Below are 72,089 nucleotides of genomic sequence, written 5' to 3'. Positions count from 1 at the left end.
TAGCCTCTAGCTGTTCAAATACTGTGTCATTTTAGGTATTTAGCTCTTACCCTATCAAGGTAACTTTGCTGGTACAGGAAGTGACGTGATCTTTCAGTACTCTCTAACCACTACGCCACTGTTGTTCCTTTTTGCTCAGTTTTACCCTTTAGCAGTCCTGTTGCTCATGTGTCATGTGAACATTTTTGTTTCTTATTTCTGTAAAAATTGAGAGTCTACAGTTCATGAAAAGCAGCTTCTGTAGCTTTAAAAGAATACTTCACCTGCAGAATAACCACTTTATCAATGACTCACCGCATGTTACCTTGAATTTATGAAGAAAATGTTTTTCTTCTTTTCTTCTGTCTCCACGGTAAACAAAGACTTTTTAAAAAAAGGTGACCGTCATTGATGAATTGAAGTAAACAGGGACCATGTGTAACAACAACAGGACTATATCAGAACATCCATTTACAAACTCTTACACAATCCATGCAGTATAATTCATGTCTCACTTATGCAATTGTATGCTCAGTATTTTACAAGCACATGCAGTTTTGCTAAAGCATTATGATTTCAAACACGTCAGTATAAACAGTCGTGCACGGCTGAGTAGGGAGTTACTCATAGGGTTAAGTGTTTTAAATCATACAGCGAAACTGCATGTGTTTGGGAAGCACTGATCATACAACTGAATAAATGAGACTTGGAATATACTGTACGAGTTGTGTGAGAGTTTGTAAACAAATGTTTTGGTATAGTTTTACTGTTGTTGAAGGTAGCCCGTTTATTTCAATTGATGAAAAATGTTTTTTGGTTTCTCCTTTTGCTATGGAGGCATGGAGAAAAACAAACATTTCTCACTTATTCAAATCATCATGTGGTGAGTAATTGTTTTACAAATTATCATTTTGTGGGTGAAGTTTTCTTTTAAGAGCGAGGAGATGGAAAAGAGACCTTGCTGGTCAACAGATGACAAATGCATCTCTCTCCAGTGGCAGATTTTAGCTAGATGATGGTCAGCCATAGTAAGTAGCAGGGAAAATTGCGTTTTTTTTTCTCTGCTGAAAGGATGATTTAATGAAAGGTTCAGCCTGTAAATAGTCAGCCTCAGTTTTTTTTTTCACATTAATAAGATGAGCACACTTTCATTCACTGATTGAGACTTTGCAATCTAGCCTTTAGCTTTTTTGTTCTTATTAATTGTTGTGTTAAGAATGGATAGGACTGCAGATTTCTGAGAGTGGTCAGTGGAATAGAATAATTTGCAGCCTCACAGCATCAATTTAAGCTGTTGGCTTTCTAAGTTGCTGACAGTGTGACAATCATAAAATAGACTTGGACCTAAAATTAAATTAATGCATGAATCTTGCATTGACCTTTGCAGATTCTCCCTCTGCTGTCAGTCTGAGCTCTGAATAAAGAGAACCATGTTGTTTAAATGTCACATTTTAACATGACCTGTGTTAAAAAAAAAAACCCCACACAGACTGAACATGGTGTTTCTCTCTCGGGCTTGCAGCTAAAGAAGCGCACACTTCTTGGTGGAAATGTACATTTGGGATGGATTGACAGTTTGGATGAGTGTTAAGAACTTTTCTTCAGAACCTTCCTTCATACTTTGTTTTTTTGATTTTCTGCCCCTTAATATAAACGGTTGAAGTCAGAAGTCAAGTGCAGCATCTGAATCAGTTGAGGATAAGGAGTTGCTACTGTTTTGCCTGATTTCATTGTTAATCTTTAAGCGCAAAGTTTCTGAAAGGTGTCAGGATTGTCGTTGACCGTCTTGTGTATAAATGTTGATCATTTTAATTTATTTTTTTTTATACTTGGGTAAATATACTTCCTCACTCGACATTTTTTGAACAGAATAATTTTATATGTCAGGAATATGTGATTGCCGCACACCTCAGTGGGACATAGGCAGCCTATAATACAGTGAAAGAAGAAAGGTATTTTTTTATTTGGTTTTGTGTGTAAAGATTCAAACTAAAAACAGATCCACTATTGCTCCCTCCTGTCAGGCCATGAACAAGCCTGTTAGGAGGCTGAGTGTCAGCCATAATAAGCGTGAAAGTTATTGTTGATTTGTTCTTTCCTTATGGCTTTGTTGTTTCGTAAGATTTTTTTCTTGCTCTGTACATTTGACCAGTATCCTGTCTTTGGAGGAGTGGAGTTTTCTAACTGTACACTGTAGGTGAGGTTGTTAAAGTATTTAAATAAAGTTGATACGTGATCAACCAGTTAAAACTCTATTTTCCGTATTTTTATTGCTTGAGTTGATTCTTTTGACCAGTTTATATTTACAAAGCCATTTAAAAGCCAATCAAAAAGGATAGACATGGTCTCTCCTCTGGTGTCATCCTCAAACTAAACATCCCATTTTTCCCTAATTGCAGACAGAATTTAAGAAGTTGTTTCTATCTTTAATCTGTTTATCCATTCTCATCCATTTATTTACTGCCAGGTTGCGGGGGCAGCAGGCTTAGCAAGGTAGTCCAGATGCCCCTCCCCCCAGCAACATTTTCCAGTTCCTCCTGGGGGATCTAGAGCAGGGTTGCTGGTAAAATATGCAAGTGGCTGCTTGATTTGCTGTTCTCACCAGCCAAATAAAAAATAATAGTAATCTATTGAGTGGCTGGTAGATTTTGGAATCCATCAGCCACAGTGGCAGGTGGACAAAAAAAAGTTATTTCCAACCCTGATCCCAAGGCATTTCCAGGCCAGATGAGAAATATAATCCCTCCAGTGTGTTCTGGGTCTGCCCCGGGGCCTCTTACCAATTGGACGGGCCCGGAAAACCTCTAATGGGAGGCGCCCATAAAGCATCCAACTCAGATGCCCGAACCACCTCAACTGGCCCCTTTCGTTGCAAAGAAGCAACGACACTATTCCAACCTCCCTCTACATGTCTGAGCTCCTCACTCTATCTGTGAGCCATCATCTTCTAAAAGCAAAGATGCAACTCTGAGGTCCCCAAACTGGACCTTTTCCTCCCGCTGGCTGTACCTTGAGATCCTGTCCATGAATATCACAAACAGAATCTGTGACAAGGAGCCTTGGTGGAGGCCAGCACCCACTGAAAACGTGTTTGACTTTGTGCCGAGTATGTGGACACAGCTCTCACTTTTGTTAAACAAGCAAAGGATGGCTCGTAGCAACAACTCTGGTACCTTGTATTCCCTCAGTAACCCCCACAGCACTGTAGTAAGTAGTAAGCTTTCTCCAAGCCCACAAAGCACATGTAGACTGGACGGGGAAACTCCCACGATCCCTCCAGTAGCCCTGCAAGGGTGAAGAGCTGGTCCACTGTTCCAGAGCAAGGACAGAATCCACATTGTTCCTCCTGAATCAGAGGTTAAACAGTCTGTTAGAGCCTCCTTTCCAGCACCCTTGAGTAGTACATTTACATCTTTTATCCATAAAACAATTTTCTGTTCTGGTGTATAACAAGTGTTAACAGCCTCTTAATGGCTGTAGACTTATACGGTTTATATTTACACTCTTGACTGTAGAAGCAGTTAAAGATGTAAAAGCTGTTATGTCTGTCATCATAGCAAGCCATGTAAAAGCCCTTTTGTTTAATTTTGTTCCCCTGTCATCTTTCAATGGGATTGTGTAGCACTCATTTTCCTGTGTTTTCTGAATGCAACACTGCTTATTTTAAGCTACTTCAAGAACCAGACGGGTGGAGTTTAGTAAATCAGGACTTATTCAGGCAGGCTGACGCCATCGTCACTTAACTGACCTTTCTTTCCTGTGACTATTTAAATTTTCATTCTCTTGTTCTGTTGTTCTGTCATTTGTGTGGTTCTCCTGTCAAATCAGAATCCCAAATCTCTCCATTTTTCACAAGGAGGCATGTTGCTGTTTGCGGATATTGTTCCTTTTCTGTCGTCAGGCCTCCAGCAATTGACGACTCTTGGCTCAGCCTCCGTGGATCTGGATCGCCACCCCAGCAGCACTCGGCCTGTTTCCTGGTGAGCTACGATCCTTTTAGTGACTCACTTCCTGCTCCCATCCCATCCTGCATCACTGGCTCCAGGAAGACAAACTATTCATCCAGTACCTCAAAGGTTTCCTGTCACACACACAAACATGTTCACAGTTAGGCGGTGTAACAGACTCCGTAGCATCCTCATCCAGCAGTGAATCGTCGGTAGTTCTACTGGCTAGGTCACTGACACAGGAACCATCTTCAGACTAAGTTGGAATAGGCAGGTACTTTACAGGTATGATAAGATTCCTCTGAACTACTTTCTCCTGGCATGACGCACATCCCCTGATCTGGGAATATTTGTGTTATCCTGTGTTTCTACAATGGTGTCTACATTTACATGCACAAAAATATTCCGGGTTTTGCCCTTATTTAGAAAAGACACTACGTATGTTCCTTCTAAGCTGTTTACATTGCTAAAGAAAATGATTCTTTCACTCATATTCCCATTCATACACAGCCATGTATATTCTAATTAATGTGTCCTAACATGTCATTGGACTGACTAAAAGCAGATTGGGCTGGATGGGACTATATCATCTCAAGTTGCAACATTGAATTTTACTGCACCGCCACTACAACGCTGTTTAACGAAAACTCACCATCTTTACAATAAAGCAACATCAAGACCTTGAGGCTTTTTAAAACAAGTTTGAAGTGAATCTGGTCACCTTGCTAGGAGTACATTCAATTTAAAATGTGTCATGTCCTGTTGCCAGTAGGTGGCGCTATATGTAAAAATTGGCATGTAGACATTATCAGGCCGATAACCAAATAAAATTTGACCATGCACAGTCAAGTTGCAAAGCACTGTTTTGTAGCAAAACATGGAAATTTGATACCTTGCCATGGCCACACTGTTTGATGAAAACTCAAGCTTTTAACATTCTTTATCTTGGTGGTCTTTGAATGGCAAAGACCAAACTTAAGTTGATAAAGTTAAATCTCTAGGAGGAGTTTGTTGAAGTATCACCTATGAAAATGGGAAATAACACTTAAATCAAAATGGCTGACTTCCTGTTGAGTTTAGGGTATTGCTCTTTTTTTTTCTTAAGTGTTGGGATGTTAAATGTGACGCCCAATTTCCGTTCATAGGTGAAATGCACCGCTGGGGCTAATTTGTTGAAATTTTGTAGGAGGCGCTAATGAGTCATTTTGTCACACCCGAGCACGAAACCTTTAAAATATCACGTCTCTCACCAGTTCTGATGCTGTGCAAAGTTTCATGAGCTATCAAGCACCGTTAGCCCGTCAAAATGCAATTCATTTGCATGAATAGTGATAATTCCTTGCATTACAAAAGGCGCAAGGACCCTGAATGTTACTGCCCATATTTACTATTTTCTTACACTGTTTCCTTCCAGGTGTTTTCCCTAACTCCCTGAAACACAGATGAGCTGTGTGTTCACTGTATCATTTATCAGTAATCTGCTTAGCTCTCTGTTCAGGGAGGCTACCTGTGGTGAGTGTATATATAGAAGATCTGATCCTCTTACAGGATGACTTCAGCTGGGATTTGGAGATTGACGGCCTGTCAGCTGCAGTGCTCTTTCCGCGCTTGTGGGGGCGTCATGTGTGATTACCGACATTAACGGTTGGGCTGAACCATCCTTCAGTTTCCATTCAAAAGATGTGCTATGTCTCTCTCTGCTTGTTTGTGTCTGTCTGACTCATTATTCTGGGAGTCACTGCTTCATAAATGACATTAGGGTTAAGGAAATAATGGGTATTTATTCCACCCCGAGGACTGGCAATTACTATTAAAGACCTTTTTTGCTCACAAACAATTAAACATTTAACAACAGCTCAGTTAACGCCATCATCTGCGTCAAACAGAAAATAAAAGTTAAGTAGCCATTGTTTTACTGTGATGCCCACGGTGTGGTGCCCACGCTTTCCAATCTGGGAGTCTGTCTGTCTGTCACTGTGAGTTGCTTGTTGTAAGCTGCTCCAGATAACTGCGTCTGTTTAAAAGCCAAAAATGTACAAATATGAAATTCCTGCCTCTCATTCCCGCTCCGTCTTTGTTTCATCATGTTGGGAGACAGTTGAGCAAAAGATGTGACTTTCAAAATCCTGTGAAACTGAAGAATCCACTCATAGGTTGGCTAAAAATACATCTGATGTTGCTTTTATGCTGTACAATACCTACACAGTATTCAAGCCGTTTTATCATCCTGTTTACTGGACTAGTAGGAACTATGTGTGCTCGAGCTGACATCCCAGCAGATAAAACCCCATATACATCACTGTGTTGTGACTTGATAGTTGTTATATCAGGTGGACATGCATGTGGCTCGGGACAACATCAAATGTCAGCGGTTTGCTTCGTCAGCTAACCTGATTAGTAATTTGAGTGACTGATGAGATCTTTGTCATGAAGTCTGACAGACTTAAACTTAGAGTCATAATTGTTTAAAGGGACAATTTGCTGCTTTCAGGACGTATAAGTCATAAAAATATTAATAATAATATAATGCACAAACATCAGTTTGTTTTCATACCCTCTTGTCTGCAATAATCAAGTGTCAGTGTGATAGTAAGATGATGACCTCAGAACAGTCTGTCTGCACAAACACCTCAGAATCAACTGTTACTTAGTTATCTTTAGGGACAGATGATGTGTTAAAGAATTAGCAAATATTCTACTTGAGTGAAACACGAACAGCTCTTAGAGTTGCATTTGCTTACCATAGAGCACCAGATGGGTGGAGTTTACAGCATCAGAACAGTTCGGTTTATATCATATTGTCAATCACATTACAATACACTGACTGAAGAACTTTATTAACTAGGGAGCTTATCATAATTTCTGCAAACTCTTCTTTTGCTTCTTTTACTGACTTGGTGAAGTAAATAGAGGGATTTCACCTCACCAGTGTTAATGTACAAACTCCACCCATCTGGTACTTCAAACTACACTAAAAGGCCTTGTAAAAGCAGCTTTCCAGTCCTTTTTGGTTGCTTTCTTTTCTGCATTGGACATATCTAAACCACAATTATCATTTCACAACAAACACAATTTTAGACAACAAAGTGAAACAAATTAATGAACAAACAAAAGTAATGACCCCAATGGATGTGAACCAATGTCAGTATCTTGTATGCCCTCTGTTAGCATCCATTAGTGCATGCACTTTGATGGCAGTGTGGAAGTGAGAAGAATGTTGATTCTGCTTAGTGGAATTGCGTCCCACTTTTCCAGTAGTGCTGTAGGAAGTTCAGCAACTCTTGCCTAGGTCAGGGTCTGCCAGTGTTGGCACCATTCTGCCCAATGCATCTGCAGACATGAAATGGTGCATCTGTGAACACTAACATACCTTGCAACCCTGCCCCTTCCATCATTCCAGATCACAGCATGCTGATGACCTCTTCCCTCATGTTTTGTGCAGCCCAATCACCAGAAAAAATGTTGGCCTTTTATGTTTCTGTAAACCACAGATATGTTACATTTGCACATTATAATGTATGTTAAACCTTTACACTTCAACAATGCTGTGGTTAATGTGTGGTTACGTTTGGGTAAAAAACAGTTATAGTTAAGAAAAGATCATGTTTTGGCTTAAAATACCCAGTTTTGGGAGCACATACCCCACTGGCAAAGCAACATCTCAGTAAGAAATAACTTTTTTTGTGACAGTGTGCCTGCAAGAAAACAGCGACGGGTTGCTAATAAACACCCATTTTTGGAGGACAAAAAAGTCACTGGAAAAAGATGCCATGAGTCATGGAATCATACCCGTTTTTTTTTTTTAGGTCTCAAACAGTGGTCTGCAGTGGTCCTGATGACAAAGTCAACTCACTCATTTTCTTCTGGTTTCTGGGCTGTTTTTTATGCAAAGCATGAGATAGTGACTCATGGTGATCAGTGCCGCTCAAAAACTAGAAAAACTCAAATAAAGTTTGACAGGAGTGGCCAGTCACAGAACTCGTGGGTTAAATGTGATTGATGTTGTGTGTGACATGATTTTATTTACTGTACTGAAAATTTTTGTTCTATTTGGACAATATGTAAGGATGATTGTGAATAGATCATTGTAGATGTATAAAGTAGTCTGAATATGTTTTACATCACATTTCAGATTGTTGCGTTTTTACGTAGTTGCTATTGGTGTTAGTGCATCTTCACAGTACCTCCCATGTCATCAGAAGATCCAGAGAACAAATTATTGCTTGCTGCTTGAGACACAGAAATCTAAGTTTACTAACCACAAGAGACTCGGATAGAAAAAAAGACTCATCAGTGTTCAGTGTGGCCTTCAGCTGCAGAGGTTCTGATGAATAGATCAGCAATCCGAGGTTGAGATGAACAAACTGACATCACTGTGTTGGTATGTATCTGCTCAACATGTGACAGAGGCCTTTGTGGTAGCTGCATGCTTGTGGTGCCTCTGTCTTTCTGTGTGTGTGTGTATGCGTGCGTGTGTGTGTGTGTGTGTGTGTGTGTGTGTGTGTGTGTGTGTGTGTGTGTGTGTGTGTGTGTGTGTGTGTGTGTGTGTGTGTGTGCGTGTGTGTGCGTGTGTGTGTGCACACATGAATGTATGAGAGTGTTCCCATATGTCTGTGCTGCTGTGCTGAACCTCACACAATTCAGTATTTGTATCTGCCTGTGTGACTGCATGTGTGGGTGTCTGTGTCCTCATCTCATATACAGTGAATACACACACATCAGGATTTTCCAATCAAACCAACATTTACGTGTAATTTCACACCAAAAAAAAAAAAAAACGCATTTAAATGTAATTTGTTACAATCACAGAATTAAACCCATGACGTAACTCTGCACGAGTTCAGCTTTGGTAAACATGCAAAGTCGTGCCACTGATCAATAGTAGACTGTCTTAACAGTGAGTACCTCTGAGGGCATGGACACACTGTGAAGTCCAAAGTGGTGGAAGCTTTTGTTTAAGCTGATGATGTAATATAAAAGCTGTGTGATGTGGCTCCCTGCATTTTTAACGGTGTGCTTTGATTTTAAGTTGGATTCAAGTTCAGGTTTTTTTTATTGTCTCACTTATTGTGAAGCAGTCATTGGCAATGAAATTCTTAGTTATCTGGCCCCCTCCAACAGTGCTCATAAAAGTATAAAAAATAAGAATAAAATGTAACTAAAAAATCTTTCTTTAATCTCAGACATAAATAGTGCAGCAGGAGAACGGCTTGCAAATGGTATTAAAATATATATATATATATATATATATATACAGTAAACAGTATGTAGGTGAGGCGCAGCTGATATGTGTGGGTATAAACAGGTGGTAATAAATATAAATCCTGACATGTAAATAGGTTTAAAGCAGTAAGAAGTCAGATGGTGTATTTTTTATCAATTAAAATCAGTGCATGAAGATAACATTTAAAGTAGCTTTAATCAATAATTTTATAATAACACTGGATCGCATAGTGCCCCTGCCGCTTATCCACAGCTGACTGTACAAAAGAGTAGTGTGAAAGTAAAGAGCGATCACTCTGCAGCAAAATCTGGGGACCAAAACATCCCCAGAAGTACACTGGACAGCACACTGACCAGAGGAAAAAAACAAAGAAACTACTGATTATACTAAGTAAGATTTCTTTTTTCTTTAACCATTGAGTTTTTTAATAGAAACGGTTTGTGTTATTGTTAATTAGTGCACAGTAAATCTTTTGTTCTTTCTTGTGTTGTTATTATGATAACTGGCTAACTAGTGTCTTGAGTCTGTCCCATCAGTCTTCCAGTATCCTTTGTTATGACAAATACAGACCACAGCCCTCTGCTGTTATGGAGAGTTATTTCCTCTCATGCTGGAGTGTACATGCTAGTCAGGCATTGGCTGTATTGTGCTCAAGTGCTACTTTTTGGCGGAGACACAGGCGACATGAGGCGATGCAACAGTTGACTTCGTCAACACCAGTACTTTGTTGTTGGTTTGGTGTGTCTTGGCCTTAAGGTAGATGGAGCAACATCATCATTCATTAGGAGTCTTGGTGTCTACCTGATGAATGCCAGTCTAATATTCACTATCTTTTAGCTCTATTTTTGGTCTCCACCAGCTCCTGAGAGAAATACTTGTCTCTTTAGCTGGTAAATGCTCCACTGTGTTCACCAGCTAGTTGCAAACCTTGTCCATCTACTGTTTGCTACTGAGCAGGTCATGTACAGTGGGTTTCGGTGACTTTTTGGCTGAAGATGACCCTGATAAGAGTTTGGTGTTTTTTATGGAAAGCTTATTTTACGCCAGACCTCCACTAGATGATGGGATGGCCATGATGTATGTTCAAGATAAGTTTTTGGAATCTGTAGGGTTCTTATGGAGCCTCATCACCGCGCCGCTTTCAGAGGGTCAGTGAACCAAAAAAAACACCAGCGTCAAGTTGGACATTACAGCTTGGTCAGGTGAAATGTCCTGAGTGTGGACAAAACCTGGTTATCTGGATTAGTGTGGACACGAGCTGACAGACAAATGCTGAAGCACATGTGGTCAGTTATGTTCTTTTGTGTGTGTGTGTGTGTGTGTGTGTGTGTGTGTGTGTGTGTGTGTGTGTGTGAGATGTCTGGACAACAGTGTTTATCCCTCCACCGTGTCATGCTAAAAGTCTGGGATTGCCAAGTCTGCAGTTCCCATGTGGACTCGGCACACACACACCCTGCTTCCTGTCCCTGTTGAAAGAATTCCAGCCATCGCTGCTCTCATCCTGGGAAGACTCCTCCTTTCCTTTCCTTCCCTGTCCTTTTCCTCCTCCCTCCTTTACTTTATTTCTGTTTGGACTGAGGTTACTGTAGTTCAGGTCTGTGTGATGATACTCATGGCTTGGTGGTCACTGTCCTCGCTCTCATCAAAACAAATTCTTTCCATATCTTTTCCCTTGTTTTCCTCTTCATGCTCCATATTGGTCAGAGTGGGACGAGCCCATTTCTCCTCCATGATGGATCACTTCACTAACAAACTAAACAATGCTGTGTTTTCCTGTCAAAGGCAAAAGGAACATGATATTCTCAGTCAGGACACAGTCAGTCTGTCTGCTGTTCCTCTTACTTTTTCCTTTGTATAACGACAACTGACCATGAAGTGAAAGTTAGAATGCCCTCCCCCTTTCAAACTGGTGAAACCTGCTTAAAGTGTGTTGTTTATTTTCTGAAACATCTGCATGACACATTCTCTCCCTATTTCTACTGCTGCTGTTGCACAACTCAGTTTTGACGGATCAGATATAATAAATCTTGCATAACTTGTTTTTATTCTGATGTTCTTTGCTTTGATGAAGTCAGTTTATTAAACATCTGGTGAGTGTAATTTGAAAGTTTTTATTACATTGTGACGTGGGTGTTCATGCTGTTTTGTTAATGTTTATTTACACAGCAGCAGCCAATAGAGTGTGCTCAGTACAACGCTAACAACTTGAGAGTGATGGGAAGAATGTTTCTGAGCAATGAAACAACAATAAGTAAGGATAAAGCAGAAATACAGATGAGAATACGTAAACTCAAGAACATAATTCCCCCATTCTGAAACGAGCCATTCTGCATCTTGAGTATTTTTACTTTTAGTACTTTAGAGTATATTTTATTTTTTATATTATACTAATTCTATTGTACTTTTGCTTTTAAGGAGCAGTGTGTTGGATGTAGTGGCATCTAGCAGTGCAGATTGCAGAATGCAACCAGCTGAAACTTCTCTTATGTGCCAAGCGTGAACTCCCAGTTAGAATTCCTTTAGTGTACATTTTTCAGGAGGTTTTTACCAGGAAACAAAACACTGTGGTAGACACTTAAAGTAAAATTCTGAATGCAGGACTTTTACTTGAGTATTTTTACACTGTGGTATTAGTACTTATACTTACACATCTCAAACTGAAAATGATTTCATTCACTGGAGAACTCAGTTTAGTTAAACTCAGGGGAACAATTTCAAATGACGTCGATACACAACTTGTGGTGGTCAGTCTGTCTGTCCCCATCATCCTCTGTTCCCAGAGACTCTCAACATCAACATCTTAACTTCCTGTTGTGGAGTGGACTTAACCAATCCACAAATTTGGCATTTGTCCAAACACACACTCACTTAAACAGACACACACACACAAACTCTTCTGCACTGAAATGAACATTGGCACAGGATGTTGTAGTCACCTCTCGTGGGTGTTGTTTAAGAATGGAGATGCACACTCCTATTCTCAATGTCACACACGCACAAGAGCATGCAAGCACACACACACACACACACACACACACACACACACACACACAAACGCACTCATAAACACTGTCCACTCCTCAGTCCTTGTTTTATCGAGATAAACAATGGTGAGTTTTAAGCCTTCCATCTGCCAAGTTCCCATTGTTGCCTAAAAACTTTTTACTTTTGCAAATACTCACACACTCACACACACACACACACACACACACACACAAATACACCTTATCCCTATTGGATGCTTTCCAGCATTAACGAGGCATGAGTTGGATGTTTGTCTTGCAGTTTAGCCATTAAGGTTCCCAGGTTTACTCTATCTGTCAATCTCACACACATAAACATACAGTATGCTTGTACTGTAAACTGCAGCCCCTTCCCCCTAACATTAACATGAAGCTAACTGACCTGGAACCAAGTCTTCAAGGAAAAGTTTTTTTGGGAAATGCACCAGTGGTAGAAAGTAGCTAAGTTTAAAGGCATTTGTACTTTCCTCGAGTATTTTCAAAGAATGAGTTTATAACATTAACTTATGTATAACATTGTTACAGTAATTCCCAACTTAACCAGCTGTAAAATTAAAGTGATGAACAAATTAATGTATCAATATTTATAACCCAATTATATAATATAATTTATTCTAAAATGGCCACTCTGAATAATGAATACTTTACTTTTGGTGCCTTGTATATTTTGATCATGGATGTATCAAAGAATTGGATGTGGTAGCACCTCTCAGCCTTGCTTCCAATTTTTCACAGTGGGACTTGTATCTTTGTAGCAAAAAAAAAAATTCCCTGCAGCCCAAAAAGCATTTTCCCCCCAAGGCCACGATTATAAATGTGTGTGAAACTGCTGACAGGACACCTCATACTGCAAATAGCTCAATTATGACTCATTCTTTTATGAATTTTTGATCCATTTATATGTTCAATCTGTAAGACTTTCCTGGAGCTGAGACAAGTGATTCATAAATCTGTGACCTTATCACAATGTAAAGTCTCTGAGCAGAGCGGGAACTGACATGTGGAGCCAGCATGAAAAACACTACTGTACGTATTCAGTGGGCTGCGTACCATGGATGTAAACCTGGAAGCTAGGAAACTTGGACACTGTAACATATGACAGAAAATAAGGCAAAGCATTATGGGTCCCCTTTAAAGATTGTCATAGGTGGATTTTGCATCCTTTGGGCAGATCCAGGGCAGCTGTTTCCCCATTTTCATTCTATATGTTGAGCTAAATTAGCTGACAGCTGGTGGTAGTTTCATATACAGACATGAGACTGATAATAATCTTCTCAACTACATAACTCTCTGCTAGAAAGCAGATGTATATTTCCTAAAATGTTGTACCATTCCTGTAATCCTCAGACAGTCACCTGCAGACAAATGTTCTCATTCTCCAAAGCTCATTCTAAAGACTTAAAAACAGATATATATATTTATACACAGTGTCCCTGCTTGATTCAGACTCAGCGATAAGTAGAGAGGTGATCATCCGGCCACGTCCCTTCCTCTCTTTCTCTGCCTTTGTCTATTTCGGTGTGTTTGTTCCAGGCAGGCAGGGGCTCTGACCCTCCGGACGACCCCTGAGCCTTGATAGAGATGAGGAGGGGGGCGAGAGAGGGAGACATGTAGGGAGGCCAGAGGAGAGGAGGGGAGGATTGTGGGAACGGAAAGAGGCATGAGAGACGGGATCAGCCCTGGATGAGGAGGATGAGGAGGGAAGGAGAGGGAATGGGTTAAACATGTTTATAGTGTACATCTATGAGTGTGTATGTCTTAACGTTTGTGTAGGTGTTTAAACTTTTGTCTTTCTTCTCTGCAGCTGGAGAAGTGATACTGTGCTGTTTGTGCACATGTGTGTGTTTCTCTGTGTGTTAGTAGCTCTGTATTTTGAGGCTGGAATGACACATTTACGGTGTCCTGTGTTATTTTGCCCCTGGTCCTCTTACATCATTCATTGTTTTGCTTTCCACCACCCGCTCACTCCCCAGGAAAACACACAGCTACACTGCATTCACAGTCCCAGCCCAGTGGCATAAAAGCCTCTTTTACTTTTCCTCACGGGTCAGAACTGAAAGCTGTGAAAGCTGAGATGGTTGGCTAATCTTAAACATGTCAGGATAGTTAAAGAAAAAAGATTCTTTCATTGCAGGAAGGGGGCATAAATAGAATTTTTTTTTGAGGTGATAAAAATACTTCCACTGTATTTACAATCTTCAACAGTCTACAATCTTGTAATGACAATTTGCCTTAAGATCATTTCCAGAAAACAATTGGTTCATGTTGCTAACTTCTTACAGTTCTTTTCCCACAGCTGACTATAAATAACCTTGAAATATCTGTGATGACTTTTGCACCCTGAACTGCTCAAGGCTGTGCAGCAATTTTGGCAAAGTAACCAAAGTAGAAATTACAAGTCATTTGACACTGTTAAAAAAAACAGTATCACTTCGTGCCAAACACATCCACTAAAAAAGAAACAGCCCATTCACCATACGAAAATGTTGGTATTTCATATTTCTGCAAACCACAAAGACATTACTTTTGTACATTGTATACATATCATGTTATTGTTTCTAAAGTGATGTAGTATATGAGCTGACTTCGTCATCGGGAGGTGGAGTGAATGGTGTGACACCTGCCAAGCTGCAGACCACTGTTTGAGACCGGTTGTGATATAGCAAGTTTTTGCTGTTTTTTTAGCAATTTTTAGGCACCAAACATGGGTGTTTTATAGTGACCGTTGCTGTTTTCCAGTGGATTTTTATGTACAAAAAGCAGTTGTTTTTTTACTGAGACATGTTTGCTTTTCCTGCTGGGATTTTGCCTCCCAAACTGGGTATTTTAAGCCAAAACATGATGTTTTCCTAACTATAATTAACTGTTTTTTGTGCATACATCTAACCATGTGTTAACCACAGTGTTGAAAAATGAGCAGTAAAAGAGTGCAATTTGAAATGCAGTAGATCTTGACGTTATCACTTAATGTTACCTTGGAGATAAAACAAAAAGCTATTTGCTGAGTTGGCCAGAGATGGAGGTCAACCCAGAGAGCTCTGCTGCTGATACTTTGCAGTGTATGCAGTTTTAACTTTTAAGTTATCCTGCAAACATTGTACATTCTAACATATTTTATTCACAACAGTGACATGTACTTTTCTGTTGTTGTTATTTTCGTAGTTGTGTCATTTTGCTGTTGGTTATCTTAATGATTATTTTGTTCTCTTCAGAATTAATAAAATAGTATAACAGATATAATAGTATTTTTATTATCTATTTGACTGTCATCAGTCACTTGAATGCGTTGCCATCCATTATTGCTTCTTCTGATAGCGTTCAACTAGCTGTCAAGCTGTCATCTGTCTGTGGCTCTCTCAATGTGACATATCTTCCACTGTGCAGAGGATAGTGGGTCATAGCAGCCAGAAAAGCAAGCTGGCTTGCATACTGCAACTGGATGTAGTAGGAAATCCTGGTATTTTTGGCATACTGCATTTTACCTACTATGCACTGCGATATACTTAATCTTTTTCTGACACACTAAACAGTATAGCAGTATGGGAATTGGAATGCACAGACTGTGTTGCTCTAAAGCAGGAAAACAGCTGGAAACCACTTCCTCTCTGAGGTCATTTCTTTGATCAGTGGGCTTCTTTTCTTTATTTTCTCCTCTCCCTCTCTGTTTGTTGTTACGTGTGTATCTCTGTGCCCAAACAACAAGCTGTAAACAAGAGAAAAAAAAACAAATTTTTTCCTTCTTTTCCTGTTCTCCCCTCATCCCCCATTCTGCTTTTTCTTTTTCTCTTTTACTCTGTCTTCCCTCAGCGTATCACCCCTGAGGCTCTGCAGTTTGCTTCAATCACAGCAAACTAAATGGAAACATCTGAAGGCTCATTTACTCACAGATTCCCAGAATTCCAGGCTGTGAGGTCACTCAGTGTCTGAGTTGTGCGTCGCTCGTGACTTTCACTGCTCGTAAATGGAAATACAACCCCACTCTCCCCAGAAACCACAGTGGGCTTGATGTTAGGGTGATGTAGTTCAGTACTGTTGAAACCAAAGCATTTCTAAGGTGATTTTATAGCCAGATTTATTTCAATGATGTTAGGGTTTATCTCAAAGTACTTTAGGACACTAATCCAGATAAAGAAAGACATAATGACACACAGGATAACAAGACAACAGAAACAAATGAGGGGGTGGACAATCATCTTAAACTCTGAAGCACACAGTATGTCATCATTCTTTTAATCCCTTTATTGCACCCCAATATATATTAGGCTAGTAACTTTGTAAATTCTTGAGAACTGCTAAAAAAAAATTGAATCTCTTCAGTGGGTCCATCATTGCAACCATGTTTTGTCTGGACTAACATTGTTATAGTTCAAAGAACTTTATTTTGGTTTGTGGTCAAGATCCAGATGTTTTAATGCTACTTGAAATATGGGAAAATATATAAAATGCTGTACAAAACATCTGGACTGTTGTTATGTAAAACGTGACATCTTAAAGGGACAGTTAGGATCATTTGAAATAGGGTTGTATGACGTACTTATAAATAGTCAGGGTATTACCTACAGTTGATGTCAGTTCACACAGCCCCAGTTTGGAGAAGCAGGCTGGAGTCCAATAAGGATGTAAAGAGATGTACTGCTGTGGATGGAAAGCTGTTATAGTGCTCATTTCAAAACCAGACTCCATTGAGAAAAACAGTGATTTATCATCGCTGAACACAGGAGCTGCTGGTCTACCAATGCTTTGATCAGTTTGTTAGTTTGGTGTTTAGAAGTGTTATGCTGCATTCACATGGAATCAGGGAGATGGCAGACTGCAAACTGGATATAATGTTAGTGGATGAAAGCTGGACGGTAAAATTAGATGGGGCTGGCAGAGAATACCGGCAATGGTAACGTTAGATGGCATTGTCGTTCAGAGTTGAAATATTTGAACTTTCAGCCTTCCTTCATGATGGAATTTACAACTGAATGTAATTTAATTCCTTCACACAAGGAGAAAAAACAAAACTAAGAAATGCGAAATAATTTTAGTGAATGTGCTTTATTCCATTCTTTGTAAACAATATGGCATCACCATTGCAACATATGGGAAACTGAAGCTATCGACAGATTCTTATAATGGGCAGTCTAAAGGACAAGTAAAGTGGTAAAATTACTCTCAAAACTGATATAGATTTATTTAGGGTGGCTAAGATATGTTTTGTTGCTGATGCCTCCACAGCAGTACATTGCTTAGTTTCCATGTCAGCACTCCAGCCTGCTTCTCCAAACTTGAGGTATGCCAACAGACATCTACTCTGTGTAATACACTGACTATGGATAAATACCTCATACAACCCCACTTCAAAAAATCTTAACTATCCTTTGAAATTAGAGTGTTGGGAGAAGGATATACAGAATATACACACATGAGATGTTGTCATATGCTGTGAAACAGCGTCATACAATAAATAAACAAACAAGTTGTACAAGTTTTAAGCAGCAGCAGGTCAGTAAACTTTCTGGGAAGGAGATTGGAGGTGATTCAAGAGCGGGATTTTTTCTTAATCTTGACTCTTTCATTGTGAAATCTATGAGGCTACATGTCTCATGAGGGCGACTTAATTCCACCTGGCCGAGTGAGCCTGTTGCGTAATAACTTACAATGAGAGAGGACAGATTGGCTCTGGCTGTGGTCCTGCCTGCCAGGGTCGGTTTGCAGGACCAACATGGTGCAGTGTTACAAAGAGTGAACAATCTCTTTCCTTCTTCCTGTAATTCTGTTCCTTCGATAGACGAACTGAAAGAACTATCCTCCACCTTTCCTTTTATTCTTTTCTTTGTCCATATACAACTTACCCGAGGTTAAACTCTATCACAGAACCCTCAACCCCCCATGTTGTCTCTCAGAGCTGGACAAACGCCAACCTCTCAGGGGGTCCTAGCATGGGGAGACACCTTGGGGGGCTGGAGCCTTGCCGTGGGGCCTGGAAAGAGAGAGAGATCCTCATGTGGACCCACCCCATACTGCACTGATTACATCTTGATTTACTTAGGTGATGTCATATCTGTGTGTGCGTCAGGCTCTGCTGTGTGATATAACCACATCTATCAGAGACTCAGTAGAATTAGCTGCTTATCTGGTTTACACATTCCAGTTGGCTTCAAACACTCATAGAGTGAGAGTGTTACTGTGAGCAAGAGAGATAACAAGTCTGTGTTCTCTTTATATTTGTCTTGTTTTAAGAAAGTCTGCTGAAGAAACCAAAAACCCTTGAGAGGTCAAAACTCCAACAATACTTGTAGAAAGAACAACTTCATTATGAGACAAACATGCACATACAGCACAACTGAATTAAGTAAAGGAACTGAATACTGAAAAAATACTCCACTAATTCAAAACCTTACTTAAAGGACCAGTGTGTAGCATTTAAGGCGATATATTGTAAAAACTGGACCATATAATAATACATATGTTGAATTTAGTGTATAATCACCTGAAAATAATAATTGTTGTGTTTTCATTACCTTAGAATGAGCCATTTATACCTACACAGTTTTCGCGTTGGCCACCGTAGGTCGCAGCCCTGTAATGAGTTGAAGAGCATCAGAAAAACACTGCAGGTTTAAATCACATCTATTTGTTTTGGAGAGGAAGAGACCTTTGTGGATATTTTGGCTTTTTAACATCTGGATCTTAAGAAAAAAAGGTGAGCACACATTAGAGGGTAAGGGTAGGGTATGGTATAGTGCCCGTGTCCGATATGCCAAACAGTGTTGGAAAAACATTGATTTGTATAATGAAAGTGCTTTATTCTGTGATTTTACTGGTTCCAGTCACCTGGTCCATTTGTTTTGGAGAGGAAGAGACCTGTGCCAGTGATTCAGCTCCTGGTAAACGGAAGGAGGAACCTCCTGAACAATGAACATCGAAGGAGTTCTAACTGGGAGTTCACATTGTGCAGAAGTTTCAGCATGTTGCAATCTGCAATCCTCACCACCAGATGCCACTAAATTAGACTCACTGCTCATTTAAGTAAAAGTATTAATTGTGCAGTAAATAGTTCCCTGTCAGTGTTTTCCTACTCTATATGATGTTTTTGGATTAATATTACTGCTGCATTAATGTGTATGTTGCATTTTACTGCTGCAGATGTTTAACGTTGTGCTCATTTAACTCTTTTATACACTGTTTGGTAGTTAGATTTACAGCAATGCATCATATTCTGTAAGATCACTATATGTTTGTTACATGACTGTCCTGTGAGAACCACGTATCTCTAAAAAGTCAGCCCTTCATGGTGTCAGAAAACAGTCTTGTTTTCAGCTTTGTGACGATGGAGTTGAATGGAAATAATACTACGTAAGTACCTTATGAAGGCCACAATCCGAAACACGTTGGTCTGACAATAAACTTGTCATATTACAAATATTGCTGCAGTTTTACCCTTTTGGACTTTTTTCCTTCTCCATGCACTTTAGTGGTGGGTGAAGTGATGCCAGAAACCCCAACTCCAAAACCCCACACCCCAAAAGTAACATGTTGCAGTTTTATTGTGTGATGCTGCTTCAGCGGAAAAGACGCCCACCTTTCTTTGCAGACAAGCAAAAACACACACCAGTGGATGAGTGAAGAGGGAATGGGTTTAATTTGCCTTGCAGGCATCCCACAGGAGCTGTAAACAAGATGCGTCTGCAGTCTGACCTACCAACAGCAAACGTCTGCATTCTCCATTGGTTAAATCCTCATTACCTCGCTGTTATTGAGCTCACAGCCAACCCTTTTGGGGCCACCAGAATGAGTCTCCAAACTTAATGCACCAGCAGGTCTCCACTGAGCCAGCAGTTAAAATTTGAAGGCCCATTTAAATGTCTAATTATTCCCAACATTGCACAGACTTTATAACTCTGTGGAGAAAACAAGCTAAATGTTGTGTTTGGCTGATCCAGATACTGCTGCTGTGGAGGTTACAAGGTTCATTTATCTATTTGTCATTTTACAGTGTAGGGCTGCAAAATGAAATTAATTTGTAGTCCCTTCAACCGCACACAAATAGAACATGTTTACAAATATATAAAAGGACAGTTCGCCCCTGATTCGAAAATACTTTTCCCCCCCTTTCACCATTAGTGCTACTTATCAGTCTAGGTTTGATGTGAGTTGCTGAGTGCTGGAGATATTGGCCATAGAGATGTCTGCCTTCTCTCATATATAATGGAACAAAATAGCACTGGACTTGTGGTGCTCAAGGTGCCAAAAAATAAATTTCAAAAACTTCACAGCAATGTCTCTTTCATGACACAGTTACTCAAGGTAATCCACAGACCTTGTGAGCAGTTTCTGTTTTCTTTTTACCGAACTACATCCACCAACCATATCACCCCACAGAAGAAAGTGTGCAAAACTGACTTTTCTAAAGCAGCCTGACAATTAATCAACTAAATAAAAGTCAACCGAGTGCACAAGCCTGCTGCGAGACCTGTGACATCTCCTGTTTTTTTAAATCAGGTTTGTTTGGCTGTTGGACTGTGGTTTCTGCTCGCCCGCTGTTAATCAAATTAAAGAACAGCGTCTTCATCATCTCTACACCGTCTGTCACAGCGAGAGGTCAACAGTAAGACAGCTCTCTGATTGGCTGGATGACAGGTGGACAGGTGGTCAGAAAACCATGACTTATCAGTTTCACTTGCAGAGCAGTTAAGAAAAACAGGTCATACAGCAGCAGCAATGGGTGTAATGTGACTTCAACAATGACATTTTGAAAGTTAATCTGGCTGTCATAAATATAAACAGGTTAACTCTGTAGTGAATAAATCATAGGCTTTCCTAAAAGAGAGAACTTCATGAGACTCATTCCAGCAGCCCTTGCCTTGGCTTCATTCTGATTACTATTTCACCTTTGACCTTTCATGGCTTAACACACCTGTTGATCAAAGAGCTACTCCATCACCAGTCTGTCAGCAGTATGACGTTTTGATCAATAACATTGCCTCATCCCTCCTGGCTTTCTTTATCAGAGCAGTTCTGTTGGTGAATTAGCACAAATTGATTTTAAGAGTCCTTTAATGGGTTATTTGTCATCACCTCTACTGTGTGAAATCAGTGAGTGTCACCACAAGTCATACCGGAAGCTTTGGATTTCTTCCTTTCAAAATAAATCAACACACATCTTGTTCATATTTGGAAGTTCATACATGTGCTTTTTTTCAGTTAAGACAAAAGATGGCAGAAGTATTTAAATATTTTACTGAAGTAAATGTAGCAATAATACATTGTGAAACTACTTTGTTACAAGTAAGAGCCCTGCATTCAAAACATTACTTAGGAAAAATGCAAGTATTAGCATCAAAATATAGTACTAAAAGTACCCACTATACAGAATGACCCAATTTAATCGATCATATTATTGTATTATAATCATTAATGTATCCATACAGCAATAATACATTGTGAAACTACTTTGTTACAAGTAAGAGCCCTGCATTCAAAACATTACTTAGGAAAAATGCAAGTATTAGCATCAAAATATAGTATTAAAAGTACCCACTATACAGAATGACCCAATTTAATCGATCATATTATTGTATTATAATCATTAATGTATCCATGTGTTCATTGCCTTAAAGTTGCAGATGGTAAAGGTAGAACTTGATTTAATTACTTTTTACTGATGGGTAACTAATCTTTAAAAATATATCGTGATTAATTAGTTGATTATATTTTGTAAAAATAATCCAAATATACAAAGTAACTAAAGTTATTAAATAATGTAGTGGAGTAAAAAATAGCCGTTTACCTGCAAAATGCTGTGGAGTACAACGGACAGGGCCGCCCCTCCCTAAACGCAGAACACGCGCTGTGCGTAGGGCCTCATTTTCCATGGGGGGCCACATTTTGCGCGAGGGGACGCATTTGCGCATATGCGCAATGGATGCGCACATGCGCCACCGTGAGGTGCGCATAGAATCAGCTCGAGGAAGGAGAGAAGAGACCTGACCGCCCATGCGTCGCTGCAATGATTGACAGCACTCCACATCTGACATCTGAACACATACCCCCGAGCCTCGGGGGTATGTGCGGGGCCGGGAGGTCGGATGCTCCCAGAGAGGCGAGAGGGAGAAATATAGCTAAATAAGATGAAAATAGAAAAGAATGTCTCTGTATTTTATTTCTGTTTTCAGTGTTTAATTAAGGTGGGAGAGGCGGAGGGCTGAGGGAGATCGGTCGCCTCCAGAGAGGGGAGAGGGAGAAATATAACAAAATAAGATTAAACAGGAAAAACCTGTCTCCCTCTTTTATTTTATTTTCAGTGTTAAATCAAGGGTGGGGGGTTGAGGTGGTGGAAGTTACTTTCTTTTGATGAGTAATTGATGGCTATTTGTGACTCAGATTTGTTTATTTATTTATTTCAGTTTGAAGTTATTTTTATTTGATATTTATTTATTTATTTATTTATTTCAGGTTGATTTTTTTATTTTATTTGACTCATACAGCCAAACTACTGTATCTACAATACATTTGTTATTGCCAGTAAAGGTTGTCAAGTTAAATGGCAAGTTGTTGTACAGTCATTTTGTACCTATGATACATTTGGGATGGGGGCCTCCAAATAAAATTTCGCTTAGGGCCCCAATTTGGTCAGGGGCAGCCCTGACAACGGAGAAAGTAGAAAATGTAATTCTCGAGTAAAGAACAAGTATCTCAAAATGGTACTTATGTCTTGTATTTGTTCAGAGTTCTTTATTGTCAAATGAACAACATTCACACAAACAGTCACTGTCATTGAAAACTTGGGTCACAGGCTCCAGCCAACAATACAATTTAAGTAGGCTAAATTAAAAAAAAGATAATAATAATCATAATAATAATGATATAATCACACAAGTATAAACAAAAAGAGAATATTAATGTAAGGATATATAATAGTGCAACTTATAATAAAGGATAAAATATGATAAAATATTAAGTAAGTGATATAAATCAGTAAAAACAAGAATACAGAGAATGTAACAGTAAAGTGCTGTGGTAAAATGTGCTTAGCAAGACTGTACATTAATATGTATTTACAGAGGTGCATATAGTTTGGTTTAAAGAACCAAAAAGCTATCCCTTAGCCTGGTGGTGTGGATCGGATGCTGCGGTACCGTCTGCCAAACAGCAGCAGGCAGAACAGTATGTGACAAGGGTGATGTGAGTCTTTGATAATCCTTATGGCTTTCTTCCTACACTGCTGGGTGTAGAGGTCCTCTATGGACGGCAGTACTGTCCTGGTGATGTGCTGTGCAGTTTTCACCACCCTCTGTGATGCTTTACAGTTGAGGACAGTGTAACTGCCATACCAGGTGGTGATGCAGTGTAGGATTAAGTGACATCTAACAGTGAGGTTACAAACCTGAAACTTCTCCAGTGTGCAGAGTGTGTAGCTAGGGTGGCCGATGTGAAAACACATATATTTTTTTAGTTTCAGGTGATTATACACTAAAGAAAACATAGTTGGAAATATTATATGCTATTTCTGGCAAGAAGTGCACCTAAATCCTACAAACTGGACCTTTGATGTAATTATAAAAGGTGACCTAAAGGCTATAAGATACTCTCTTTGGTTTCTCATGATGTGGAAGATTCTCACGTTTACACTAAAGGTGATCACATAGACTTAGTCATAATATTTCAAGTATAACCCCCCCCCCCCCCCAAAAAAAAACAAAGCAGAGAGAAAAGCAGCGATTGTGAGGTTCTCAGACGAAAATCTTATTTTGAAATTCCTAACCGGATGTTGTTTGTGCTCACTCTAGCTGCTCTGACGTCGCGCCTTGTGTTGTGTGAGGAGCGGATCTTTACTTTCTCCGTCCAGAGTGCTCCAGAGACACTAATACCCCGCCAGTAAGAGGTTTACCTGCCCTGAAGCTGAGGTCTGTGTCGGAGGATTGTACGAATAAACTCCACTGATTTTATTTCCACACGAAAAACGGAGCGACATTTCATCCTGGAGGTAAATACCAGTTTATTTGGGGGATTTGTGTCACTTTTTTTCAGGGGTTTAACCGTGGTCAGAGGTCGGTCTATGGCCGCTGCCTTTACCTGTTGAATAGACCCACTGTTTTCTATTATGTGAATGACAAAAAGAGGAAAAACTGACCGGTGTAACATTTTATTTGTTAACATAATAGCCTCGGCTTCACCGCGCGTGACACTCCCTTTGGGTTCAATGTGCGCAGTTTCTCGTGGATTTATTATGGAGAAAACCTAAATATATCCTACACATTTATTTCACTTTACTCCACTTTGACATCCGTTGAAGCCTGACGTAACATGGACGTTTTTTAGTATGTTTTCTGCCGTTATATATTTGTCATACATCAGTAACAGTGTAGTTCAGTCTAACAATCCAGGTTATGATTATCTAATTTCTAAAAAGTAGGAGTTACAGAAGCAGGTAGAGCTGCTGTTCCCGTGGGAAATCAGTGATGAGGAGAAAATATTACACAATTTTAAAACGCACCCAGTGACTCAGCCTACCTGCAGTGCTCCAGGAATAAACTCCTCACTGTTGCCAAAGACAGGAGGTCACCGCAGTCGGCAGGCAGCCAAAGTCCCGCTGCTATCTGACACAATGTTAAGTGCTCTGCTGCACACTTGGACCTTTAGATTTGATTGTATTCAAGAACAGTTCCTAGTCAAGCAACGTGGTGAACATGTAGGGTGAAAGGAGGTTTTTGAGGGTCAATACAGAGCGTTTCATCCTCAGCATTCACTTATATTAGCCTGATTGGAAATAGCGGTGCTCTATCTGTGACTGGATTAGACTAGAATGAAACAGATTTGTTCCACTTGTACCAATCAGTCAGCCGGAGAGAGTCTTCAGGAGGACAGGGATGATCTCAGAGGCTGCAGTTACATAACGGGGGGGACGAGAGAGAGAGAGAGAGGGAGGGAGTTTACTGGAGTTTATCCTTTAACTATCATTTTACACGTTTTGTTTTGTTTTTGATTTGTGGTTGATTTACATTATAATGAAGAAAAGGGGAGAGATGTTTAAGTTTTTTCACCGCCCTTAGAGTGGTCAATCACAACTTCAGATGACTCAGTGAGTATATACTGCGTCACTGGGGTTTTACATGAGTATTAACTTAATCACAGTTTTACTGATAGTTAACAGTGTGATGTTCTATGGGACGGAAATTAGACCTTTTTTTTAAAAAAAAACCTCACAGGCATATGGTATAATACAGCGTTGATCAACTAGATGACAGACGAAATCAGCTTTACTTTTTATGGTAAAAACAAACGGATTAGCAGACAACCAAAAGGCCTTTTTTTGGTCAGCAATCGCCCGCTGTGCGCAATTACGCGTGACGCAGGAGACTGCGGAGGATAACAACAATGAAAGGAGCGGCGTGCTTCGTACGTGTGTGTTTGTCCTAGAAGATGACAGGGCTCACTAGTAGTCTAGTGGTTCACTGTTTGTCTGTCCTGCTGTAGGGGACACAGGCAGCAAATGGAGCCTGAGAGCAGAAACAGATGTCAGATCAGCCTCCTCTGTGGCTGATTGCATCATCAGCTGCGTCCCAGAAAAAAGGTGAAGCGTGGAGGAAAGAAACACCAACTAGCTTTCTGAACTAACTTCAAACAGTATTTAAGGAATGGTCACCTAAAGAAGAAATATGTTGGGTTTTATAGAAAGTGAGGGCATATTTTTTGGCTTCTCAATTCTTCAAAGGGCAGTTTGAGGGCTCAGACTTGGTTTTAGGGTCACTTAATTTAGGGTGGGGCTAAAGGGAATATAGTACAGATTACAGTACAAACGTGTGTGTGTGTGTGTGTGCAGGATTGACAGACAGATTAGACCTGCCTGGGAACCGTAATGGCTGAACTGTAGGACAAACAAACATTCCTCTCTGCACTGACGCTTGAAAGCTCAGAATGAGCCTATGTATGTACACATGGTTTGTGTGTGTAAGTATCTGATTGCATGTATTCAAAGGTCCAGTGTGTAGGATTTAGGGGGATCTATTTGCAGAAATGTAATATGATAAGTATGTTTTCTTTAGTGTATAATCACCTGAAAATAAGAATTGTGTTTTCGTTACCGTAGCAGTTGAGTTTATATCTACAGAGGGAGCGGGTCTATGTTTATGAAGATTGACATGTTGCACTGCCATGTTTCTATAGTGGCCCAGAATGGACAAACCAAACACTAGCTCTAGATAGGCCCATTTGCTTTTTCACATCTGCCACTGTAGTTAGCAGCCTCTCCGCAACAAGCTGAACTTTGTTGGGAAAACACTGTTTTGTATTGTGACACTGCTTTATTCAGCGTTTTTACCAGTCTGTTTTTGAGAGGAAGAGAACTTTGCAATTAATTCGGCTCCCAGTAAAAACCTGTACAATGAACACTGAAGGAATCCTAACCTGGATAATTTTCAGCTGGTTGCAATCTGCAATCCTCATCACTAGATGCCACTGTATACCCCCAAATCTTACACACTTCAGCTCTAGTTCTTACGGTACAGCAAAAGGGACTCCCTTTCCACTTCTCCCAAATCACACAGCTCATACAATTTGTTTTCGTTTTGAATATTTTCGAATCTGCCAACATCAGTGGCTGCAAGACAGACACCATTTCAACATGTTTGGCTTCTTGTTAAGTGAGATGTAACATATGATTCAGTGCCAGACTTTTTTGTGATACTGCATGTGGCTTAAGTAGTTTCATGATGACAGTATGCAGTTTCAACAGACAGATTTATGATGCAATTTTCCTTATTTGGATGAACTATTCCTTTAAATGAACAGCTGAAGGGCAGGTCACCCTCTGAGTCAAACAGAGTAATTCCCCTTGGGGAAATATCTTCAAAATACAACAGAAACAGTCTCTTCAACAGCTCAGAAGGACTTGCTCCACTCCTTTGAACCAGTTCTGACTGGTTTAGTTCTTCACTGGTATTATTTTTATGTGTATTTGCACTGTTGTGGTTTTGTCGTCTGGTTGTTTTTGAGGCCTTTAATGGAGCTCACAGTGCATGTCCTCCCGCTGACAAGTTAATGCTTAAATTAGACTAAACTGTTTAAGATCTCATCTCTAATATATCTGTGGCAATAAAAGCATTAGAGTGAGAACTAATCTGCCCTCAGCACAGTTTTTAATTGACTATCTGTGATGTTCTGTGAGACGTAACTCAGATTGGATTCCTTTAACCCCTGTATGTGTGTGTGTGTGTGTGTGTTTAATGGATCCCACCAGAAACAAAGAAGGAAGTCACACCCTCCTTCTTGCCTTCAGCTTTTCCACATTGATCCCATAATTAAACCCAACCATCTATAGTCTTCATCAAACAGCTTTTTACCTAAACTTGACCATGTAAAGTTTCCCTAACCCAAACATTCACATTTAAATACTGTGTCTTGTGGGAAAAACATTAGTACTGTATTATTCAGAAAACACTGTATTTTTTACTTCACTACATTTATCTGATGGTAATAGTTACTGGTTATTTTGCACATTAAGATTTCACAACTTAAACATGATTAGTTATATAATATGCTGCATTGTTTCAGATTACCCACTCATCACAAAAAAAACAGGTTATGTGAAGGTCATCTTTGTTTTTCCACTTTCCTCTATGAGTAAGATGAATATGAAGACTGCAACATAGACTGTATAAAATAATGGATGTACGTAGCTATTGTCACATCACCCACTGGTTTGTGGTCTACCTTTCTGAAGGCTTGAGTTTGGCATTTGGGCTGTCACCATCTTGGTCTTTGGAACCAGAAGTGACCATATTTGGATGAAAGGGTGGAGCTGTGGAAGAGCGAGGCGTGCATCTGATTGAGAACCCAAGTACACTATGCACTTTTCTGACTTGTCGATCACAAGGTTGCTGTGTCCTAAGGCATACCCTGCTTTATCATCTATTTTAATCTAAATGGGAACATAATTTACAAAGAGAGTGTCATGTTGTATTGAAGAAGACTTCAAAGTAGCGATTGAGACCATAAACTCATTAGGAAAATGATTACTGAGGTAATAAGTGACGTGAGAAGTAGGGTCATTTTCTCATTGGTTTCTGTACAATCATTACGTTCTCACACAATGGTTTTTATGATAACCTGCAAATTAGCACCCCACAAATGGCTTTATGTAGGCCTACTTAATTCAAAGTTATGTACCTAATGTAAAGTTATGAATGTTAGGTTTAGGTAAGTTAAGTTACTGTTTTTAGGTTTACATACCTCAAAATGACTCAAAGTTCACATGGTTCTGAACACTGTCCTGAGTTATGTGACCCATCAATCACTGCGACCTGTCTCCTAATGAGACTGCTTCCCGTTTTATTCTTTACTCTTGTTAGCACATTGATCACGTGATCACAACCTTCACAAATACAGGAGTTATACACAAATTACAGGTTCATGATTACATAGGATCTCACCCGATGTCAGCTGGGATAGGCTCCAGCCCCCCCGCGACCCTCAAGAGGATGAAGCGGTTAGAAGATGAATGAATGAATGAATGATTACATAGGATATAGGATTATTTTGGTACATTACTTTTCATAGGAAAATGTACAAACAGCATATGGGAACAACATAATACAATCAGACTTCTTTTTGCAACCAGTTTAGTCGGCTCCTGCTGGCCATTAGAAAGAACTCAGGTTTAAGGCACTTTGGCATCGGCTCCACTTTTTTTTAGAACTGGAGATAACTCCTCCTTGGTCTACAGCCATGCAGATGGTGCACTGAGCAAGATGCTAACATCTGCATGCTGACAGTGACAATGCTAACATGCTGATGTTAGAGTTATAATGTTGACCAATATGTAAGCTTGTTAGCGTGCTTACATTTACAAAACTTACTAAACACAAAGTACAGTTGAGGCTGACAGGAATATTACTAATTCTACAGGTATTTGGTCAGAAACCACATATTGAATGAATTGAAATACTGACCAGCTGGTTGCACTTGAGGAAATAGTGGGGACACCACACGGAATAGGAAACACCCTCTGCGATCACAAATTTTTGCACTAAATTTTATGACAGTCTATCGAGTAGTTGTTGAGACGTACTAGCTGATCTGACGCCTCACTCCCTCCTCTGGAGCCACTCCTGTGGGGACGGTTATTCAGAACTTTGAGTCTCTGTCATTTACAATCATTTGGTTACAGTTAACAGTTTTTCCATAATATTTAAATGAATAGATCTCAAGTAAGCAGATTCTAAACAAATGTTGAGATATAGGAATTAAAATACTGCTGAAACAGTTTTATGTAACCTAGACATCTAAGAAACTTTGACTTTTCAACCAGATTTAGCTCAGTTCCTAACTAGAAGTGCATAAATGTCTTTTTAAGCAGTAATGTTGTTAATCTAGTATTTATTTTAAACATTTGTGTCCACAATGAAGCCAGTTTGGTTAAAAACATCAAAAGTATCTGAAGTGTAAATGTTAACATCATAGTAATCACTTCTGTATTAGTCATTCGTTTTCACTCAGTCTTTGGTGAATATAAACCTTATCGTCTGTTATAAACACTACACTTAACTATAAAGTAATTAAAGTCAACTTTTGGATAATATGAAGATCTAGTTTCATGCAATCATTGCTTCCATGACAATCAGGATTATTCCAGTCATGAGCTTTCTGCTCTTTTTATGTAACGGTACTGCTTTTGTCTGTGTAAATTAGACTAATACTCAATTAGTCCCACTTCCACTGAAAGCTTTGCAACATGAACAACTGGACTGAAGTGATTTCAGCATGTGTCCTGAAATCAGTTTTGAGCAACATTTAAAGAAAGCCTGATAGCTAGTTTTGGGAGCATGTCCTCGCGGGGCAGCTAACGTCATTCAGGGGCTACACATGAAATTCTGTTGAGCTCTACATATTGTAAAAGGAAAAGACTCCACCAAAAATGACGTATTGCTTTGGGTCGCTGACAGTTTGTGTTGTGTTTGGTTTCCAGAGAGCTCCCTGTGAAGGAGCTGCAAAAAAACGGTGTTATCAACTGCAGCTGATGAGAGTTTGTCCCAGAACACAACCATAGGAAGATATAGGATTTTCAGATGAGCTGGAAATAATCAAAGCTGGGATCAAATTCATGTTCATTCAGTTCAAAATAACAACTACTGATTATGATTCAATCTTATTAATCCCAGACTCTATTTTAATTTTTAACTAACCTTCCTGTACTTTAACAAAATATTCCTGCACTGTGGTATTACTACTTTTACTCTGGATACTTCTTCCACCACTGTACTTTACAACACATGTTTATCTGTGTGAAGTTCGTAGTAACCTAAATGTGGACCCTGTGTGAACATTCACGGCACCATTTCAGTTGCCTCTGTGATGATGATGCGATAAAGACAAAAATAGTTTGTTGCCGTCATTTGAAAACTCAATTTTCATTGATTTTTATTAAGAAATTGTTTGAATAGTAAGTAAAAAACTGAGCCTTGAAGATCTTTCACAACCTGAAACTGAGCCGAAAAAACCCACATTGCTGTGATTTTTTTAAGATAAAACAGACGTCCAGAGACAAATAGGACAAATACTGTATGTGTCATACTTTTATGGTTTAAGGATCCAAGTAGCAGTCCACACATACCTCACTGCATCTCCAGAGTAAACATTAAGTGGGCCTGTGAGCCTAAAGTCAGGCTGTCACATCATTACACACTGTTTTTTTTTTTTTTTAAAGCTCTGTCCTCTTATTCTTCCATTCATTTTATTGAAGAAGATTGCACAAACATATGTGTGTGTGAATTTGCTTGTCCCGTAGTCAGTTCTATGGTGTAATATAAAGCCTACGGTTACTGATAATATAAATAGATATATTTCCTTGGCTTACTTCATATAAGAGAACAAAAATCACATAAATATTTGGGAGCCATAGACATAGACAAAGCTATTGTGCTTAGAGTGCCCAAATGGCCAGAGGTGGCCCTGGAAGGCCGACATTACATTTTTCAAATTTTATGACAAAACCTCTGAACATAAAACAGAGCCCTTCTTTAAAGAGTTAAATACCAAAGGAATATTTCAGATGGTGATGGGCTCACAAGATCACAGAGCCCCTCTGGCAAGACCTGATCGTCATCCCATAATTCACAGTGTTTGTCTCAGGAAAAGAGATGATGTTTCACTGACAACAGGCGGGTTGTTGCAGAGGCCAAAAGCTTTTTAAAACCAACAATTTCCATGCTGTAATTTGTGTTTCCACTAACTAAGCTGAGGGGTCCTTTGGGAATGCGTGACCAATTTTCTGCACTGATTCATGGACTGACTCACTGTTAGAGCAGCCTCAAGACCTCAAGTCACACATTTTCACACAATTATGGGGCAGGCGGACCCCTCTTTGCAAACATTCGGGATTCTCGGAGTGTTTTCCATCATATGTCCTCACTGAAAAGGAGATTATAAATCTCCTCCCGCTTTTATTCCTCTCTCCCCCAGCTCCTACCTCCTCCCTTCGCCCCATCTATCTCCCCTTCGTCTTTCCTCCCTCTGTCTTCATGTCTTTCTGACGCTCTTTTCTGTCTTGTTTCTCCTCACAGATCTCCAGTGTTTTGATGTCACATTCCTGAAGTTTTTTGAAGAACCCAGAAAGCTGACCTGACGGCAGACAACAAGGCTTGCCGGAGATCATAAACTTCATCCCTTCATGCCTTCTGTCTGAGGAGGGATAAAGAGTGTATGTGTTTTGAAGAGGATCTGGTGTTTGCTTGGATATGGCTTTTCTGTGTATGAGAGAAAGACACAGAGAACTGATCTGAGGTCAAGGCCTTCCTCCTCCTCTCCCCCGGAGTCACATGACAGCGTGAGGCACAATCCCCGGGGTTGCTATCGCTACACTGACCGACCTAAATACTTGTATACTCAGTCAGAGAAGCAACACAGACTGGATCTCTCAGTTGGGAGCAGAGGGAGCTAGAAGAGCTTCTTGCTTTACGAGCTGTTCGTTTACATTCAGCTTCATTTCTCCTGCTGGTGTTAATCACCCTGAGAAACTGACTGCAACGCAGTGAGTGTACCCAAGGACACTTCTCCTCTCACATAAAGAATTTTCTCTGAATCATCTCACGTCAACCTGCCAGAAGCAAAATGCCGGCAAAGACACCAATGTACTTAAAAACTACAACTCCAAAGAAGGGAAAGAGGCTGAGGCTTCGTGACGTCCTTTCAGGTGATATGATCAGCCCCCCTCTGGGCGACGTACGTCACAGCGCCCACGTGGGGCCCGAGGGGGAGGGTGACATGTTTGGAGACGTTGGTTTCCTGCAGGGTAAGATGGACATGTTGCCGAGTCTGAGTCGGATGCAGGACGGGCGGTCTCACAGCGTGGAGAGACGGCTGGGCGACAGCTTTGCTGCAAGACAGGACTCACACAACTATGCCTTCAATGGTTACCACTATCAGCACACCGCTGATGGCCTGCTGAAGACCACCATCTCCATGCCTGTGTTCATCGCCCACGAACAGGCTCCACCCAAACCCCCACGCCTCCACCTGGACGACCCCTCCCCATCTTCTTTGCCTTCCCAGCAAAACCACTTCCACCTCCATCGGCAGCCCACGGACACAAGCCACAAACAGGCCAATGGTCACACAGACAGCCACAGCCAGCTCTTTGAGAATGGTGTAGTGGGCCGTTTGGCATCAGAGCCCTGCCGTGACATCTCCCTCTCCCCCGCCATCCGCAGGCTCGTCCCCTCCTCTGGCTCCTTCTCAGAGGTCTCCTCTGAGGACTCCATGTCAGAAACCTGTGGGCCCCTGGACGTTCGCCGGGGCCTCAGCTTGGACTCTGATGCTGGCCTAAGCAACGAGGATCTGAGGAGTGAACGCAGTGATTCGCCTTGCACTGCCTTCCACCCAGCCAGTCTCACAGTCTCATCTGGGGTGTCGCGATCAGACTCTATGGCAGGGTTAGACCTAGATCTGGGCCCATCTATCATGGAGGACGTCCTGAGTATCATGGACCGCTACAAGAGTGAGGACAACCGTTGTGAGCTATGAAGAAAGATAGTTGCGATGTACCAATATTGTTTTTTATACATTGTTTAATAAATCCTTAAAGACTTTGTAAATATTTGAAAGGAGCACAAAGGATGGAGGAGTGGAGGACGAAGACTCGACAGCTGAGTTCAAAATTCACTGAAAGATTTAAAAAAGCTGAGAAGCAGTTGGACAATGGGATGCTGCTCCCTGACATGACAACAGCCAAGGCAACAGGCTGGTCCTGAGGAGCCTTTATCTAAGCTGAACCTCATTAACACATCACCGTGTTATCACAAACACATTCCCCTTTTCGTTGGACAAAATAACAGCTACAACCCACATTGTATTGTCTCTTAATCTGACTTATGAGGAGAATTTCACTGCTTGTCAGTGGTTAAGAATTGCCAGCTGAGTCAGACATAAATGTGTCAAGATGGACTCTGGAAGAAATCAGCAGCTGTGAACAAAATTCAGGAGCAGCAGGACACACTTATCCACTGTGGAAACCACAGCTGCATGATAAATAATGTCTTACAACTTCAGAGGTTCAAATTACACATGCTCGGTCAGGCTGAACTGAACTGCAAAAACACGTAGTTTTATCCTGAAGGGCATATTCTTTCCTAATTCATCTTGGCTGCCAGAACATTTTCAGAAGACTCAATATTAATATATTCACCAGTTTACTGTATTGATTCAATGCCAGATGAAATGTGAATAATTCTGATTTTACTGTACTTCTGTAAAAGATGAAGATTTAAGTTAAAGGTCCAGTGTGTAGGATTTAAGGGGAAATGGAATAATATAATAAGTATGGTTTCTTTAGAGTATAATCACCTGGTAATAAGAATAGTTGTGTTTAATTTTTTTGGGATGAGCCATTTATATCTACATCTCTGCGAATAATTTGACTCCTGATAAAAACCTCCTGAAGAGGGAACACTGACGGAATCCAGCTGGGAGTCCTCGATTGGCACATGGAAAGTTGCAGCTGGTTGCAATTCACAATCCTCACTATTAGATGCCACCAAATCCTACACACTGCTCCTTTAAAATGGTCTCTAGACATTTCAGTGTCTTTCTTTTGATCAGAGGGAAACTGAAGAAGCTAATTCTGTAGGTAATACAAAGCTGTAAGTGTAAGAGATGTGCTGCTTGCTAGATCATTTTTCAAATATTGGTCTTTTCAAAAACACTCTTCTTCCATTTTGTGGCTTACTGTTGGCCTCTTGAACATTCACTGTCTGCATTATCATGGTAGCCTATTATTCAAATGTCATTTATGCTGTATATATATATCATTGTAAATGCAAGAATAAAAGGTTTCTATAAAGAAAATTGAGGATTCATGGAATTTTTTTCACACATAAACATAATCACTGACATAATTGTGCCTGATAGTAATTGATAATCATATAAAATAAAAACAACTTTATTTGTTAAGAGAAGTGGTGGAGTGTAACTAATTACATTTACACATAACTAAAACTTTGAGGTACCTGCAGGGGCGAAGCCAGACCTAGGGGAGTCCAAATAGTGTGCTTCCTTTGGGAGATTTTCCCCCCCCATTTTCAGCAGCACTATGCTCTATTTTCAAGCCATTTGAGATAACAGAATGACTAAAAATCTGTACATCATTTGGGAAGAACATGATAGTTACCATGGACAAAATCATCTTGAAGAACCTACATCTAATTTTTCTTCACCTGTCTTTATCATTGTGAAACCATAACACAACAAATGTTAAGGATGACTAATTTTCACTCCTGCCACTTATTTATATCTGATTCAAATATTTTTGTCCACCTTGTTCAGCTTTGCTGTTCTTGTTATTAGCTGTATGTCTTTGTGTGTGTACAATTACATCAAGAAACAAAAAACAATAAACAAGGTCAAATTCCTTGTATGTTAACACATTGCCTACTTGGCCATTGAAGCTGATCTGAAAAAACAACAACAAAAGAGTAAAAGAAAAAATATACAACACATTTTCACTAGATACATTAAATACATGTGTGAGTAGTAGTGAAAATGAAATGCGATTAAGTCCATGGTGTGACTGCAGCTCTGTCCTCCCCTATTATAACTGATACTGGTTATAGTATAATACTGGAGCCCCACAGGGGAGTGTAATCTCACCAGTATTATTTACCCTCTACACAAACGAGGGCAAAAGAAACACACCTGAGCATGTCACAATCAAATTTGCTGATGATACAGCAATAGCGGGGTTAATACTGGATAATGACGAGAACCACTATAGGGCCTGGGTAGACCAGTTTGCAGACTGGTGTAGGTCCAGCTGTCTTCTTTTAAACACAAAGAAAACAAAGGAAATAATAATTGACTTTAGAACTGAGAGCTACACCCACCAGCATATGGTTATTAATGGAGAAAGTATTGAGGTTGTGGCTGATCTATCTATCTATCTATCTATCTATCTTGGTCATCTTCTCCGAGCATAGATAGATAGATAGATAGATAGATAGATAGATAGATAGATAGACAGACAGATAGACAGACAGATAGATAGATTGATTGAACCCATGCCCACGAGAATGTTCAAACTGCCAGAACTCATAGAAAAAGAGGAAACAGCAGCAGCAGCAGAAGAAGAGGGCAATTAGTTTGCAGATGAACTTGCAACTCCATTAAACAAAAGTGATAATGATATTTTATAAATTTGTTTTTGGGAGGACAGAAACAAAATCAGTTATTAATCACTGAATTATGACATCTTGGCAGGAAATTTTGAATAATGACAATTATATGACAATTAATCTGCTGACCTGGGATTAGCATGTTTGCCTCCAGTACAGTAGGTAGCGATATGCACCTTTAACTTGGGTTTGTAGCCCGTCGGCAAAACTAACGAAGAAGAAGCAGCAGCAGTAGAAGAAGAAGAAGAAGAAGAGTCCGCTTCGTCACAGTGTGTTTAGTGTTTTTACAGACACTAAAGTTATAAATGACAACCACAAAATAGCAACAGTAACTGACAGAGACGAGGAGAGGCTGCCACACGTCTACCAAAAATGAAGTGAGTGTTTCTTCAAAGACAGAAAAAGAAATACGATCCTTGCAAATAATGCTAGCTCCATTGTATCAAGTTTAAGAAACGTTAGCTAACGTTAGCTAAGTTAACTGATATAATTTAGCTAAGGTAACATTAAACATGATACTGACAGCTGCAGTTTACTCAGGTTATCCTCTGAAAGTCAGTCTTTGTATTCGTGTAATTAACTGTGAGATATAGAGCCAGCGTACGCATTAGTTTAGCTTCATTCACTTTTGCTTAGCTTGATTCACATGTCTCGTAAGTTAACTCTGTAGCTGCCAGTACGGTTGTAGTGGGTTTACACAGAATCTGCAGCATGTAAGGAGCCAGTTACTGTTGTTTTATTCTAGGCTCAACATCGAGGGTCTGTTGGTGTATTTTCCATATGACTACATATATCCTGAGCAGTACTCCTACATGCTGGAGCTGAAGAGGACTCTGGATGCCAAGGTTGGTGATGTTTATTCATTTCACTGGATGCAATAAATTTAGTCGGATTAAAAACAATGTGGTATCTGGACAGGCGAGAGCATTATAAACATAGAACAAAACACAATAACAAATGGTCAGACTTAGGAATGATAGCAAGTGTTTATCTTTACACAGAAATTCGCTTATGTAGCGGTGGAGGACGTAACTTACTCAGATATTGTGCTTGAGTAAAAAAAAAAACATTGTAGAAATACTCTATTGCAAGTAAAACTACACACGTATCACCAAATTTGGCGATTTTGATGTTGTATGTGTGTGGTTAGAAAATTTCCCTACTTCTTAAGCCAAATAAACTGTTTAAAAAACACCTTGGATCAGCTGGAAAATGTATCATTATAAAGCTGGGCTGTTTTTCTGACAACATACAAAGTTGACTCTTTGAAGCTACATGGTTCTCACAGGACAGTCTGGCTACAAACATACAGTGACCTTATAGAATATGATGCATTGCTGTAGATGAAATTACAAAAAACTATATAAAGGAGTTAACATGAGCACAGCCTTAAACATCTGCAGTAGTTAAACGCAACATACACATTAATGCAGCAGTAATATTATTAAAAAACGTCACATATATATATATATATATATATATAATAGTATAACACTGGCAGGGAACATCTTACTGCACAATGAGTGCTTATACTTTAAGTACTTTAACTACATTTTGCTGATAATACTGATACACTCTTACTTAAGTAAGTTTTGAATGCAGGACTTTTACTGGTAATGGAGTATTTTTTCACAGTGTGGTGAAAATAAGTAAGGATCTGAATACCACATATCACTGTTTTGTTTTACCACTGTTGTGTTACTGCTCCGGGTAAACAAAGAGAGGCTATTTTGTCCTGAAAAGATTGGGACATAGTTTACACAGTTTGGCTCTTAATGACTGAATAAACACCAGTCATGGGTGAAGTTTAAACTATCATCAGTTTTTCTTTTCCACTGCATCAATGGGAGGACAGCTAGACAGTGTTAACTTTGTGTGTGTTTTTACTTGTCATCTCATGCTGTTTATGTTCAGGGTCATGGAGTCCTGGAGATGCCGTCAGGAACAGGGAAGACCATCTCTCTGCTGTCTCTCATTGTTGCCTACCAAAAGGTGAACTTTGTGTGTGTGTGTGTGTGTGTGTGTGTGTGTTTGTTCATGTGACTTGTGCACCAGGAGTTGTGCTCCACTGTAGCTTCCCACCAGCCAATGCCACATGAGCACCTTAAAATGTTCTGCTCTCTCTGTCTCTCTCAGGCCTTTCCTTTGGAAGTGACCAAGCTAATATACTGCTCCAGAACAGTTCCAGAGATCGAGAAGGTGAGTCAGTGTCAAATAAAATCACATTCAGCAGAAAGTGGAAAGAGTAAATCATGAGACATATAGGTTTAAGCCCAGCATCCCTACTCCTCAGAAGTGTTAAAAGGTAAGATAGCACAGTAAACATAAAAAAACCAAATGAAACAGTATTAAGAAGATGCTTTAACTTGTGTGTTATATTTGATCTGCTGTCTGATCAGGTCGTGGAGGAGCTGAGGAAGTTGATGGAGTTTTATTCCAAGGAAACTGGAGAGAGCAACAATTTCCTGGCTCTGGCCCTTTCCTCCAGAAAAAACCTCTGCATCCACCCTGAGGTACGATCAGCTGTTGCACAGGACAGATCAGGACCTCAAACAACATGAGCAAAGCATGAACACACTAACATGCACATTTAAAGCTGAATGATAATTTCTTTTAGATACTGATCAGAGCTTTCTGTTCTTCTTTGTTTCTGCTATATGTCTAAATGAATAAAGGGATGTTGATATAGGAAATTGTCAGCCCGTTTGTATCATAACAGTTACGGTAGTATGTGTAAATGAACTATAGTAAATCTCCCTTCATTTTACCAGGGCACAGATGTTCCTGCTCATCTCAGCGCAAATCCGCTGGCTCTAGAGCTGTTGCTTGAACTACAGATTGTACTTGCACATTTTCATATGCCTGCCAGCACGGACACAAGGTGTATGGCAGCAGATTGAGAGAGAGAGACATGCCCCTATCTCTCTTTCTCTCAAATTCAGATTTAATGGTAAACTGGCATTAAACAAATATAAATCAAGATTCTGTAACTGTATTACCTATTTTTTTCGCCTAAATGTCTTCAGAAACATATTTTAGTACAGTGTTTGACTGTAATAGGAGAATTTGTGAACGAGAAGCAGGCACCTTACTGTTTCCTGTATTGCAAAAACAGAGTGAAAATACTGAGATCAAACAATAAAACTAAGCAGTGCTAATCAAATATGAACCAGGATTCTGTTACTGCATTGCCTTTGTCACACTTACATTTTTTCCAGAACCATATTTTAGCTTACAGTTTAACTGTAATTCAAGATTGTTTGTTATCAGTTGGCTGCGACATTGTTTCCTGTGTCAAAATGGCCAAGCTCACATTATGTTAACCACCAGCGGGAGTGCTTATTGGTCTAGTTCAGCTTTCGAGTAGCTGTAGGTTTTATCACCTCTTGAGCAAAAGCAAATGCCACAGCCCTGTACCTTTTGTTTCTTCTGTCATGTAGCACCAGTAAATGCCTTGTCTGCTTCTATCCAGGTGAGTGCTCTGCGCTTTGGTAAGGAGGTTGATGGGAAGTGCCACAGTCTGACAGCATCGTACATTCGCGCACAACGCCACAGTGACCCCAGCGTGCCTGCATGTCGCTTCTATGAGGTAAGAAGTCACCTGAATTTATCCAGTTCTGACCAGCTGGTATTTTTCAACTGAAGTGGAAGTAGACAATTTGTATTAAAAAAATCATTAATGATAATATCTCCTCACAAAATAACATCACTCAGACGATACTTAATGTAAATAAGTGTCTGAAGAGTGTTACTATTTGTGAACTTTTACTTTCATGTTTACAGAAATACAGAATACAGAATTTTCGACCTATAGTCCCTTTAATAAATGTGATTTATTTGCTTTGTAGTCAGTTTTAGAGAATGTGCATGAATCTGTCTCTTGTTTCCTTAAACGCCCCCATTGTTCTGCTTTTTATCTGTAGGAGTTTGATTCAGTTGGCAGACAGGTGCCTCTTCCTGCTGGCATCTACAACCTTGACGACCTGAAGGACTATGGCAGGAGAAAAGGCTGGTGTCCCTACTATCTGGCGCGCTACTCAGTATGTTGCTCTACAGACTTTTGCACACATGAAATGTGTAGCCTGGTGTGAAATGTTAAAAAAAAACAAAAGTTTCTTATCAAGAGGAACATTTGGTGGCATACAAATATGAAGATAATCTGAAACAGTTACTCCTTACTGAAATAATGTCATAATATTTGACGCTGTTCCACAGAGGTTGGTGTCGTGTCTCTTAGTTTGTCACGTTTACTGTCTGCTGTCTTTATCTCCTCTCAGATCCTGCATGCTAACATTGTGGTGTACAGTTACCACTACCTGCTGGATCCTAAGATAGCTGACTTGGTGTCCAAAGAGCTGGCCAAGAAGTCTGTAGTGGTATTTGACGAAGCTCATAATATAGGTGAGGACATAAACTCAGTTTCATATTAAGATTTAGGGCCGTCACACAGTCTAACAATCACAAAAATGTGACATTATTTTTGTAGTTCTGCTAATTTTACCATAATCTTAAGATCGGCTAATGTGGGGATGACTCAGTGGCGAGTTTCACCACAATGCTGCATGCCGTGCAAAACTTTTGACCTTTGCTTTCATGCAGAATATCAGGGAATTGCCTTGCACAGTCTTTAGCACTAACTTTTGTTGGTAAATTTGGGACATTTGTGTCACACGTGTCTCCATATACACAACCAGAAACAAAGAGGTGAGTTTGGTGACGTTATATGGGGGACTGCTGTGATTGGTGAAACTCATGGCAGACTACGATGATTCAGTCAAATGACTCAAAAGCTGCAGTGATTGGACAAAATTACAGCATTGTGCAGAATTCACAGAGATAGGCTGTAATGTCCAGGAGGGGCTGCTTAATGTTAAATTTTAATTCGTCCCATCTTTTCTTCCCACACCTCTTTGCCACCTCTTTGTGTCTTTCCCTTTCCCTCAGACAATGTGTGCATTGACTCCATGAGCGTGAACATCACCAGACGAACACTTGACCGCTGCCAGACCAATGTGGACACTCTTCAGAACACCATACACAAGTAAGAGGCTGCCTGCAGAAAGTGTCCTGAAACATTCAACTCATTAAGTGCATCTCAGTTCTTTTACTTGTATTGTTTCCTCATGTCTTAGTCCCCTCGTCCCCTAAGGAAACAACATTTGAAGAGAAGAGAGACGTTTTTTTCTTTAACATTTCTGTAGTGTTTGGTGGCTTTTACTTGCTCACATATAATCTAAAAAAAATATAAGAGGCACAGTGAATTCAGCCAGTGGCTCGTAACATGACACAACACAATGTTAAATTGGTTTACATTACTCATTCCTCTGAAAATGGACAGTTTTGTCCCGACTCCTGCATTTAAATTCTGTGCTGTACCTAACTTTTTTCATAGGTAAGTCCCACCACAGTTTGTACTGGGCATGTGACCATACCAGAAATTTAAAGTCAATACCAAAATTCCATGATTGTCAGGGGGTCATGAAAAGAAAAGAAAGTCATTCTGATAAGTGAACTAATTTTGTTTCCTTTGTTAGTAAGATCTACAGATAACACAACTCACAAATCCTTTTTTTTTTTCCCGGAACTGTATCCTTGATCAGGAAAGAATGATCACATGATGAAATTGTCATGTATCCGTCATTGCTTCTTGTAGTGCACCAACTTCCTGTCTCTGTCCTGCTTCCCCTGCTGTCTGATAGGATAAAGGAGACAGATGCTGCCAAACTGAAGCAGGAGTACAGGCGACTGGTGGAGGGGCTGAAGGAAGCCAATGTTGCCAGGGAAACAGACGTCTACCTCGCAAATCCTGTGTTACCAGATGAAATTCTTCAAGGTACAGCTGTTGGCAGCATTGCACATCAAAACTTAAATTTAACACAAATGTCCACTTAGCCCCTTTTATACATGCACTAAACTATATGTGAGAAATGAAAATGTCTGAATCATTTGGATCAGACCTCAAACAGACTTTACCTTTCCAGCTCCCTAGTACAAAGTCTGTGTAATGTCCTACTGAGCCCATGTGGGAGGAAGCAGGTAATTGTGCTGAGAATTCATAGCTAGTTTCTATCTTGAGGCTTGGACGAAACTGGAAGAAAACAAAAATCCATACGTGAAATAGAAGGGTAATTTACAGAAAGACGGCAATGAAAATGTCTAACTGGAGAGATGACGTTCCGGGCAGAAGCAGATATTGTCAGACAAATTCAAGGAACTGCAAGAGACTCTGTTGTTTATGACCACATCATGAAATAGCTATTTGACCGCAGTGTAATCGGCATCATCTCCTGCACGCTCTGCTGAGGTGCTATCTCTTGCATAAACCCAACAGAGTTTTTCTAGTAGGTGAGAACGCTTCTAATTCGGACTATCTCCTGTTTTGTGCTACATGTGTGAAAAAGAAACGATTGGACCTGATTTTTCTGGACATTGCTGGCAGTTCATATAAGAAAACAGTGATAAATTGATCAGAATTTGGTGGTTAAAAGTCAAGGTCACTGTGACCCTTTCTGCATCATACTTGTGAACGTAATATCTCAAGAACATCTTGAGGTAATTTCCACAAATTTGACACAAACATCCACTTCAACTCCATGTCTTTGAACTGATTAGATGTTGATGGTCACAGGTCACTGTGACCTCACAAAACAGGTTTTTGGTAACAACTAAGGAATTCATATGCTAATTATGACAAAATTGAATAAAACGATGAAGTGATGACATTTTATATCCAGAAGGTCAAAGGTCAAATTTATTGTGACATCATAATGTTTTGCAAAACACTTTTCTGGCTGTTATTCAACACCATAACTCAGGAACAGAAGGGGAGACATTTGTTCAGACACTGAATTGGTTATTATAATCTCCATGTTGAAAGTGTGCTGATTGTATAGGTCTTTGGTGCTGCCGGGTTGAAGATGTGTGCGATGTATCCATGTTTGAGAATATGTAGCTTCTTTACAGCAACATCCATATTTGAAGCATTGTCTGCTGTCATGGTTACTGGGATTCTGGACAGATATGGGTGTAAACTGTAACTTGACTGGTTGGTGGAGGCATGTAAACCCAAGGGAGTAATTTTAGTTGGTTGCATCCTTCCTCCTTTTATTGCAGTGAGTTTAGAGTGATGGTATAGACAAAAACACAAAACCGCGTCTCCAAAAAAAATTGACATTGCTGTTTTCTGCTCCTTCCCTCTCTCTCAGAGGCAGTCCCTGGTACTATTCGCACAGCAGAGCACTTTGTTGGTTTCTTGAAACGTTTCCTGGAGTATCTGAAGTCCCGTCTGAGGGTCCAACATGTCGTACAGGAGAGTGCCCCGCAGTTCCTCAAAGACATCTTCGACAAAGTCTGCATCGACCGCAAACCTCTCAGGTCAGTGCTGGCTTCAGCAACTCATTAAAACTGAAATCATTTAAGTCTTTACTCTTTTGGTAAACTAATTTCTGTTCTCTTCAGTAGAAAAATTTGAAAAAGAAAAAGTTGTTGGCAATCAAAATCTGAGATCTCAGGCTCCTTCTAAAAAATGCTCTTAAAGTATGAGTATATATAGTGTAAAAGACGGAATAGGGCAGAAGTTAAAGTATACAGAAAACAATTTAAAATACTATTTATTTATAGTAGACATTTTCTTGTTTACTTACTTAACATCCTTATAATTAATTTTCTTCAAACCCTCATTTGGACACATTTTCTCCTAATCTGTTACCCATCCCTCTGCGTCTCTTCAGGTTTTGTGCAGAGCGGTTACAGTCGTTGCTACGAACTCTGGAGATTGCCGACATTGCTGACTTCTCAGCTGTTACTCTTATCTCTAACTTTGCTACCCTGGTCAGCACCTACAGCCAAGGTACTAAACACTTCTGTACATCTTTAAGTACTTTAACCAGACACTGTCATGAAAAATACTGCTGTAGTTGCAGTAAGATGTGTGGTAGAAGTCAGATTTAGTTTGTGATATCTCCCAAATATTTGTTTGGTTATGTTGCTGTTTACTCCAATCACTGTTTTTTTATTTTTTAGCATGTTTTCTTTTTCTGTTTGAAGGTTTCACTATAATCATTGAGCCCTTTGAAGACAGAACACCAACCATCGCCAACCCTGTGCTGCACTTCAGGTGGTATAGAAAAGAATCATAACAGATTAATGTCTACTTTGGTGTTTGTCTTTGTGGTCAGCACAGGCAAATCCACCGGTAATTGTGAAAATTGGTACAGATATTTGTAGATTTTGCCTAACATTTGAGGAGGACTCTGCAAAGCTCTATGGTTGACCGTTAAATCGCATCATGTACAACAATTTATCTAGTGACTTATATGTCTGACAGTTACAGTTATATGTATTTACCTTTTTCACAATAATAGCGGGTTTCAGTTGTGCAGAAGACGTGGCAAGGTGAGGAGGCAGACATTTTGGGATAAAAGTTGTTTCTGCCATTTACCTACTAAAACATTTTTTCTTGCTCATTTTCACCTGCTCACTGTGCTGTTAGCAGCCAGCGAGTCTCATTCCAAAGAACAAAAATCCCCCATTCTTACTACACTATTATACAATTCTGTTATTATTTTGTATTTACTCATTTTTTCTTATTGTCTTTCCATCCTGGAGGAGGGTTCCCTCCCTCAGGTGCTCTTCCTGAGGTTTCTTCCATTTCTTATTCATTAAAAGTTTCGTTGGAGAGTTTTTTGAATCCAATTTAAGGGTCCTAGGACAGAAGGTGTCTTGACTATGACGTTTCTGCTGAATCTAACCCCTTATTAAGTATTTGCAGGTTATAGTAGGTCAAACATGTGACATGATGTAGGGCTAAGTCTGTGTGCTGTGAATAGTGAAACATTAGGTTGACTTTGACTGTTATCTGTCTCTCTCTCAGCTGTATGGACCCTTCAATTGCCATCAAACCTGTTTTTCAAAGATTTCAGTCAGTCGTCATCACCTCAGGGGTAAGTTAGTTACCACTCTGTCTCTTTCTTCTCTGCTCAGTTTACAATCATCTGAGTCCTGTAATTTACCAAATGTTTGCATTATGACTGGGAAAAAAAAGGAACGTTTGTCTGTCTGAATTCCTGTGAGATAGGCTGTGTGTTTTTTGTCTGTTTTAATATTCTTGAAATACCTTCTCCATTTCTTCTCCCTTCATTCTTTATTGGATGAAAAGCCCATTCTGTTCACCTCTTAAAGGACACTTTCCATATCATGTTGCTTCTTAAAAGATAATCCTGCAGTTTATTTAATGTAATGCTTTACTGAATTTCCCTGTTGCCTTTTTGTTAAAGTGGAAATCGTTTTTACAATACAAGCTTGCTAATACAAGTTTTTCCTGAAACTCATCATTGTCAAGTGAATGTTGATTGCAATCTGTAACTTGGTTCATTCTGGAAAGTTGTTTGATTTTCTGTTCTGCGTGCAGTCATGACGTTTGTAGATGTGTACTGACAAAAAAAATTCCAGGTCTTATTTTAACTCTCCTCTCCTTCTGTTCGATCTCTTCAGACTCTCTCTCCACTAGACATCTATCCCCGAATCCTCGACTTCCGCCCAGTTACCATGGCATCCTTCACCATGACCCTGGCACGGACCTGCCTCTGTCCGCTGGTGTGTAACTGCACTTGGGGACACACACATTCAAAATCACACTCACTGTGGCAGCTCTGGTGTATTGGTGAACAACTGACGTGGACAGATTGTGTCATAAAACCACTAGATTCTTGACCATGTTCAAACATTTAATCACATTTCAACAAGGAAAATTGTGTGACTGAACTGTCTTTCTTTTTCTTCCTTTGTTTTCTCTTATAGATTGTTGGCAGGGGAAATGATCAGGTGGCCCTGAGCTCAAAGTTTGAGACCAGAGAAGATTTTGGTTAGTAGAAATGTCTCTAAGCATCATGTTCTAAAGAGAGATTGACATACAGTAATGATATCACCTTAACAATAAAATATCTATTTGATGAAAATTGCAGCTATGACATAAATACGTACACATTTTTCTTTCTTTTTCAGAACATAATATCTTGAACTGTTCTAAACACAAAACAAATCATTCTTTGTTCAAATAAAATTGCTTTTCTTTTTTTATTTTGTTTCCAGCTGTGATTCGTAATTATGGCAACCTACTTCTAGAGATGTCTGCAATCGTTCCAGATGGCATCGTGGCATTTTTCACCAGCTACGTGTACATGGAGAATATAGTGGCGTCTTGGTATGAACAGGTCAGTGTGTGGAGAGAGACAGCACACACACCTGAGAGACTGTGCTGGTTTTTGTTAATATGGATCCTGATTTATCCTCTTCCTTAAAACAGTAGTATTACTACTACTACTACTACTAATACTACTGCTATTAATAATATTTAAAACATTTGCATCATTGAAACAGAGGAGTTAGCGTGTCAGTAATGCTTAAAGCTGGGGTAGACAGGAACCTAGATAAGGAGGGGAAAAAAAGGCAGAATTTGAGAATACTCCATTCTCCTGCAGCTCCCCCCTCTCTGTTCTAAGCCTATTCCATCTGACGACCACGGGCATATGCACACGCTCCTTACAGTAACCCAGTGTTTCTCATACGTTGATTTATTTTGTTGTAGAGTTGCACACAGCACAGTCAACCTTTCAGCCCCTTTTGCCCTGCTCCCTCTCTGTTTATCAGACCACAAATGAGACAAGAATTAACAAGCTAGTGTTAGCCACCCCACCATCCCTCCGCCTTGCTCTCCACAACTCTGTGGGGTGCTTCCCTGGAGAAGAGTAGGCAGCAGCTCACAACAGACCTTTGGTCGGTAGCTGTAGCGGCTCTTATTTGGCCAGCACAAACCCCTCAGCATCAGGTGTTACAGGAGGCTGGTGGCCAGCGGCAGCACTATGTCTTGTTTTTTAGCTTGGGCAAGTCAGGGCTGGAGCTGGGGTTTGCACTGGTTGTATTCATGTTGTTGCAGCCGCTGATTGGAGGTCTGCCTTTGGAGCTGCTGCCAGCTCTCCTCCTGGTGTGGTGGTCTGTAGCTGCAGGTAGTGAGGCAGAGAGGACGCTGTGATTTCGAGTTCTGTAGGCAATATCAGCTACATAATTGTGAACTTGAAGCTGCAGCCGTGAGCCTTTGTCTCTAGTTAGCTATTAGCTAAGATAGCTATAAGCTATTAGCAACATTATCTCATCATCTCTGAAACACTTTGCCAGTATTAACATGTTTTATTTTGTTTATTGTCAGACTCTCTTTTTGACTCTTTTTTATAAGTCTGTCTTCCTTTTTTGGGTTGCTCAGTGTAGTACTTGATTGACATATTTTATAGACCATTTCATATAACATATGTTCATATTAGTTTTTTATTATAGTAAAAAAAAGAAAGAAGAAGAAGTAAAAAAGGTTGACAGCTGAATTCGGTGGGGCAAGGAGGGACTGAGCAAATGCACTGCGTCAGCCTTTGGCTACAGTTAGCCGAAGCCTAAACAATTAGCATTTTCTCATCATATCTGAGATTCTTCGCAGATATTGACACGTGTTTTATTTCTTTTATCATCAGACTCAAGTCCGTCTTCCATTTTTCGGTTGCTCTGTAGCGTAGGCAGTTGTTGCCAATGCTGGAATAGCAACTTTCTCTGCAGGACTCTCTGCCATTAAATCAGGCTTTCACTGAAGGGCCCTGCATGTGTATCTGCATTTGTACAACAGTCAGTAGCAACGTCCTCTTTCTGAAATGACCTGTGATTGGCCACAGTCTCAGGTAATGGCCTAGATTTTCCAAAGCCTGAAAATGGATACAAGCAGAGGTGCAAAAGTCTAGTTTTCTCTCAGTCCACTTGAATTACTACGGAAGACGAGAACGGCCATGTGTTAGTCTTTTTTTGTGCACTGTTATCTCGTGGTAACGACTTAATTAATTCGTTATCTCGAGATAACAGAGATTGTTTTCTCGTGATAAATAAATAAGTCTGATGATTGCGCGCTGGTTAATGTGATCGTCCTGATTTCAGCCTACAAGAGCTGCCACTGGTGTCCCAGGGAGGTGAAAATGGCAGATCACATTATTGATCAACGCATCAGGATGTACTTTAATCAAGGTCTAACACAGGCAGAAATTGCATTGTGTCTTTCTGTTAGAGATGGCATTCAGATTAGTCCTCGTCATTTAAGGAGAAGACTAGCGCGGTTACAACTTCACAGGCGACGGTTAAGTGATCCTGCTCATCGACGGGAAATCACATCATCTGCTATATGTGACGTACATGCCCTTATTTGGATAACACATCGTGACGTCGGAACCATCAGCCTCCCACTGCATTACGCTTTAAAAAAAATAAAGAATCTGAATTTAAACTCAATTTATCTGACTTACATTTATCTCTTTCATATCATTAATACATAGATCTATGCTTTTGAATGTGATATGCAGCCTGCCTGACTACATACAGTAGCCTTGGCATCTGGCATAGCCTACTGTATGTAGTCAGGCTGCAGGACCTGCTGCGCTCAGAGGTGGAGCGGCGTTTTGATTAGGAGGGACTCCGCGTAGCTGCAGGGCGAGAGCAGGCAGTTCTTGAGGCGGCTCAGGGGAAACGAGTGGATGTGGGTTCCCCGGAACTGACCCCCTTTCCACGAGAGCGGCTAAGCCTTGAGCTGGACATACTGAGGGATGTGTGTAGGGGACGAGAAGTTAGCACCATCCAGGATGTTGTGTCCATCCTGCAAACCTTGCAGCGCCAAACCCGCTCCATGCTGTCGGAGGTGGAGAAGCTCATTAAGCTCTGTCTGGCCCTGCCCATCCGAGCGCTCTTTTTCAGCCTTGCGCAGGCTGAAAACCTGGCTGCGCAACACCATGACGCAGGAGAGACTAACACATGTGGCCATTATGAACGCTCACAGTGACCTTATGGATGAAAGCGATGTCTCGACCCTGCTCAAAATCTTCATCAGTAGGTCAACTGAGAGAAGGTCCAGACTTTTTTTTCATTCAAGTTACAAATAATGCTGTTATGTTCCTTACATGGCTTGATTTAGTTAGCAAAGTTTCATTTTCTTAACAATAAAGATGCCGTGTTCATCCATTCTATAACTGCATGTTATTATAAAATAACTTCAAATCAAATCCTTAATCACTGATAAGTGTGCGTGCGTCCCCCGCCCCTCCCAACAAAAATCCCGCAAACCCCTCTCAGAAAATAGTTCCGACGTCTATTCCCCACACACGGGAAGATGTTTTAAGGTGGGGGGGTTGCCAACTGGATGAATGAATGAGTGACATCATTGTATTTTTTTCCTGCTGTATAGCGCATCGCACATCGCCACTCACTATAGGCTACTGACTGGCTGCCATAAGCTACACACAAATAAAACATTAAGAAGTTCTAACAAATGCAAATTTTATTACATTTTTTTCCATAAGGAGGCCAACAGTAGAATTCACCACATGACAAAAGCAGACAAGAAACTGTAGTTTGAGCGCTGTCCACTGTGCTGAAGATGTCCCCGAGCCTGTTAGGCAGCGGTTATAATAAAATCACTTTAAGCATTGTCCTTGGTGCTGAAGATGTCAAGTGTACACAGATAAAAAAAAACAACAACATCAGCAGAAAAACTGACCAGCAGCAAGCGGCGATCACCATGGCCAAATAACGTGGCATATCTGTAATAAAGAAATAATAACAAGACAGCTGTTGGCAACTAGCTGTGCTGCTGCAGCTACTATTAAATGTGACTGGAATTAATAAACAAGCAGTAAATGCACAGTGGGGGTTATTTGTTTTCTGTATCGGCGTGACACGCTGTGTTAACTGAGTGAATCGTCCGAGCCGGATGCGTGTTAATTTGAGTTTGTTTTAATTTAATTACACTAAAGTTGTTGAGTTAAACTAACCATATGAGTCCTTTTCGTTTTTATACAATTTATTGCTGCATTTTGAAAGCAAAAAGAGTTAAGTTTTTTGGGGTTATGTTATATCAGGGGTTTCAGCTTGGCACCGTGAACCTGTGCCTCCCGCGACCTGTAAAAGTAGCGTTGTGACATAAGCCTCAGTTTCTGTTGTTGGAGAATTGTTACAAGCTGATTCACTGGTCAAGGCTAGGCAAAACAGGTGAGATGCCAGACAGATGGATGGTTTGTCTCTAACAAAATACTTTAGACGTGCTGCAAGAACGGATTCATGCTTAATACATCTGCAGCCAGAGCGCATTACGCTGTCAATAGGCTTTATGTGTGGGGAATACCGTGTTATCCAAACAGATTCAGATTCTTTATTTTTTTAAAGCGTAATGCAGTGGGAGGCTGATGGTTCCGACGTCACGATGTGTTATCCAAATAAGGGCATGTACGTCACATATAGCAGATGATGTGATTTCCCGTCGATGAGCAGGATCACTTAACCGTCGCCTGTGAAGTTGTAACCGCGCTAGTCTTCTCCTTAAATGACGAGGACTAATCTGAATGCCTAACAGAAAGACAGAAAGACACAATACAATTTCTGCCTGTGTTAGACCTTGACTGAAGTAGCCTACATCCTGATGCGTTGATCAATAATGTGATCTGCCATTTTCACCTCCCTGGGACACCAGTGGCAGCTCTTGTAGGCTGAAATCAGGACGATCACATTAACCAGCGCGCAATCATCAGACTTGACAATTATCACGAGAAAACAATCTTTGTTATCTCGAGATAACAAATTAATAAGTCGTTATCACGAGATAACAGTGCACAAAAAAAGAATAATACATGGCTGTTCTCATCTTCTGTAAATTACAGTTTCCTTAAAGTTTAATATTGGATTTTTGCACAGTGACGCCAAGATTAAACTGCCTACCCCATCTTTAAGTATATGTTGTTCTGTTAAAGCAGAATACAGCAGACATTATTTTTCATTGTATGTTTATGAAAGTAAGAACAGTTACCTTATATGTTTTTGTACATGTGTGTTTGTAGGGTATCCTAGAGAATATCCAGAGAAACAAGCTGATCTTCATTGAGACTCCAGATGCTGCAGAGACCAGCATGGCCCTGGAGAAATACCAGGAGGTCAGAGAGACACCTGTCATCTTTCTTTTGGTGTATTGTAATTAAAAGACTCACAAATATTTGCAGTTTACAGCTGCCAAAATGTTAATAGCAGATCAAGTTGGTAAAAGCAGAAGACAAAATGCCATTGATTGATTCATTTAGCATAGCTGTGTTGTAAATGATCAAAGCAAACTCAGTGATATTGTATCTTCCTAATTTCCTGGTGGCAGGCAGACTTTTGACCTCTGACCTTTTTTTTTTGTCTGTGTGTGCTCCCTAGGCATGTGAGAATGGCAGAGGAGCCATCCTCTTGTCTGTGGCCAGGGGAAAGGTGTCCGAGGGAATAGATTTTGGTATGCAACGTGTTCTTCATAGTTATACACGAGATAAGAAAAACGTAAACATTTCACCTGAATTTGGATGTATTTTGAGTTCAGGTTTTCAGCTTTGTAACTACGAATCTTGTTCCGTTTTCTGTTCAGTGCACCACTTTGGCCGGGCAGTCATCATGTTTGGAGTACCTTATGTTTACACACAGAGCCGCATCCTAAAGGTCAGAACTAACAGCGTTACTCTGGCTATGTCTGAAACTACTCACTTTTACTATAAAACCCACTACATTTACCCTCTGACAAATTATTTTTTGAATGTCTGAATTGTGTGTGAAATTTTCTCTGTAGCATTGCCCTCAAAAATTCCCACAATTGAACAAAAAAAAATCCTGTTTGTGGTGTACATTCTACTTTCTGCCAACAGTCCCACAACGAAATGTATCACATTTTATAGATGACAAAATTACCAATGTGCAATTCTCGCTCTGTCAGCAATGACACAAAGTGATGATGATTTAATAATGTCAGAAATCTCAGTTTGCTGCTCGCTACAAAATAAATTATTGAGTGTCTTTTACAAAGGAAATAGTGGTTGAGTGAATACGGGAGTGAGTTTGGACGCAGCTGTCTGGACACAGTCTGACTACAGTCATGGTTTTCTTCATAGCATGACACTGAATTCCTCACTGATTCACGTTTCAGGCTCGTCTGGAGTACCTGCGGGATCAATTTCAGATCAGAGAGAATGACTTCCTGACATTTGATGCCATGCGTCATGCGGCCCAGTGTGTGGGCAGAGCCATCAGAGGCAAGACTGACTACGGACTTATGATATTTGCTGACAAGGTGTGTGGTGATTCTGCCCAGTCTATTTTAAACCTAGTTACAGTACACTGTTTGTTAGCATCACCCTGCTTCACATTCACTGCTGTGAATACAACCATACTGTTCTGATTTTATTGTTAAAGTAGCTCAATTGGAGCAGTTTTTCCCTTTAAGTAAAGGTCAATCAGTTTGTGATGAGTGCGTCTCCTGTTCGCAGCGTTACGCCCGAGCAGACAAACGTGGGAAGCTTCCTCGCTGGATTCAAGAACACATCAATGACGGCAGTCTGAACCTCACCGTGGACGAGGCCGTCCAGCTTTCCAAGCATTTCCTGCGCCAAATGGCTCAGCCTTTTAGACAGGTATGGCTCACACCGGCCGAGCACTAGACAAGAGTAAAACCTGGCTCATGGGTAGTTAACAAATGGAAGCTTAAAAGTGAAAACATAAACAGACCAAGACAAAAATACTGATTGCAAACACAATTAGTTAAAACTCTTTTACATTTTTTTGTGAGGCTGGAGGAGACATGAATGAAGATGTTTGAATTAAGCTCACCACAACTGAGTAATTTCATGATCTTTCATCTTGAAATCACAAAATAATTTAATAATCGCCAGAATCATATTCTTTTTTTCTACAATTAGAACAGTTTAACAATTAGAGCATGTACAGTTTGGGCTCGAAATACCGTGCACATATTCATCGTAGTGCACCTAAAATATGAGCTGTGCACTTAATTCTCAGCTCGACATGCACCGGTGGATGTAACTTGGTTCAGAAAATATGTTGTGCAGGGCTGCCGAGTCATTGTCGGTTAAAAACAAATTTATAACTGATAATGTCCTGACACTAAAAGAGGACAGGGACAGTGCATAGGCAGATAAGACAGAGCCGCACAGCTGCACAGTGCAGGCCTGATCAGTCCAGCTGCTACATGTATTTTGAAGGACGTCTGTTCATGCTGTTACAGTACTGGTACTTGGAGCAGTTAGAAAGGGCAAAGAAGGACTCGCATTACAGCAATAATTTATTACACATCGTATCTCGTCAGATCTAATATGGTTAAAAAAAACGATTCCATATAAGGTTTGCGGAGAAGCATAAGGGATTACTACTAAAAAATGTTTCCATGACTGTATATAACTTGAAGTAAGTCTGTTCAAATTTTGTTGTAACACATTGAAAAAGTCCTCATTTTTAAACTCACATATGAATTGTATAACTGTTTCCTTCAGAAATGAAAAATATACTGTGCAGGATTTTCCTAAAAAGATTATCTATCTCAAGCTTCACTTATGACCCTCTAGAAGTATGTTGTGGTGTATTTTTCTGCAGAGACTCTGCCCTCTGCCTCTGTCTTCTTATTGTCTGTGCTCCAGATGTTTTTTGCCGTGTACCCCCACAGTATTAGGTGAGGTTGGGGCTTTATAACAAGGTAGGGACCAGGTGCCAGACCATAACAAGCAGGCATCCCTGAGATACAGTGCCGAAAAAAATGCAAAAATAGTAAGAGGGAAAACTAAACAAGAGTGAATCTGGGGTTGGCTTTTGCTTTTTTCCCACTGTCACTGTCACTGTAACTAAAATTTTCAATGTAATTTTTTTTCAGTATCACTCTATGTGACTATGACTATGATCATGTAAAATTTGAACTAGAAATTTTTGAGAAAATTAAAGGGAAATTCAGCTCAAATTACATTACATTTACAAAGAAAATGTTGCAGCGGTTGGTGTCGGATTTCTTTTGGTCGAAACTGGTTAGGGAGGAAGTGCAGAGAAAAAGGGACAAATACACCAAATGGTGCAGTTAACAAAACTTCAGGTGTTGTTAATAAAAAAGTGGTGCATGTAATTGTAAAAGTTGGAAGCATCAGTGCATGTACAAAAAAGTATTTTGACCCCCATTCAGTACTGAACTTGATATTTTCATGAAAGGGCTAAATTTATTACTTTGGCCGGTAAAAACACCTCTTAGATTTCAGAGGTCTTGTAGGTTAGTCAAAAGTTAATTTCTAACAGTGTAAAAAAATAAAAAACTTTCAGAGGGGGAAAAAAAATTCTTTTGCCCAGTTAGCAAATCAAAAGCCTGTTTATATCATATAGCAGCTTTCACCTAATTTTAAGTAACTCAGAGATGCATAGTGAGCAGCATAATTAACCAGAGGTCCTTAGTTTAGCAGGACACTGAACATTGTTGACCAGACAGACTGTGATCACTGTACTTGTACTTTTTACCTGCTCTCTAATATTGTCCTTGTCTCTCTCTCCAGGAGGACCAGTTGGGTCTGTCTCTGTTGACTCTTGAACAGCTGGAGTCGGAGGAGATGCTGCAGAAAATTGCTCAGATTGCTCATCAGACCTGAAGGCAATGTCCATGAAGGGTCAGCAGCCGTTACAGTGACATCATTACAACTGGGCAAAACAGCAGATGCAACTAAGGAGTTCCATTTATCCCAGTTGTTGTACAAGATGTTTGGGTTTTACTACATTTTGTACACTCAGTGACTATGTTGACATGCACAGAATATTTCATTTTTGCCCATAATCCAAAAAGAACATTTTCCCATGAAGCTGTTTACATGGCTAATGAAAAATAATATTCCACTAATATTCCCATTTGCAGCAGTGCATGCTCTAAAAAATGTGCCCTAACATGACGTTTATCATATGAAAATATGGAATAGTGGGACGACTAGAGCCACTTGTGCCATTTGCTTCTTTGTGATGGCGGACTAGTTCAACTATGCAAACACAGCCTCCCTCTGTCATTCCTTCAACCACCCTCTTGAAAAGGTTGGTGTTATAATATTTGCAAATATCAAAAAACATGTTGGTACCCAAGTCTTTCATAATGTTTAACAGTGTTTCTCCATCTGACATGAATTCTGGGCTTATCTTTTGGGCATGCATCTCTACCCCACAGCCTTGCAAACTGTTGGTTGATTTGCATACAATGTATCCATGACAGCACCTTAAACAGACACAAGGCCATGTGTCCCAAACTGTGGTAAATTCCCCAATTGAGATGCATGCATGTCCAAAGAATGCTCCTAAAACCCAACTAATACCGGCATATCCCACGTCTCAATCTGAAAATGGTACATTTTGAATATCTAAACAAAATATGCAGTTTACATGCCCTGTATTAAATTCAGAATATTGTCAGGTTCAGAATTATTGTGGAATATTAGTGTGCATGTAAACATATTCAGTGTATGCAGTCAGTGTTACAGATCACTCACAGATACACTGTGAGATGATATAACAGAAATAACAACAGTAATAAAGAAAATCTTTACTTGACATTAAACTCCTAAATCCGATGTGCTATTTTAGAGCATTTCACAGTACTGTAGTGAGAAAAAAAAAACACATTTATTACTTTTCAAACCATAAGTGATAAGCACTGTTTTAAAAGCATGCTGTTATTTCAAACAAGAGGAGCAGATGTGTGAAAATAAGTTCATCAATGGGTCAACATGTTGCTTTAACTACAGAAACATTCTTCCATCAGTGGGTGTTACATTGATCTATATAGTGTCTGTCATACAGACAAGACTACTGTTAGTTTCCTGTGCTACTGTAAATGTACATAGTCACATTTTATACTGGACATGAATATTTGTGTACCTGTTTTTCAACCAAGAAGTTGGAATATAAATGTTTGTATTTAACAGTTGACTTGTGTTTTTTTTCTTAGGAGAGTGTTTCAATCTTGATGATTTTCAGAGGCCTTTTCATCCTGACGAGTCTGAGACAAATATCCTAACTTATTACAGAAACAGTTTGACTCTACAGTAGCTATTCAAGCAGGATATTAAAGCAGCCTTTTTTTTTTTTAAAAAAAAAATGTACTTGTCACACCCAAAAAGACATAAAAGCAATATTTCCATGCAACAACATGCAGTAAAAATATACAAAGCCATTAAACATCTCATTGTAATTTATTTCATCTCAAGTTTGCAAATAAAAAACACAAATGTTCATATTTATCAGAATAAACACAGCATCAGGAGATACATATATATGTAAAGTCCATTTTCTACATTTTTTTTTTCATTTTAAATGTAACATTTTTCCAAAGTTCATTAACAGACTGTAGTTTCTACAGTAACTAACATTTTCAGCCCTTACATCACACAGTAGTGACATCTACCACAGAAGATGTACAATCAGTAGTTCTCCATCATGGAAAAAAATGTACAGTATGTTTGTTTGAATAAGCAACAGGAAAAAGTAAGTTAGCTTAAAGAGGAGTTTTATGGAATAAAATTCAAGAGGGTCGGTTGGTAACATCATTTTCAGGGAGCCAAGATTTACCAGCAGCACTCAGTTTGTAGCATCCGTATCTCACTTTAAACATTCCTGAGGATTAATTGAGTATGTAAAATGAATTTGATGGTCAACATAAAAAGGAAGAACCCATGTATGATTTGTTCACGCAGTGTTACAGTCATGCCACCAAATCCCAAGTTTTCAGCAAAGAGTTCAAGTAATTCTTGTTGTAACACATAAAAAGAACACAAGGAAATCAGCAAGACTTATTAAAAGCTAGCTTACTCTTCATTATAGTGAGTTGCAGTAAGTTATGGATTTCAGGCATTTCAGTGAATAAGCATATTTATTCATTTATTTATTTATTTAATAAGCAGTAAATATACATATTTGAGAAGCTACCTGTGCCTCTAAATTGTTCAGTCATGCTACAGTAAGCTACGTTTACCAGCATGGGGCAGATAGAAACGAAACATTTACCCCTTGTATATCTGGTTTGCACTTTAGCTTATGGGTGTTTTGACTGTCTTCACAGGTTACCCACCAACCTTTGTATGTCTGCTTTTGTCTTGGGGCAGATTGTGTCTATTTGGCTTGTCTAAGCTTGTTTGCTAAAACGTTTTGAACCTACACAGACCCAAATTTGCCTTTTTGTATCCAGTCATGCTGTAACATCTGTCGAATAACATAGTCTTCCACTTCGTCTTTGATACGACCGTGGGGTGCGAAAAGACTAGCTTTGAGTAAATGGAACAGCTCTGTCTTAGTTCAAGTGAGTCACTTTAAGGGATAGTTGGTATTTTTTGAGGTGGGGTTATATGAGCACATGGCATAAGTGTTGGAAGGTATTGTCCCAGCAAGCCCAAACCAAGACTTTTCTTTAACCATAACCAAGAATTCCCATTCTAGTAGAAAGCCCTTGGCACAACCTACCCCCAGCCCCATTCCCCAACCAGTGAGGTCACTACATTTCACAAGCTCTCTCAGCTTTTTCAGCCTAATAAACAATATAAATTCACAAAATGTCAAGATAGGTATATTCTTAAACATATTACCCTTATGAAACAGAGAAATTCAACCATACACTTTATGAATTCATGTTTTGCCAGTATTTGTGTGCAGCACAACTCTGGTTTGGTCAAAATAAACCCTTATTTCATGGAGTTAGATGTTTTTCCTGTGGTCTCTCTGTAATTGCTGGGCTGTTGTTGAAAGCCCTATGGTAGAAAGTCCTACCAGTAGAGACTGACCTCTGGTGGCATGTGATGTGCACTACATACAAGTTTAATAGTAAGGTGAGCCTCTGTATTTTTAGCTGAATTAAATAATACAGTCGGGATACGCTATATTTAGAATATTTTCACCACTTTACCTATCCATCAGACAACACTTTCTGACAGGGAACTGAAGCTGTATATCACTCTCTTCAAAGCCACCAGACTCACTTAGTTAGTGTTATTGTGTGACTTTGGTGAATCCAAACTAACCTTTGAAAATACCAAAGTCATGCAATAACACAAAGTAACTGATTGAGGCAGTGGTAGGCTAGTGGCTCCTGTTTTCTTTAAGTTAAAATGACTGTTTTTGTCAAAGGAATCTGATGGCTGTGAAGAGAGCACAGATGAATATAATTGCCTTAGTTCTCTGTCAGAAAGGTCTGTCTGACAGCAAGGTAAAAAGATCCAGTGAAAAGATCCTAAATATAGTGTACACTTAAACTGATATTGAAAAGCAGTACATTGCTTAGCATCTGTGTCGGTACTCCTGCCTTCTTCTCGAAATTAGGGGCGTGCAGACCGCCATCTGCTATAGGTAACACACTGATTATGGATAAATACCTTATACAACCCCACTGAAAAAATCCAAACCATCCGTTCTACTTTATTCCAAGGCCAGTTGGGAGTCATCAACACTGACTCAGGCACACAGCAGTAACTTTGGGTATCCAGATAGCTTATATCTATTTTCTGAACTGACTATTAAAAGCTCACAACAAACACATAAGTGCTGAATTTTGAAGTGTGTGCCATTAAAATTGAAGTGTCGATTGATTTTCAGTTTGAGAGTTTGATTGATTGAAAACATAATAACTCACAATGTGCAAAAATATCCATCTTTTAGGAGAGCCATCTTTAAAAATATATACATACGTGTGTTAATTTTGAACAGCTGGTGTTTTTTTTCTTCTTCTTTTTTAAATTAAAACAGTTGGTCCTTATTCTCAAAATATGGAATGACAAAACTGGACTGTGGCGCAAAACAGCTGAAGTAAACATTTGTGTTTTTTCATTAGCTTTAACAATATAATTGGAATGACCTGCACGTTGTAAAGGCAAAACACATTTAAATAACTTCTTCAACATTTTAAACTTCATAGCTTAACTTCTCCCCCGTAAAACCAATGTAACATGTACTTTTTGACAAACACATCACGTTTTGATCATTGTGCAAACAACTTCACATCCCTGTGCTTCTCAACAGGATTTATAAAAGATAATCTGTTATGTCAACATGCCTAAGATTAAAAACATAAATAAAGTTAATAGGTTTTTCAGTGACGTTAATAAATGTACCTAAAAGGAAACACCTAATATGTCCAATGTAAAATTAATTGTATTATTGTTAATGTTTGTTAACCTGCAAATGACATGGTCAGGTTTAAATACAGAAATGTAAAACTTCCATAAAACTTTTTCTTACAGTGAAATGTTGGTGGTCTAAATTATGTTTTTTCTTTAATTTTGAAGGTTATAGGTAACTTGAAATCAGGAAGCTGAGTTTGTGTCTAATCCAAAACCAGGAAGGAATGATATTGAACTTCAAGTGAACAGGAAGAAAAGGTTTTAGTGCAATGCTGATATGTGAAGGTGGAGTCGAAATGTGACCACACTTTTTGGACACATTTGTCATTACCAGAGACAAACATGTTATATTGTACTGTAAAATTTCCTCGGTGGCAAAGAAAACATTGGTTTGACATTAGTTTTTTAAATTAGTCATGATTAAGAAATTTGTTTGACTTTTGTCGTCATCGTCTTCAGTTGTGACAGCTATCTCCATTTTTTTCTTCAGGGGACTGAAAGTGGGGAATCCACTTTGGTGTGAGACATCTGATATGAGCAATAAATGTGCCAACATCTGTTATCTGTTGAGTGGTACTGTATGGAAGTGTGTGTGTGTGTGTGTGTGTGTGTGTGTGTGTGTGTGTTAGCTGGTACCACCGAGTGAACCTCGTCTTGTCAGGCTCTGCGTGCTGGAGCTCAGGCCTCGGACATTTGTCAAACGGCTCGACTGAGAAACAAAACAATCACAATGGATATTTAAGTGCTGCAGATCTCTGTGATTGGATGTACAACCAAAGACAAAGGCATTTTAATCATTTCATGAGGACTACAACTGTAATTTATGTTAAAGTTGTTGGGCCACATGCAGCACTGACAATGTATGATGAACTTTGCATTCGGTTAGTCACTCAATTCATTCTCCTGTGCTCTGTTCCCACCCTGTCTATCTGAATTATGTTGGATTGATACGGAGGTCCAGGGAATTATCACAACTATTCAGTTTAGCTGTGCGATCTTACAATCCGGTTAGACCTCGAGGTCTTAAAATGTTCGAAAAGAGTCTCATAAAAGATGTTAAATATAACTTCAGGATTCCTGCAGTGCATTTTCTGTTTAAGTGCATTCTGCTAATTGTATGTAACATTGTCAATGAAAGACTTTTACTTTTTGTGGAATATTTTACAGTGCGGCATTAGTACTTTTGATAAAGTGTACAGTGTTTTTTCTTTTTCTTTTTTTTCCCTGTGGCCTGTGTATTGTTTAATTCCTGCACTGGGAGCACTGCATAGTAACAGCAAGATGAGGCAATAGTATGTCATAAAAGGGTTAGTATAGCATGTCATGAAAATGTCATAGTATAATGTGCCATAAAAAAAGTCATAGTATAGCTCTCAAGCTCTCCAAGCTGGGTGTTTCCTCAGGAGGGATTGTCATTTTTAACTGGAAAAAAAAGGCTTTGGTGGACATGGAGCCTAAAGGACCTAAATACTTCCTCCACCACTAGTAATATTTATGGTCTGTGTCTTTGATAACGATCTGCATTTTCAAGGATGTAAATCTACATTGCACAGGATAGAAACACCACAACGATAATAATTTACCACCAAATACATCAATCAGTTCAACACTTTGAGAACCTGGCTGATTTACTACTAAAAGCATAAGCAGGACATTGCTGTTAAACGGATTAAATCACCAATAGTCTGCTCACCTGGGTGCCGTCCTGACTCTCTCTGGCTCCAACATTCAGCACATTCAGAGAGTTTGCCCTCTTCATCCTGAAAACAGGACGCAACATCATAATGAACTCTTAAAAAGTGTTCTAAAAAAACATTATTATATTATATATTTTTGGACAATTCACACCGGCATCACTTGTGTTTGTTAATTAATATAGAGATGTTTCTTTGATTAGTAAACCTCCATGACAAAATCAAGCGCCCATCCATGAGCCAAAAATGTCCGCAGTTCCACCTACAGGTAAGACTTTCTAACAGAGTATTACCCAGCATTCCTTGGGGTTGCTTCCTCCATTCCGACTCCTCTCAGCTTGCGGACCAGTTTCTCACTGCTTCTGCGTATCGACTCTCTGAGTTTGGTGAAGGAGCCGCTGCGCTTCAGGTTACTGAGTCCGTCCTGTCCGGAGCAACCGTCCTCAGCACCGGACCAACTGGGACGACCATCGCCTGGGGGATGGACAGATAGACAGAATGACAAACGGCAGCAAACCAGTGTATGAATATGCAGTTTGCAAAAACAAGCTCTCTGTGTTGGTGTTTTTGTTTCCTAAATCATGTATTGAGGATTACGCATACATACATTCATCTGCATACTGTACATAATCATCCAGTTCATGTGTGTCCATTCACCATTTATTTATTTCTATTGTTGGTCATTAGTGCTATTTATACATTCACATAATATTTATATAAAACACCTATTCTTTCACATACTCATGTTCATAATAGTCATGTCTATGTTTTACCTTTATTTGTCCAGCTTTGTTGTCCTAGCTGTTATATCTATTTATGTGAGTACATTTAGAGCAATGCACTTACTTATTTGTGTACACATACTTGGATTTGATCATCACCTGAAGATTAACACAAATGTTTTCTCTAGTAGTACTTTAACATTATTAACTTACTCTCTGTCTGTCATTGATAAAAAATAAGGTGTTCACAACCTAGACTTTATTTTTCAGAATTTTTTACCTAACTGTAACTTTTGAGAGACTTTTTGTCATCTAAATGAAAAGCTGAATTCATGAGCAATTGAACTCCCTTTTGCGTAGTTCAATTGCTCAATCGCTCACAAGGTTTTGTTGCTAAAGCCTTGCCAAGTCTTAAGGTTAATGTGACTAATGTCTGCAAACTTTAAATACGTACTTTAAGTATGTATATGTGCATCACTTTGCCAACCTGATGACTTTTTTCTACTCATGCCACACTGTATTTTAGCATGTACCATCATCCTGTAGTTACCTGTGGCCACAGAGGCCACTGTTGGACAAAAGTGAAATAATTACACCTCAAGCCATTACTGAGAACCTTTAAGGAAAAGTGCATCTCCACAGACCACATAATTGTCCACTGTGATGCAAAAAGTTGAACCAGAAATGTATCTGTGATACAAACAGCATTTAGCTTGCCTGTTTTCACTAGAAAAGTACTGGTTTTAGATATAAGGTAAAACAGATTTTTTGTGGTCATGCACTCACTGTAACTGTCATCATAATCAACAACAAGGGGACACATCACTTTCCCCAGGTCTCATTAAAAACACTGTAAAATACAGCATGTGGTGGCAGACGTAATAAAATTAAAAGGGAAGTCCACAACAGATTATTATAACTGCTGCTGTTTTGTACCTTCTACAGATCCAAACTCCTTTTCATGTGCTCTGGTCAGGATCTCTTTGTAAAGAGCCTCAGCTTGTCTGTATTTCCCCTGCTTAAGATAGCATGATGCCTGAAGAAGAACAAAGACATGGATGAGTGTAAAAGAGAAGGTTTGAGCAAAATATGTTGTAAAATTAGATATACTTCCACTAGCAGCGTTCACACTTCATTTTGTGCAAAAGTAATATTCATAATTTATTTTCTAATTTTCATCGCCTTGAAACTCTTTTAAATTTGAAATAAACTCAGAGAGGAAAACATGGAAACATTGAGGTATCACACTAAAATGTAAAAACGCAGAATGTCAGCCACATTTTACTGTACATGAAGGTTTCCTCTCACCAGGTTGTTCTTTGTCTTGGCCACATTGGCATCGTCTGGTCCCAGTTTGCTCTGGTAGATGTGCAGAGCACGTTCATAATACTGCTCCACCTCCTGGTACTTCCCCTGATTCTGACACAGTAGAGCCAGGTTGTTCAGCTGCTTGGCAACATCTGGGTGGTCTATACCAAGAACCTGAGGGGGTGTTCGGAAATAAAAAAATATGCTGTGAGGACAAAAAAAATATTATTTTTTCTTTTCTTTCTCATAGTATAGAAAGCCATAAAAAAGTTAAAGTAAAGTCATTAGGAATTGTACAAACCCTGTGGGTCCTCCTAAGTGTAATAACACAAATGTGTGTGTTTTCTTACTTTTTCTCTGATCTCCAGAGCTCTCTTACACAGCGGCTCTGCTTCCTTGTATTTTCCTCTTTTCCCATAAAGCACCGCCAGGTTGTTGAGCGTTGCTGCCACCTGCACAAACATTGTACATTACATACCAACTCCGTAAGTCCCACATCAAACAAACTTAAAAATACAGATATTTTTGGGTGACATAAACAACAGTACTAAAGGACTAAATACTGATGCCAAAAAATGATTTCAGTTGATAAAACAAAATAATGATCGAGCAAAATAAATACAACAAAAGGCAAAAACAAACAATTTATTCCAGGTGGGATTCAGTGTGTGGTGAACTGTTTCATTTCAAGATGTCTGAGACTGCAACTGGTTTATTAAAGGAGGCTAACTTACAGCCGGGTGGTCCATTCCAAGAGTTTTCTCTCTTATTGCCAATGCGTCGTTTAGCAGGTTAGCTGCTTCTTTGTATTTGTTCTGGTCTCTGTGGAGATAATCACGTCATACTGTTTGTCACCTCAAAATAACCTTCTCATATAAAATTGCCTGGTTGTGGGAAATAGAGTTTCTTGGTCTAAGTGCAGGAACATTGCTTTGTTGCATACCTATTTTTTGTTTCTGCTCATTTTATTCTATAAAAGAACTTTGAGTTTAGAAAAGGTGTAACCAATAAGTTTGTAGTTTTGGTACTGATGAAAAGGGTGACATATAAATACGCAGATGTCAGCAAAATAATGTTATACAATACATTAATCAGCAACTTAAACACAAAGTGGACACCTGTCAGAGCTCCTAAAAACCTCTTAGAAAATTTCTTACAACAAGTTGTAAGAAATAATTTGCTGAGTATTACTGTCATCAGTATCAAATATATATGTATGAATAGAGGGCATTATCAATTTTGGGGGTGATAATCTTTATCTAACTGTTGGTGCCATGGTAACTGGTCTTACCTGTACACCAGCGCCAGTATATTCAGCATGGTGGCAACATCTGGGTGGGTGTGGCCTGAGGACTTCTCCAGGTCTTCCAAAGCCTGTAGAGACATAAAATAAGACATTTTAAGGCATATGAACAAAATGATTAACATTTTTAAAAAACTGCATTTCCCCTTTCATTTCTGAACTCTCAAGCTGAGCAGTCAGACTGAGAGCAATTCAATTGTTATTTGGGCATAACACCTGCAAGGACATAACAGTCCAGTGTGTTATCTTTGGAGAAGCAGGCTGGCTGTCGAAAACTGGATTTAGGGACTTTTAACTCACCAGTTACAAGATACTATACAGGGGGGAGCAGTTAGAGGTGAACGCCCCTCTCACCTGTTTGCAAAGTGGCACAGCGACTTCGTACCGTCCCTGGGATGCATACTGGATGACCAGGTTGTGCAGTGTTCGAAGGCGGGCAGGAATCTCGTAGCCGCCCTGCTGGGCCGCAGCTGCTGCACTGCTGTGGTGAGGCTGGGACACTGAACAGCAGTAAACAGGCAAATAAAAAAAAATTGAAAAAGAGAATTTGGTGCAAGCTTGGACTGAACATAAGCAATCAATTACAAGTTTGAGTTTGAATCACATCAAATTAATGCAGTTAAATTAATGACATCAGATACATTAACTGAAATTGTTTTACAATTATCAATTATTCTTTTAATGAATCTTATAGGATCATTTGTACATTGATTACTCACTGTGTTATGTTGAATTCAGGAGTAAACTTTGTTTTTCCTCACATACCTCCACAATAAATGAAGAATCCAAAAAAGGTGAACTTTCTTCATGAATTAAAGTCTTAGGCGACCATGTTTAACAACAGCAAGTCTTTATCAAAGCATCTGTTTACAAACTCTCACACAACTCGTGCAGTATAATCAAAGTCTCATTTATCCAGTCATATGCTTACTACTTCCCAAATGCATGTTTTTTGCTAAATACGTGATCTTTAAACCACTTCCATATAAATAGCAGAGAGCACAGGTGCATTACTTGCCTATGCATAGACTGTTTATGTGGAAGGGTTTTAGATGTAACGTTTTCATGATATTTTGTGTTTGGGAAATACTGACTGGATAAATGTGAGTGAAAGTTTGTAAACGGGTGTTTAGATATTTTTGCTGATGTTAAACGTGATCACCAATGACTTTAATTCAGCAAGAATCTTCTCTGTTTTTGGATTCTTCGTTGACTGTGGTGACAAGAAAAACAACGTTTTCCTCATGAATTCAACATAACACGGGATGAGTAACTGATATACAAATTATATTTTGTGGGTGAAGTATTCCTTTTAAGATCTGTCAGAGATTGACTTGCTTGCTTGACTAGCTGCAAAAAAAGTGCCATCTTTGTTGTCATGGTGTGACTGCACTCATGTTGCATTTTTAGAAAAAGAAGATGCTGTTATACAAGATAATTTCATACAAGATTAACAAATAAATTCTTTGTCTGCTTTTAAAAAACAAATAGAGCTGAATGAGGAAATCATTTTAAAATCATGCTTTAATGTGAAGAGATTCCTAATGTGCAAACTCATTATCACTGCATGATGATGTAGATACTAAAATTTGACATCAGAACTTGAAATGTCTCTGCTGTGTGTGAAGTTACAGTTACACTCTGAGACTATCCACGGAGAATGAAGACTGTCACACTGTTTACCAGTTGCACACCTCTGTTGAAGTAATATATTTACACACAAACAACATGCGTGATGTTGAGCTCAATGTAGCATTAAAAGGATCAGTTCACCAAAATTCCAGGGACATTTCTGTATTTTTCTGAGCTTTAGATACTTCTTACACCGTCCTGGAAAAAAGAAAGTGACTGGAAATTATTTTGTGATGATGCTAAACCATTAACATTTGACCTTCCTTCGTTTTTAGACAAACATGAGAATTTCACATTTAGGCTGCGAGTGACTGAAAAGCAAACTGTAGAGCGACTGTAAAGTCTTACTCTGAGACTGTTCTTCGTCCTCAGTGGGAAAGAGGTCATCCAGAGACTCCTTGGTGGAAGACGTGTCTTTGTCATCCTGAGGTGAGAAACACACACACAATCTCCATTACTAAATCCCAATTTATCAATGCTAACAAATATTCAAACTGTGTGTAATATAAAACGAGTGTTTCACAGTGACAAACCTACAGGGAAATATCACCAAGTCTGCAGCTTATTGGAGCTTTTTTGAAAATATTTCAGTGAGGCAACAAAACCACAAACAGACATAAATGTCCAGTGTGTGGGATTTAGGGGGATTAATTGGCAGATTTCTTTTTTTGTGCAAAATCACCTGAAAATAAGAATTGTTATGTTTTTGTTACCTTGGAATGAGCCATTTATATCTCCATAGGGAGTGGGGACTCGGTCCACATGTTGCACCACCATGTTTCTACAGCAGTCCAGAATGGACAAACCAAACACTGGCTCTAGATAGGGCCCTTCACATTTTCATGTCAGCCACCGTAGTTAGCAGCATCTCAAAAATGAACAGCGTTGGTAAAATACTGTTTTTTTTAATGTGACACTGCTTTGTTCAGTGTTTTTACCAGTTCAAATCACTGGGTTCGCTTGTTTTGGAGAGGAAGGGACCTCTGCAGATAATTCAGCTACTGGTAAAACCTTCTGAAAGTCTGGTTCTTAAGTTATCAGAGACCTGATAAACCTGTCCTATTCTGGTTGATTAGGACAGGTTAATCTTCGTATGCCTGGGAATTATTCATTTTTTCATGAGCCATGTAAACAGCTTAGTTGGAATATTGTCTTTTTCAAATAATTGGAAAAACTGTAATATTTTGTGCATGTACTGTAAATGTACTATAAATGTGTCTGTCTTGACTTCGCCTATAAAAACTCATTAAAACCTTTCTTAGGTTTTAGTCGGATCAAGTTTATATTTCCAGCCTAGTTTTCCTAAATATACACATAGAACATCCAGATAAAAGCCATGCACCAAAATGGACTAATAAAGAGCAGACTTCTCCACATTTGATCCTTTGTTACTTGAACAGCGAGTTGGCCAGTGAAGTATTTACAGCAAACTCTTCCTGAACACATCCACACACATAAACACACAGACACACAGACACACACACTTTTGTACTAGAGATTGTAGTCTCCTCACCAGCTGCGGCTCCTCCAGGTCGTATTTGCGTATGGAGGACATGAATTGCAAGTGTCTATTCTGCTCCTCCAGGGTGACCACCTCCTGCTCCCTGTCCTGCAGCCGCTGCTGAGCACCTGCCAGCTCGTCCCTCAGCCACTGGTTCTCCTGACAGAGACGACGCACCTGAGAAGGAGCACACAATGAAAGAGAAAGCAAAGGTGACATAGAAAGGAAGGGGGGGTGAAGGGAAGAAACAGAAGAAGAAAGGATTAAGGAAAGGAAAGATTGATAGCAGAAGAGGGGTAAGAGGGAAAGGACAGGTGGAGGAGGACAAGAAAATGAAGGACAAAGAAGGAGGAAAGAAGAGCAGAATGACCAACAGAAAAACCCCAAATTTTCAAGTGGCACAAATGTTACAAACTCTCCCCACAGAAAACACGACAAAGGATTTAACAGTTGGATTGTGGAATCAGTAATAATCCTCTATGTTTAAATTCATAAAACACTTCCAAAAAGCTCAAGAAAACATGGCATCGGATAACCTCCCACCTACTCATTACCTCTTAACTTATCTTTCTCTTCTTTATGAACATATCCTGCAGAAACTCACCTGAGCGCGCAGCTTCTGTTTTTCCGCCTCCAGTGAACCCAGGTGAGCTGACAACGCCATCATCACCTGGAGGGACAAAAAACGTGAATAACAATGTTTGTTTACAATAATTTCCAAGAGGAAAAAAACAAAGAACTGTGTTACATACATGATTTGAAACAGTGCCAAGCAAACACTGCCTCAACTACTTACTTTTTAGCCACCTAAAAAAGGCCCTTCTAAAAAAAAATCTTTGCAATAGGGAACTGAGGTCGTTACCTAAAAGCCATCAGATTCCACTGACAAACATAGTCCTTGCTGGTCTACTGCTGCCATCAGTTAATGTGTAAGGTCAAGCGGAAAAAATATTCTAAATATGGTGTACACTTAAACTGATAGTGAATTTTTAGGTGGCTAAAATACGTTTTGCTGTGGCCCCTTCCACAGCAGTATACTACTTAGCTTCTGTGCTAGTTGATTTGGTTTATCAAAGACTAGCAAAGCAACACAGAACATAGCAGACACGTCAGATAGGTTGGACCACCATATTCAACTATGTATCTTTAAACGTTACTGTTATGGCTGAAAATGACAACAGAAATAAACAAGTTTGCTGATTTCACATATCTCCCCAGTTCCTATCAAATGCCAGTTGTTTACCTGGCAGTGATTGTTGTTGTCAGCACAACACCACAGTGATTTGGTCTATCCTGCATTTTGTCCATACTGCCATTTCTGCACTCTTTTAAATGCACCTTTAATGTTCAATACAAACTTTCACTTTAAACTGTTTATCTGTTCTTTGTAGGTGGCTTTTAATGTACCTTATTCTACTTGAAATTGTTTGAACAATGCTTGGGACAAAAACAAAACTTTCCTTTACGATAAGTTAAGTTAATAAATTTTAAGAAAGTTTAATATCATAACCGTGTCAGCCTTTATTCTAAACCATTTTATTATTGTGTTTACTTATCAAAGTATAAAGATAATTAACTCTAAAGGAGCAGTGTGTAGCAATAAGCAGCATATCGCAGTGAGGATTGCAGATTTCAACCAGCTGAAATCCTAACTCCTGGTTAGGATTCCTTCAGTGTTCATTGTTAAGAGGGATTATACTGGAAGCCAAATTATCCGCAGAGGTCTCTTCTTCCCCAAAACAAACAGACCAGGTGATTAAAACCTGTAAAAACACAGAATAAAGCCGTTTCACACTAAAAATCACTGTTTTTCAGATGCTATTTGGCTCTTTGCAGAGGGGCTGCTAACTAGAGTGGCCGACACAAAAATGCAAAAACGCGAATGGCCCTTTTTAGAGCCAGTGTTTGGCTGGTCTAAAAGTTGCTACAACCTGCCACAGTCTTACAGAAGAGTTAGTTACCACACAAATAGGTCATTATGGCTTTGCCTCTATTCTGTTTGTACCTGCGCCTCACTCAGCCCCAGCTCTATCCTCTCCAGTGACTGGCGGATGATGTCACTCTTCTCCTGCTCCACGCTGCCACTCTCAGGCACTGGCAGGCTCTCAATAGCCTCCTGCAGGTTCTCAAGCAGGCCACGGTTCTCTCCTTTCAGTGCCTCCAGCCCGGCAATCACCTGCTGCGTGTTGCACAGAATCTCCTCCGCCGACAACATGGCTCCCACTCTGAGGTTCCTCCTGTAACAACAACTGACCTGGGAACAGCACAAAAATGCACACATAAATGGTAGAAGAAGTCTTCATAGCAGTACTTGTAGTAGTGGTGGTCTAACAGTAGTAGAAGCAGTAGCAAAAGTACAAACACTACTAGTAGAATTGGTGGAAAATAGTAGCAGTAAGACTTGCAGTAACAGCACTGTGAGTATTGTGGTATCAGAAGAAGAAGTAGAATATTTTAGAGCAATAGTAAAAATAGTAGTAGTGATAAAATACTGGTAGAAGAAGAAGTAGCAATAGTAATAGCAGTTGTAGTACTGGAAGTCATGGCACAGCAGTAGTGATGGCAGCCTCAATACAGTACAGAGAGAAGATATTTAAAGTCCAAACTGATAAACTTTGTTGTTTTTTGTAAATATACACTGTGAATATGATGCCTGCAATAAGTGGGGACAGGGGCATGTTTACTACTGTGTTGCACCTCCTTTTCTTTTAACAACACTCAGTAAGAGTTTGGGAACTGAGTACACTGATTGTTGAAGTGTTGAAAATAAAATTCTTTCTGACTTAAGTGGCTCAATAGTCCAGCATCTTGGATGCCATATCTTGCACATCATAATATGCCACACATGTTCAGCGTGAGACAGGTCTGGACTGCAGGCAGGCCAGTCTAGTATCCAAACTCATTTACAGTGAAGCCACACTGTTGTAACACGTGCAGAACATGGTTTGGCATTGCGTTGCTGGAATAAGCAGGGATGTCGCTGAAAAAGACGTTATATGGATGGCAGCATATGTTGCTCTAAAACCTGTATTCAGCGTTTATGGAGCCTTCACAGATGAACAAGTTACCCATGATGGAATACACGCTTACATTCTCCCATACCATCACAGATGCTGGCTTTGAACTTTGAGCTGGTCACAATCTGGATGGTCCTTTTCCCTTTTTAGCCCAGAGGACACAGTCTCTATGATTTCCAAAAACAAAAAATGTGAAATGTGGACTTGTCAGACCACTGCACACTTTTTCACTTTCTGTCAGTCCATCTCAGATGAGCTCGAGCTGAGAGAAGTCAGCAGTGTTTCTGGATGTTGTTGATATATGGCTTTCACTTTGCATGGTAGAGTATTACCTTGCATTTGTAGATGCAGCAGCTAACTATGTTTACTGAAAATGGTTTTCCAAAGTGTTCCTGAGCCCTTGTATGCAGAGATCTCTCTGTATTCTCTAAATCTTTTGATGAAATTGTGACTGTAGATTGTGAAATCCCTAAATTCCTGCAAGTGTGCATTGAGAAACTTACTAACTTTTTTGGAGCATGTTTCAGGCATCAAATTCACAATCAGTGTGTACTTACAGAAAAACAATATAGTGTATCACATATTAAATATCTTGTATATATAATATATAGGTCAAAAAAGGTCAAATATATATAGGTCAAAAAAGATTCACAAATCACTGGATTCTATTTTTATTTATGTTTTACACAGCAACATTTTTTGAATCGGGGTTGTTAATGACAGCTGTGATTTATTGTTCATTTCACTCATTAAATTCATTTCAGTCATGAGACATGAGTTCATTATGAAAGTAAGGATATGGGACAAAGATGTTTAAGATATGGTTTGCGTCCAAGTATTGGCATTTAACACTTTTGTCTCTAATATTCAGTAACAGTGACCTATAGACATTACGACTGTGACAATAACGACGCAGTGAAAACAATCCAAATGGTCAGCAGCTTCACGAAACACAAACATGTGATGGTTTTCAGTTCCCTCTTATCTGAAAGGAGAAGTGGGCATATAACACAATTGTTACATCCATAATATACCAACAGTTCACTAATCCAAACTGTTAATTACTTTGGTTTTATTCTGTCACAAACAACCTACAAATTGTCTAATTATTCATAATACACTCAAATCAATGAGGAAAACGGACATGCAGGATGAAAAAATACAAATTTACACAACATATGTCACCTGTCCATCCGGTGACATGACATATAAGCTGAGGGGTTTAAGTCAAAGAACAATAAACAAAATGCTATCTCTTTTCCAATATTTTCAAGCAACTAAGGAAACATTATGCGTGAATAACACATGAAAACACACATATAGGTGACACTCACAGTCTGCATGTGCTTTGTTTACTGTGGGCGGCGCATCAGGCCTCAGGGTCAGTTTACCAGCATGGCAGGAATAATGCTGTTTTATGCAAATTTAAACCCAACACAACCTTTTCGTTTGTATAATAACGACTGCGTCACATTACGTGATATCTGTGTTTATCTTTTGGTGAAAACACCACCGGCTGTACTGTGCAACACATACGACTGACGATAATGCTCTGAAACACGATATTAACACACAGACAAAACACGTAGGCCAGCTTCATTTCAGATCCACATCAACAAAAAGTTATTTATAGCCTACCTGCTAAGTCCAGGCTCCGGCGGCGTGGTTTCGTCTTTTCGTCCACTCTGAGATAATATTATTATTTCTATTTGGAAAGCGGAGCCGGTCATATACAAGGGAACATTTCCGCTCCCAGTATGTTTCAGTTTATTTACTGTTGAACAGGTGGGACGGTAAAAAGTAGAGATCTGTAAATGATTCACCTGCTGCCTCCTCGGCTCTTAGCTCCTCCTGTCATCACGGAGAGCATCAAGCTAGCATAGCAACACGCACAACTTCCGCTTATCACCTTCAAAGTAAAGGTCTTATCAAACGCTACCCACGTATGTTAAAGTATACATACATTTTAAGTTCCAAGAATGGTTTACATGCATAATATGCCACCTGTGAGTCAATTCCTATTTTCAGTGGTGGAAACTGGGCACTAGTACTGTACTTCAGAGGCAAATAGCCTACTGTACTTTTTACTCCAATCTA

At 39.6% G+C, this 72,089-nt stretch overlaps 4 protein-coding genes across 4 annotated transcripts in view; 3 read left to right on the top strand and 1 right to left on the bottom strand.

Moving 5' to 3' along the window:
* Positions 1-2,229, top strand: part of zc3h4 (zinc finger CCCH-type containing 4) — a 21,556-nt gene extending 19,327 nt beyond the window's left edge. The window contains exon 14 of the mRNA XM_049576114.1: positions 1-2,229. This exon is cut by the window's left edge and continues 2,539 nt beyond it. The gene's annotated coding sequence lies outside the window, so the exon portion shown is untranslated.
* Positions 2,230-23,958: 21,729 nt separating this feature from the next.
* On the top strand, positions 23,959-34,465 carry zgc:154093 (uncharacterized protein LOC777623 homolog). Its single transcript, XM_049576861.1, has 2 exons — positions 23,959-24,144; positions 31,718-34,465. The coding sequence occupies exon 2, from the start codon at positions 32,265-32,267 to the stop codon at positions 33,174-33,176; it is 912 nt and encodes a 303-aa protein (XP_049432818.1). The 5' UTR covers positions 23,959-24,144; positions 31,718-32,264; the 3' UTR covers positions 33,177-34,465.
* Positions 34,466-36,050: 1,585 nt separating this feature from the next.
* On the top strand, positions 36,051-55,846 carry ercc2 (excision repair cross-complementation group 2). The gene is made up of 23 exons (XM_049576128.1): positions 36,051-36,195; positions 36,564-36,663; positions 37,733-37,810; positions 37,955-38,017; positions 38,218-38,331; positions 39,291-39,407; positions 39,742-39,858; positions 40,096-40,219; positions 40,763-40,859; positions 41,518-41,651; positions 43,024-43,192; positions 43,549-43,667; positions 43,865-43,934; positions 44,691-44,760; positions 45,311-45,412; positions 45,617-45,680; positions 45,908-46,029; positions 50,725-50,817; positions 51,080-51,152; positions 51,282-51,352; positions 51,834-51,977; positions 52,174-52,317; positions 54,229-55,846. The coding sequence occupies exons 1-23, from the start codon at positions 36,191-36,193 to the stop codon at positions 54,319-54,321; spliced, it is 2,283 nt and encodes a 760-aa protein (XP_049432085.1). The 5' UTR covers positions 36,051-36,190; the 3' UTR covers positions 54,322-55,846.
* Positions 55,847-55,897: 51 nt separating this feature from the next.
* Positions 55,898-71,842, bottom strand: klc3 (kinesin light chain 3). The gene is made up of 14 exons (XM_049576129.1): positions 71,631-71,842; positions 68,981-69,229; positions 67,580-67,645; positions 66,988-67,152; positions 65,823-65,898; positions 64,197-64,342; positions 63,831-63,913; positions 63,274-63,361; positions 62,890-62,991; positions 62,540-62,713; positions 62,168-62,267; positions 60,803-60,983; positions 60,509-60,575; positions 55,898-59,524 (listed from the first exon to the last, which is right to left on the bottom strand). Exons 2-14 carry the CDS (start codon positions 69,188-69,190, stop codon positions 59,441-59,443), a joined length of 1,542 nt encoding a protein of 513 aa, XP_049432086.1. The 5' UTR covers positions 69,191-69,229; positions 71,631-71,842; the 3' UTR covers positions 55,898-59,440.
* Positions 71,843-72,089: the final 247 nt, after the last annotated feature.

The sequence above is a fragment of the Epinephelus fuscoguttatus genome, linkage group LG5, assembly GCF_011397635.1.
Source record: "Epinephelus fuscoguttatus linkage group LG5, E.fuscoguttatus.final_Chr_v1".
NCBI lineage: Eukaryota > Metazoa > Chordata > Actinopteri > Perciformes > Serranidae > Epinephelus > Epinephelus fuscoguttatus.
Note: the sequence above shows the minus strand (reverse complement) of the source record. Positions and strands in the feature narration are given on the sequence as shown.

Excerpts from the sequence above, each read along its gene's own strand:
- ercc2 (XM_049576128.1), top strand. Across the intron at positions 36,664-37,732 it reads AGAGGACTCTGGATGCCAAG|GGTCATGGAGTCCTGGAGAT; the intron begins GTTGGTGATGTT and ends GTTTATGTTCAG. Across the intron at positions 45,681-45,907 it reads TGAGACCAGAGAAGATTTTG|CTGTGATTCGTAATTATGGC; the intron begins GTTAGTAGAAAT and ends TTTTGTTTCCAG.
- zgc:154093 (XM_049576861.1), top strand. The coding sequence starts at position 32,265 with ATGCCGGCAAAGACACCAATGTACTTAAAAACTACAACTCCAAAGAAG.
- klc3 (XM_049576129.1), bottom strand. The coding sequence starts at position 69,190 with ATGTTGTCGGCGGAGGAGATTCTGTGCAACACGCAGCAGGTGATTGCC. Across the intron at positions 62,268-62,539 it reads CCAAGACAAAGAACAACCTG|GCATCATGCTATCTTAAGCA; the intron begins GTGAGAGGAAAC and ends GTTCTTCTTCAG. Across the intron at positions 60,576-60,802 it reads GCAACCCCAAGGAATGCTGG|GATGAAGAGGGCAAACTCTC; the intron begins GTAATACTCTGT and ends TCCTGTTTTCAG.